The sequence below is a fragment of the Salmo salar genome, chromosome ssa29, assembly GCF_905237065.1.
Source record: "Salmo salar chromosome ssa29, Ssal_v3.1, whole genome shotgun sequence".
NCBI lineage: Eukaryota > Metazoa > Chordata > Actinopteri > Salmoniformes > Salmonidae > Salmo > Salmo salar.
Window position 1 is genome coordinate 8162658 of NC_059470.1, and position 66827 is coordinate 8229484.

General features: G+C 42.7%; 1 protein-coding gene and 1 long non-coding RNA gene across 3 annotated transcripts; one reads left to right on the forward strand and one right to left on the reverse strand.

Moving 5' to 3' along the window:
* Positions 1-31032: 31032 nt before the first annotated feature.
* On the forward strand, positions 31033-56863 carry LOC123731542 (uncharacterized). 2 transcript variants are annotated; one of them, XR_006762709.1, is made up of 3 exons: positions 31033-31196; positions 37448-37572; positions 54320-56863. It is a non-coding gene; the product is annotated as an uncharacterized lncRNA (long non-coding RNA). The 2 variants fall into 2 exon arrangements; XR_006762708.1 differs by lacking the exon at positions 37448-37572.
* On the reverse strand, positions 35665-51477 carry LOC106590083 (enoyl-CoA delta isomerase 2). Its single transcript, XM_014180630.2, has 10 exons — positions 51237-51477; positions 50009-50171; positions 45508-45606; positions 44577-44759; positions 44203-44272; positions 43804-43906; positions 43575-43695; positions 41336-41425; positions 40968-41111; positions 35665-36611 (listed from the first exon to the last, which is right to left on the reverse strand). Exons 1-10 carry the CDS (start codon positions 51278-51280, stop codon positions 36456-36458), a joined length of 1173 nt encoding a protein of 390 aa, XP_014036105.2. The 5' UTR covers positions 51281-51477; the 3' UTR covers positions 35665-36455.
* Positions 56864-66827: the final 9964 nt, after the last annotated feature.

Below are 66827 nucleotides of genomic sequence, written 5' to 3' on the forward strand. Positions count from 1 at the left end.
TTTATTTCAGATTTGATTCTTTCATCACATTCCCAGTGGGTCAGAAGTTTACATACACTTAATTAGTATTTGGTAGCATTGCCTTTAAATTGTTTAACTTCCACAAGCTTCCCACAATAAGTTGGGTGAATTTTGGCCCATTCCTCCTGACAGAGCTGGTGTAACTGAGTCAGGTTTGTAGGCCTCCTTGCTCGCACACGCTTTTTCAGTTCTGCCCACATAAATTCTAGGGGATTGAGGTCAGGGCGTTGTGATGGCCACTCCAATACCTTGACTTTGTTGTCCTTAAGCCATTTTGCCACAACTTTGGAAGTGTGCTTGGGGTCATTGTCCATTTGGAAGACCCATTTGCGACCAAGCTTTAACTTCCTGACTGATGTCTTGAGATGTTGCTTCAATATTTCCACGTAATTTTCCTCCCTCATGATGCAATCTATTTTGTGAAGTGCACCAGTCCCTCCTGCAGCAAAGCACACCCACAACATGATGCTGCCACCCCCGTGCTTCACGTTTGGGATGCTGTTCTTCGGCTTGCAAGCGTCCCCCATTTTTGTGATACAGTGAATAATAAGTGAAATAATCTGTCTGTAAACAATTTTTGGAAAAAATGACTTGTGTCATGCACAAAGTAGATGTCCTAATGAACTTGCCAAAACTATAGTTGGTTAACAAGAAATTTGTGGAGTGGTTGAAAAACGAGATTTAATGACTCCAACCTAAGTGTATGTAAATTTCCGACTTCAACTGTACCTTAAGTGAAAGTCCCCCAGTAAAATACTATTTGAGTAAATGTCTAAAAGTATTTGGTTTTAAATATACTTAAGTATCAAAAGTAAATGTAATGGCAAAAATATACACTGCTCAAAAAAATAAAGGGAACACTTAAACAACACAATGTAACTCCAAGTCAATCACACTTCTGTGAAATCAACTGTCCACTTAGGAAGCAACACTGATTGACAATACATTTCACATGCTGTTGTGCAAATGGAATAGACAACAGGTGGAAATTATAGGCAATTAGCAAGACACCCCCAATAAAGGAGTGGTTCTGCAGGTTGTAACCACAGACCACTTCTCAGTTCCTATGCTTCCTGGCTGATGTTTTGGTCACTTTTGAATGCTGGCGGTGCTTTCACTCTAGTGGTAGCATGAGACGGAGTCTACAACCCACACAAGTGGCTCAGGTAGTGCAGCTCATCCAGGATGGCACATCAATGCGAGCTGTGGCAAGAAGGTTTGCTGTGTCTGTCAGCGTAGTGTCCAGAGCATGGAGGCGCTACCAGGAGACAGGCCAGTACATCAGGAGACGTGGAGGAGGCCGTAGGAGGGCAACAACCCAGCAGCAGGACCGCTACCTCCGCCTTTGTGCAAGGAGGAGCAGGAGGAGCACTGCCAGAGCCCTGCAAAATGGCCTCCAGCAGGCCACAAATGTGCATGTGTCTGCTCAAACGGTCAGAAACAGACTCCATGAGGGTGGAATGAGGGCCCGACGTCCACAGGTGGGGGTTGTGCTTACAGCCCAACACCGTGCAGGACGTTTGGCATTTGCCAGAGAACACCAAGATTGGCAAATTCGCCACTGGCGCCCTGTGTTCTTCACAGATGAAAGCAGGTTCACACTGAGCACATGTGACAGACATGACAGTCTGGAGACGCCGTGGAGAATGTTCTGCTGCCTGCAACATCCTCCAGCATGACCGGTTTGGCGGTGGGTCAGTCATGGTGTGGGGTGGCATTTCTTTGGGGGGCCGCACAGCCCTCCATGTGCTCGCCAGAGGTAGCCTGACTGCCATTAGGTACCGAGATGAGATCCTCAGACCCCTTGTGAGACCATATGCTGGTGCGCTTGGCCCTGGGTTCCTCCTAATGCAAGACAATGCTAGACCTCATGTGGCTGGAGTGTGTCAGCAGTACCTGCAAGAGGAAGGCATTGATGCTATGGACTGGCCCGCCCGTTCCCCAGACCTGAATCCAATTGAGCACATCTGGAACATCATGTCTCGCTCCATCCACCAACGCCACATTGCACCACAGACTGTCCAGGAGCTGGCGGATGCTTTAGTCCAGGTCTGGGAGGAGATCCCTCAGGAGACCATCCGCCACCTCATCAGGAGCATGCCCAGGCGTTGTAGGGAGGTCATACAGGCACATGGAGGCCACACACACTACTGAGCCTCATTTTGACTTGTTTTAAGGACATTACATCAAAGTTAGATCAGCCTGTAGTGTGGTTTTCCACTTTAATTTTGAGTGTGACTCCAAATCCAGACCTCCATGGGTTGATAAATTATATTAAGAAAATCAGACAGCACAACTTTTTAAATTTATTTTATTTACAGATAGCCAACACTCAGACATAATTTACAAATGAAGCATTTGTGTTTAATGAGTCCGCCCGATCAGAGGCAGTAGGTATGCCAGGGAAAACGTATGGAGTAAATGTACATTATTTTCTTTAGGATTGTAGTGAATTAAAAGCAAAGTCAAAGATATAAATAGTAGATGGGGGGGGCATCCCCAGTGAAAGTTGCACTCCTACTATTTAGATAGGCCTGTACAATTTGTATGCTTGTGGATTCCAGCTTGGCCGTTATGTGGATGTAATTGGACTTGAACTTGAACTCAAGTTCTGGGCCTCCGGGGCAGGGCTCTAAATTAAAAATGTTTGTTGGTAGCACTGGTGCTCCCAACTTAAAGTTAGGAGCACCACATAACATTTAGGAGCATGACAAAATACGTTTTTTTGTTGGTTGAGATACAGCCTTTATTGAGCCTATACTGTATGAATTCTAGGTCCTTTTGAAGGACATGTTGTGCCCTAAAAAACAAATATGTAACCCTGTAAAAACTAGTTTTATTTTAAAAGCTAAAATGTTGATACAAATACCTGTTATTGAAATTACAAAGTAATTTGTTGAATATTAGGGTTTTACATTGTGTCAAAGCTTTGATCCTATTGAGATGCATTACATTGACAATTGTACACTGTCTCTTTAAGAATGTCAGCGACATTGTACGTGAGGCCATGGGAATCTCTCATAGATACACCCAGTGAGGCGAGGCGTGGCTTAACATGACCACGCCCCTGAGTAGAGTACAGCCATAGGATACTCCCATCTAATTAGCCTAACTTTTGGCAGAGTCCTAAGCAAACTACTACACTTTTTTGATGTTCAATAAACGTTTTCAGCAGCCTCACGTATCGTTATTAACATATTTGGCTGTCACAACAACAAATGATTTGCATGATACTTATTTTGCCTTTCTAATTTGTTACCCGACCTGCTTTTGAACAGTTTAGGCTAGAGCCAAGCAGTTTTCTCTGTAGTAATGGTGCAATCAGAATGTTCACAAATCTCCGCTCGGTTTTGTCTCTAGGGCACGCTGAAACAGTTGCCCAAAAGCACACTGGTGCTTCCAAATTCAAACTCCAAGTCAAACAGCAAAATATTTAGGAGCATATGTGACCAAAATTTTCGCACTTTAGAGCCCTGCTCCGGGGCCAACTCAATACTCTTTATGAGCCTCACTGTGTGGAAAAGTACATTGACTGAATTAAAACTTTAAGCCCAACTGGTGTAAGTGGCACCCTCTGTGTTGGTGGAATAAGAAAAAAACTATTCCTTTTGGCCAACTGTATTAGCTGTTCTTCTGAGGCGTCAGTATGTTTATATGTCCAGGGTATCCTGGCCCATTGGCCATTTGTGTATACTAGACTTGATTATATTTCGCAGTCCATGCGCATTAATACCGGTTAGGGTACACCTGACCTAAATTGACATTGTGTATTTTCAGACTCCCACTGTGTTGGAAAGTGAGAGGCATGCCTAATGTGTGTCTGGCTGGCTATTTTTCTCTGAACAGACACCACCCGAATGGGAAAACATCTTTAAGAATGTTTCTCAGCATGTTTATTTATAAGCAGTGTTCGGTACATAACTTGGACAGGGGCGTGGTGTATTGGCTTGTGAAACAGGCTTTTTACCCGAAAGTCTTTAGTCTGAAATTGCTTCTTTGGTAAATATGCAGCTGTCTTAAAAAATGTAAGCCACGTGAGTCACCCTGGACAGATAGGTAAATCTTCTTGACAAACAAAAACAAACACTTTCTGTCCTGAGATTTGCTATTAATACCTAATAAGGAAATTGGTTGATGGGGTATATGGTTTTTCTGGGATAAGTGTGGGCTGAAGTAATGCAAATGCATACAGAGAGGTGAATGAGAGAGGCAAAGAGGGCATTATGAGCCATCTATCCAACCAGCTAAATGCTTTTCCCTTTTGGTGATGGTGACCTCACCTAGATGGCTTCACTTTACAGTAGACACAGTGGAAGGATAGGCCAGGACTGATGGAAAGGCCAGTGCTGCCCCAACACTAGCGTAGGCTCACTGTCTCAGATTGGAGGATTAGGGAGAGGGAGAGAGGAGAGCTAAGGAGAGGCAGCGGGTGGAGAGCGAGGGGGGGGGGCAACGTTCTGCTGCACAGCTGTGTGTGACGGCGTAGGGAATCCAGACAGCTTGAAAAACTGTTTCCGAAAGCCGGTGGCTCCATGACAAGCTTCTTCCACACACACACACACATACATACAAAATCAGGGGATATCTACGCCCCATATGCTGTCTCATGGTAATAAACTGTTCTTTGTTTTGATATGCCTGTGTTTGTGCACGTGTGAGGGTGGATCGGGAGTGTGTGTTTGTGTATGTGTTCTTACATCAGTATCCCTTAAGGTTAAGGCCACCCTTTTACTCAAAATACATATTGGAAAAGAGTAAACTTCATAACTGTATTTTCCATGTGTAACTCAACCCATGGAAGCCATGTGCACTGTTTCCATCCACCCCCCTTCCCCCCAACCCTCACACACACACAAACTCCCACATCCCTAGCGTGTGTAGCTCTTGCCCCGCTCAGCCAGACCAGACGCATCACAAGCCCCAAACTCACGTCACCTCAAAGGGCCCAACTGATTCAAGGGGCCTATGGCTACAAGGGGGGGGCAGTTCATGTGTGAATCAGGGACCCACCCATCACTCTCACTGCCTCTGTAGTCGCTGAGTCAGGATCCAGTCAGAACTGGGAAGAATACGGTAGCACCCCCTTCTCTGAGTAAGGATGGTAGACAGACGGTCAGTCCAAACACTGACCATGCTGCGTGTTCAAGGCCATTAAAGTAGCCTGTACATTATTAGTAACTTAGTTTTTCACTTCGGGCAGCCTGTGACTTTGACTGTTGTTATGTTAAGTGCTTTGACGTGCAAGATAAAAATATTTGGCTAGTCATTTAGGCGGAGACTGTTTTGTCTTTTCTTTTTTCTCCATCGTTTAATGTGGAGCGAGATCCCATTCTCTTTTTATGAATTGCTTAGATAGGCGGAAGGAGTCTAATAGTTTATTGATAACAGGCTTTTTCTCGCTTTTCATTCAGATTTTTGCAAGGTTCAGTCACATCAAACCATGTTGATCCAAAAGTATTATTAAAATGTATAAAAGTATTATTTCACGAAGGTACCATTCAGATTAGATTTTTATTTTGCATATAGTTTGTGTTTTTGCTCGTTCTTTATGGGCAATTGGTTAACAGCAGTTTTAAAAGAGGCATAACAACATGGCAAAAAACTTGGAATAATAACAAACAGCATATTTAACAGAACGATAACACCAACGTCTCTATATAAAAGGACTGAGGTAAACAGTCAGGGAAAGTACTATAAATAGCAGCATCTGAGGTAAAGTTAATCAATATAAACAATATCAACCAGCAATAACAGTTTGCTTTCTTTAAGAGAGTAATAACTGAAGAGATTAATTACTTCCTGCTTCTGTTAATCTTGCCTTAGGGTGTGCTGATGTTCTGCTCTGTATCATACAAGAGACTAACAAGAGCTGTATCGTCAGAAAAGTTGTCTCATTGTTGAATAGTTTGTATGCTTACTGGCTAGTTGCTTCTATGATATTTATGGTAAATTTGAGCTGCGGAGCAAGAATGTTGTGTTACCATCCACATAGAAAGGTAAGCCAAGGATATAGTCTAAATTGAAAAATATAAATATATTTTGCTACTGCTCCTCAGACTCCCCTTCAACTTTCGTCATTGTAAATAATCTCTGTAACTCTGGATAAGAGCGTCTGCTAATTGACTAAAATGTAAATGTAAATAAATCCTAGCATGACACTTTGTCCCTTCAAGGTGTTTATACAGTGCATTCGGAAAGTATTTAGACCCCTTGATGTTTTCCACATTTTGTTACATTACAGACTTATTTAAAATTGCTTAACTTGTTTTTTCCCCCTCGTCAATCTACACATGATACCCCATAACGACAAAGCAAAAACAGGTTTTTCGAAATTTTTGCACATTTACTAAAACCAAAAAACTGAAATATCACATTTCATAAGTATTCAGACCATTTACTCAGTACTTTGTTGAAGCATCTTTGGCAGCGATTGCATCTTTGGCAGCGATTACAGCCTTGGCACACCTGTATTTGGGGAGTTTCACCCATTCCTCTCTGCAGATCCTCTCAAGCTCTGTCAGGTTGGATGGGGAGCGTCGCTGCACAGCTATTTTCAGGTCTCTCCAGAGATGTTTGATCCGGTTCAAGTCCGAGCTCTGGCTGGGCCACTCAAGGGAATTCAGAGACTTGTCCTGAAGCCACTGCTGTGTTGTCTTGGCCTTGTGCTTAGGCTTGTTGTCCTGTCTGATGGTGAACCTCCGCCCCAGTCTGAGGTCCTGAGCGCTTTGGAGCAGGTTTTAATCAAGGATCTCTCTGTACTTTGCTCAGTTCATCTTTGCCTCGATACTGACTAGTCTCCCAGTCCCTGCCGCTGAAAAAAATCCCCACAGCATGATGCTGCCACCCCCATACTTCACCGTAGGGATGGTGCCAGGTTTTCTCCAGACGTGACACTTGGCAATCAGGCCAAAGAGTTCAATCTTGGTTTCATCAGACCAGAGAATCTCATGGTCTGAGAGTCTTTAGGTGCCTTTTGGCAAACTCCAAGCAGCCTTTCATGTGTATTTTACTGATGAGTGGGTTCTGTCTGGCCACTCCACCATAAAGGCCTGATTAGTTGTCTTTCTTGAAGGTTTTGCCATCTCCACAGAGGAACTCTAGAGCTCTGTCAGAGTGACCATTGGGTGCTTGGTCACCTCTCTGACCAAGGCCCTTCTCCCCTGATTGCTCAGTTTGGCAGGGCGGCCAGCTCTAGGAAGAGTCTTGGTGGTTCCAAACTTCTTCCATTTAAGAATGATGGAGGTCGCTGTATTCTTGGGAACCTTCAATTCTGTAGAAATGTTTTGGTACCCTTCCCCAGATCTGTGCCTCGACACAATCCTGTCTCGGAGCTCTACGGACAATTCCTTCAACCTCATGACTTGATTTTTGCTCTGACATGCACTGTCAACTGTGGGACCTTATATAGACAGGTGTGTGTACTCCGATCAAGTTGTAGAAACATCTCAAGGTTGATCAATCAAAACAGGATGCACCTGAGCATAATTTACAGTTGCATAGCAAAGGGTCTGAATACTGATGTAAATAAGGTATTTCTGGGTTTTTTTATCAAATATTTAATACATTTTAGAATAGGGCTGCAACATTGACAAATTTGGAAAAAGTCAAGGGGTCTGAATACTTTCCGAAGGCACTGTATATCAAGTTCAAAGGGGTGAGGATGGCATCATCTACACCCATGCATGCTCTATATGCAAATCGCATGGGGTCTATGAATGTTATCAACCATCTCCACTAGTCTATGATTACTTTGTCACCGAATCAGAGTTGCGATAAGTACGAGCCACTCTTATTTTCACGTAATGTCAATTGGAAACTTGTGAGTTAATCGAATAGATCTCAAGTCAGAACAATTGCACCATTTCTGAAGTAGGTCTGGCTTGGTGCCCTTTGGAAAATGTGATAACATAATGAGTCATATAGTGTGTACCGGATGTAGCATAGGACATGTGTTTGTTGTAAAGACAACTCTTTTTATGACAAACTCTCAATGCTTGCAGCTCTTTTTCTTCTCTCCTCAAAGCCCCTTCATGTGATTGCTACATCAAATGGAGATATAATGGAATAACTTATTGTGTGTATCGAGCACTGTACTATTTGGATTGAGCACTTTACTGTACACATAGGTTATTAGTTACGTATTTCAGAGCTACTGTAGTTACCATTCCAGCAAATCAAAATTGGTTCTGTGAACGTTTTCAGAACATTCATTAGGTTGCCCCAAAAGTTCTAATAACACAAAAACGGTCCAGTTGTGCAGATGATTGCACAATGTTTGTATAAAGCATTCGCCTGATGTTGCTAGAACACATTTTGCTATTACGTTACCTGGAACCTAATAAGAACATTAGGGGAAGGTTCTGTGATAGTTGTTACAAATGTGGAGCAAAACATTTTAATGAACGTTAGGAGAACATTCCAAGGATATTTCATTTAAAACAAAAACAAACAAAAAAAACATTTTGTGATCAAAAACATTATTTGAATGTTTTTGGGATGTTATCATCCGAGTGTTAGATAAAACCCTAACTAGAACTTAATGAGAATTTTAGCTAATGTCATGGGAATGTTCCCAGTTTTCTGGGATAACACTAAAATGTAAATACAGTTGAAGTCCGGTGAATGTGCACATCAATTTACAAAAATACTCATCATAAACGTTGACAAAATATATAACAATTATTTAAAGAATTATAGATAGACTACTCCTGGATGCAACCGCTGTGTCAGATTTTAAAATAGCTTTACGGAGAAAGCACATTTTTCAATATTCTGAGTACATAGCTCAGCCATCACAGCGAGATATACAGACACCCGCCAAGTTCGGGGCAACCTAAACTCAGAATTATTATTAGAAATATTGTCTTACCTTTTCTGATCTTCGTCCGAATGCACTCCCAGGACTGCTACTTCCCCAAGAAATGTTGTTTTTGTTCGAAATAATCCATATTTATGTACAAATACCTCCGTTTTGTTCGTGCGTACAGATCACTTATCCAAAGGCATAACGCGCAAGCGCGGAACCAGAGACGAAAAGTCAAAATGTTCCATTACTGTACTTAGAAGCATGTCAAACGCTGTTTAAAATCAATCTTTATGGTATTTTTAACGTATAATTGCGATAATATTCCAACCGGACAATAGCATATTCATTCAAGAAGAAAAAGAAGGAACGGCGCGCTTGCGTGACTGCGCATAGGCAATCCCTTTGTTGCCAGGCTTTCCACTCAGTAACTGAGCTCCAATTATCTGCCCAGTGACAGGAGAATGCTCAAACCACTATCTGAAGGCTGTTGACAGCCAATGGAAGCCTTAGGAAGTGCAACGTCACCCCACAGACACTGTAGTTTCGATAGAGAATCAAAAGAACTACAATTCTCAGACTTTCCACTTCCTGCTTGGATTTTTCTCAGGTTTTTGCCTGCCATATGAGTTCTGTTATACTCACAGACACCATTCAAACAGTTTTAGAGTGTTTTCTATCCAAATCTACTAATAATATGCATATTCTAGTTTCTGGGCCAGAGTAGTAACCTGTTTAACCTCTTGACGGTCGCCTAGGATAGGGGGCGCCACAGCGCATTTTGAAAACAATTCGTGCCCATTTTAAACGGCCTACTACTCAAACTCAGAAGCTAGGATATGCATATAATTAATACTTGTGGATAGAAAACACCCTAAAGTTTCTAAAACTGTTTGAATGGTGTCTGTGAGTATAACAGAACTCATATGGCAGTCAAAACCCCGAGACAGATCGAAACAGGAAGTGGAATTCTGAATTGCGAACTCAACTTCATCACGTTGCCTATTAATCACACCGTATGGTTCATTGAGCACTTCCTATTGCTTCCACTAGATGTCCCCAGTCTTTACAAAGTGGTTTGAGTCTCCTACTGTTAAAACTGAATGAATGAGACGCTGTGGAACGTGGTCACACGGAGAGGGCCATCACCATTATGACACCGGCGCCCCTGGTTACCCTCCCCTTTCGAAACGTTTTGAAACACAATGCAATCGTCCCCCTCGAATCGTATTGGCTCTCTTGTTGAAAAACGCCCTTAAGAGTTATGTTATACAACGTTTGACATGTTTGAACGAACCTAAATAAGAAAAAAATGCATTTTGATGAAAGATTAGCCACGGGCACGTCGGAACTTTTGGTGAAGCCTTCAGAACGCGCTAACAAGAACAAGCTATTGGGACGTAAAGGATTAACTTTTTCGAACGAAAATACATTTGTTGTGGACCTGGGATTCCTGGAAGTGCCTAAGGATGAAGATAATCAAAGGTAAGGGATTATTGACAATAGTATACAAGACTAGATGTGATATGCGATTGTTCCAAGATGGCTAGCCTATTGCTATTGCTAGCCTATTGTTCTGAGTATCGCGTCCCCTTTTATCGCAAAGTGTGATTACCCAGTACAGTTATTTTTAAATCTGGCATTACAGGTGCTTTCAAGAGATATTCATCTATAAATCTTAGAATGACAATATTACATTTTAAAAATGTTTTCGAATAGTAATTTAGTAAATTGTAGCACTGTTTCACCGGATGCATTTGAGGGAAAATAGTTAGTCAACGTTACGCACCGATGTAAAATGCTGTTTTTATATATAAATATGAACTTTATCGAACAAAAGAATGCATGTATTGTGTAACATGATGTCCTAGGAGTGTCATCTGATGAAGTTTGTAAAAGGTTAGTGCTGCATTTAGCTGTTTTTTGGTTATTTGTGATGCATGTGGTTGGTCGGAAAATGGCTATGTGGCTACTTTTACGATATACTCCTCTAACATAATCTAACGTTTTGCTTTTGCTGTAAAGCCTTTTTGAAATCGGACGACGTGGTTCGATTCAGGAGAGGTGTATCTATAAAACGATATAATTTGAGAAAAAAAAATTGGAAAAAAAATGTTTTGTACATTTTGTTATGCTAATGGCGATATGATTTTTCGCTGGATGTCCGTCCCGTATGCCGCACAGGGGTTAAATTGGGTACGTTTTTCATCCAGCCGTGAAAATACTGCCCCCTACACCCCAACAGGTGAATGTCAAATGTCAGAATAATAGTAGAGAGAATGATTTATTTCAGCTTTTATTTATTTGATCACATTCCCAGTGGGACAGAAGTTTACATACACTCAATTATTATTTGGTAGCATTGCCTTTAAATTGCTTAACTTGGGTCAAACGTTTTGGGTAGCCTTCCACAAACTTCCCACAATAAGTTGGGTGAATTTTGGCCCATTCCTCCTGACAGAGCTGGTGTAACTGAGTCAGGTTTGTAGGCCTCCTTGCTCGCACACGCTTTTTCAGTTCTGCCCACATAAATTCTAGGGGATTGAGGTCAGGGCGTTGTGATGGCCACTCCAATACCTTGACTTTGTTGTCCATAAGCCATTTTTCCACAACTTTGGAAGTATGCTTGGGGTCATCGTCCATTTGGAAGACCCATTTGCGACCAAACTTTAACTTCCTGACTGATGTCTTGAGATGTTGCTTCAATATATCCAGATAATTTTCCTTCCTCATGGTGCCATGTATTTTGTGAAGTGCACCAGTCACTCCTGCAGCAAAGCACCCCCACAACATGATGCTGCCACCCCCGTGCTTCAAGGTTGGGATGGTGTTCTTCGGCTTGCAAGCCTCCCCCTTTTTCCTCCAAACATAACGATGGTCATTATGGCCAAACAGTTCTATTTTTGTTTCATCAGACCAGAGGACATTTCTCCAAAAAGTATTATCTTTGTCCCCATGTGCAGTTGCAAACCGTAGTCTGGCTTTTTTATGGCGGATTTGAAGCAGTGGCTTCTTCCTTGCTGAGCGGCCTTTCAGGTTCTGTTGATATAGGACACGTTTCACTGTGGATGTAGATACTTTTGTACCTGTTTCCTCCAGCATCTTCACAAGGTCCTTTGCTGTTGTTCTGGGATTGATTTGCACTTTTCGCACCAAAGTACATTCATCTCTAGCAGACAACGCGTCTCCTTCCTGAGCGGTATGATGGCTGCGTGGTCCCATGGTGTTTATACTTGCGTACTATTGTTTGTACAGATGAGCGTGGTACCTTCAGGCGTTTGGAAATTGCTCCCAAGGATGATCCAGACTTGTGGAGGTCTACAATTTTTTTCCTGTGGTCTTGGCTGATTTCTTTTAATTTTCCCATGATGTCAAGCAAAGAGGTACTGAGTTTGAAGGTAGGCCTTTCAATACATCCACAGATACACCTCCAATTGACTCAAATGATGTCAATTAGCCTACCAGAAGCTTCTAAAGCCATGACACCATTTTCTGGAATTTTACAAGCTGTTTGAAGGCACAGTCAACTCTGTGTATGTAAACTTCTGACCCACTGGAATTGTGGTAGTGAATTATAAGTGAAATAATCTGTCTGTAAACAATTGTTGGAAAAATTACTTGTGTCATGCACAAAGAAGATGTCCTAACCGACTTGCCAAAACTATGGTTTGTTAACAAGAAATTTGTGGAGTGGTTGAAAAAAGAAGTTTTAATGACTCCAACCTAAGTACATTTACATTTTACATTTTAGTCATTTAGCAGACGCTCTTATCCAGAGCGACTTACAGTAGTGAATGCATACATTTCATACATTTTTTTTTTCTTTCTGTACTGGTCCCCCAGTGGGAATCGAACCCACAACCCTGGCGTTGCAAACACCATGCTCTACCAACTCTATACATTAAAAACACCTTGGGGCACTATTTGGGTCATTCCTCCAATTCGGGGCTTTTTGAGAAGTGTAAGTTAGTAAAAACATGTGTTGTTGATTATACCTAATTTTACCATTCTGTCAAAAAGTACAGACAGGTTCAACTTCAGAAAACACGTTTTCCCATCTCAAGAGGTTAAATTAAATAATCACTGTAGTAAGTGCCTATTAAGTGCCAAATATCGTAACAGGGTTGACGATTTAATTTTAAATTAGACATAAATCCCCAGTGGGAATGGAAGCTTGTTGTGTGCAATAAGGAGTAGCAATTGAATGCGAGCTTCAGTTCACTTAACAGGGTTAAGTTTCAAATTAGGGACAGATTTAAATGAATCACTAATGACATGAAATAAAGAATCGTCTTTAGAAATGGCGTTGTCAAAGCAACAAATAACTAGGGTGAATGATGGTGAAAACGTGGAGGCATTTTGGGGTTAAGTGGGTTAAATCTTACTAGAAGTCACAGAGGGTGCACGAAAGAACATTAGCAATTATTTATTCATATTAATAATCGGATTAATTGAATTCTACATGTGGTCTATATTCACTTCATTTAATATAACATGCTTGTAAATGCAATATTGGTGCACAATTTCTACTTAAAATATCAAAGGGATGCAAAAGCCACTCTTTTTGAGGAATGACCCACTTGTGTTTAAAGACAACACATAATGAATTGCAAAAAAAGTCAGAAGAAAACCTGCATGAAACATTTGTATCATCAGCTGCATCGTCGTGACTCAGTAGATGAAATTATTTCCTCTGTAGTAATCAGTTTAGTTCTGGGGAAAACTCATTCAGCCCATTTCTGGCACTCTGAATAGCCTGTCCGAAATGCTAGTCAAAGTGTTTGATACTAGTCGAGTGAGTATTCCTCAGAAGTTATTCACCAGCGGTGTGAAAACCTTTGACAGGAAGCTTGCCACACTGTTTATAACACACAGCGGGGATTCAAACATACACAGAGTTAATCGACCGGTGCACTGTGACACACTTTTCAAGACAATTTCTCATACATGTCAATCGCAGTGCCTAGTTCATTTATCTGTTCAATCCCAGCTACGTAGTCAATCCCAGAAAAAGGTAGGAAGAGGAAAAGTAAAGGGGAATGAAAGTGAAAGGGTTTTATTTGACATTAGGAGAAGCCTCTCCATGAATGATATTGTCATTCTCTACCTTCCCCCAGTAGTTCAAAGATTTTGACATGCCTCACCTGTCATCACTTTGTCCAGTCTGATTCCTCTTTGAATGATGCCATGTCCTGGCGGGTAGGGAAAGCAGTGGGCAGGGTGAGGGGAAGTGAGGAATAGTCTTGGCGTTCAAAGCCGTCTCTGTCAGTGAATCAGATAGCCCTGATCTTCGTGGAGAGAGAGTGTGACGCACAAGCAGAATCCCTCGCTATCTTTCTTGCCCAAGGGGTATTGGTGGCCGCCCACCCCTCTCCCCCTTCACCCCTGATGACTCACCGCGGTACAGGTATGGTACCATGGTACCAACCTCACACCTGCGCCTCTAATCCTCAGCATCGATTGAACAAGGCTTCACCTGTCAACATGACACCAACAATCCAGATCCCTTCTGAACTTTTTTCTTTACTTCCTTTCATCCTCCTTCTCTCTAATTCACACAATCCAAGAAGAGACACAAAGAAAAAAGACCATATAGAAGAAAAAAGTTACCGCGTAGGTTCCATCTGTAGAAGTAATTGACGCCAGTTCTAGCTGAATCCTGTGGATTCAGTTCACACACTTGGTAAATCAGTGTTTCCCTGTGAACAGGTTCACTTTTTGTCTTTTTGTTTTTGTGCGTGTGCTTCATTTAGAATATGTAAAAAATGTCTAATTATTTTGGAGAGCTTGAGTGGTGATGCACTGCCGTAGTGACACAGTGTACTATCTGATATTGTCACACTCCTCCTAAACTGTTTACTACACTCCCCTATGTATTTATTTGGACAGTGAAGCTAAAATTTTTCATTTGGCTCTATACTCCAGCTTTTTGGATTTGAGATCAAATGTTTCATATGAGGCGACAGTACAGAATGTCACCTTTTATTTGAGGGTATTTTCATACATATCTGTTTACTGTTTAGAAATGAAAGCACTCACTTCAATAAAGAACTGCACACCTTTGATTGTAAGTACACACCAAGCCAGACTTAGTCCGTTCTAAAATAATTAAGAACTGCTCTTTTCTCAACAGAGGAAGCCGCCTTGCTGGGAGCCCAAATCTCTCAATGAATACAAAAGGTCATTGGATAGCACTTTTATGGAAAAAAGGTATGGATAGAACCAAATGTTCTCTATGTCGCCCCCTATCTTTGATTAAAACAGCTATTAAACTGTTTTCCAAAATGTTGTTGCCCTTCTCTCGGATTACTTACCTAAATTGGCCCACACGGACCAAAGCGGGTTTGTTAAGAAAATATTACATATCTTAAATACTTCCTCAATAACAACAGCTCCTTGGGCTGTTTTATCTGTCGATGCAGAAAAAGCTTTTGAAAGACTACAATGGTCATATCTCTGGTCTGTCTTGGAACAAATGGGAATTGGCTCCAATTTCAATAATATGATTAAAGCACTACATGCCTGGGCCTCCTGAGTGGCGCAGCGGTCTAAGGCACTGCATCGCAGTGCTTGAGGCGTCACTACAGACCCGGGTTCGTTCCCAGGCTGTGTCACAACCGGCCGTGACCGGGAGTCCCAAAGGGTGGCGCACAATTAGCCCGGCTTCGTCTGGGTTAGAGGAGGGTTTGGCCGAGGGGCTTTACTTGGCTCATCACACTCTAGCGACTCCTTGTGGTGGGCCGGGCGCCTGCAGGCTGACCCCGGTCATCAGTTGAATGGTGTTTCCTTTGACACATTGGTGCAGCTGACTTCCGGGCTAAGCGTGCGAGTGTTAAGAAGTGAAGTTTGGCGGGTCATGTTTTGGAGGATGCATGACTCGACCTTCTCCTCTCCTGAGCCCGTTGGGGAGTTGCAGCGATGAGACAAGATCGCAATTGGATATCACGAAATTGGGGATAAAAAGGGGGTACAAAACAAAAAAAGAGATGATTTCTGCTGGCAGGCAGCACTGATGCAAAAAAAGATGTTGGCTCTTAGATGGCAATTACCTCACTCTCTCCCAATTCACCAGTGGATACAGTTACTATTAGAAGTTATAAACGTATAATTATTGACAGCGAGAATGAATGGTGCTAGTCAAAGTACAATAGATGGAGACATGTTGGATGAGTGGGGTTGGGGGTATGGGGCTGAGAGGTTGGGGTTGGAGGCTCACTTCCTTTCCTTTACATACTAAATGTATCATTATTGTTTAACTCTGTAATATGATCATAATGATAAATAGTTTGTATTTAAATCAAATCAAATCACATTTTATTTGTCACATACACATGGTTAGCAGATGTTAATTTGAGTGTAGCGAAATGCTTGTGCTTCTAGTTCCGACAATGCAGTAATATCTAACAAGTAATTTAACAAATTCACAACAACTACGTTATACACACAAATGTAAGGGATGAATAAGAATATGTACATATAAATATATGGATGAGCGATGGCCGTGCGGCATAGGCAAGATGCAGTAGATGGTATGTAACAGTATAAACATGTGAGGTGAGTAATGTAGGATATGTAAACATTATTAAAGTGGCGTTATTTAAGGTGACTAGTGATACCTTTATTAAGTCCATTTATTAAAGTGGCCAGAGATATGAGTCTGTATGTTGACAGCAGCCTCTCTATGTTAATGATGGCTGTTTAACAGTCTGATGGCCTTGCGATAGAAGCTGTTTTTCAGTCTCTCGGTCCCAGCTTTGATGCACCTGTACTGACCTCGCCTTCTGGATGATTCGGTGTGAACAGGCAGTGGCTCGGGTGGTTGTTGTCCTTGATTATCTTTTTGGCCTTCCAGTGACATCGTGTGAAGTAGGTGTCCTGGAGGGCAGGTAGTTTGCCCCGGTGATGCGTTGTGCAGACCGCACTACCCTCTGGAGAGCCTTGCGGTTGAGGGCGGTGCAGTTTCCGTACCAGGCGGTGATACAGCCCAACAGGATGCTCTCGATTGTGCCTCTGTAAAAGTTTGTGAGTGTTTTAGGTGACAAGCCACATTTCTTCAGCCTCCTGAGGTTGAAGAGGCGCTATTGCGCCTTCTTCACCATGCTGTCTGTGTGGGTAGACTATTTCAGTTTGTCCGTGATGTGTACGCCTAAAAACTTAAAACTTTCCACCTTCTCCGCTACTGTCCCATCGATATGGATGGGGGATGCTCCCTCTGCTGTTTCCTGAAGTCCACAATCATCTCCTTTGTTTTGTTGACATTGAGTGAGAGGTTATTTTCCTGACACCACACTGAGGGCCCTCACCTCCTCCCTGTAGGCCGTCTTGTCATTGTTGGTAATCAAGCCTACCACTGTAGTGTTGTCTGCAAACTTGATGATTGAGTTGGAAGCGTACATGGCCACACAGTCATGGGTGAACAGGGGGTACAGGAGAGGGCTGAGAACGCACCCTTATGGGGCCCCAGTGTTGAGGATCAGCGGGGTGGAGATGTTGTTTCCTACCTTCACCACCTTGCACAGGGCAGGGTCGAGACCCAGGGTCTCGAGCTTAATGACAAGTATGGAGTGTACTATGTTACTCATTTATCCAGAGCGACTTAGAGGAGCATTTAGGGTTAAATGCCTTGCTCAGTGGAACGTTCACAGATGTTTTATTTAGTCAGCTCAGGGATTCCAATCAACCTTTCTGTTACTGGCCCAAAGCTCTTAACCGCTAGGCTACCTGCAGCCCACAGTCAAAGATGAGAATAATTATTCTGTCAAGGAAAAGTATCTTTTTTATATAGAGACAAACTAAGACAAAGAAACATTACACAGTGTGTAAATGATAACACATTACTGCAGGAAATGAAGAACATTATTAAAATGCTGAAAATGAATGCTGGAATTAAAGAATTAACTATGAAAATGAGCAGAAGTTGTCTGGTGAAGGAAATATATGTCTGGCTCAAATAGAAGCCTGTCTCTAATAAGTGCCCGTTGTGTTCAGTGATTTAAGCAGTTAATACAGTGCCTTGAAAAATTGTTCTTCCCCCTTGGCGTTTTTCCTATTTTGTTGCATTACAACCTGTAATTTAAATGAATTTTTATTTGGATTTAATGTGATGGACATACACAAAATAGTCCAAATTGGTGAAGTAAAGTGAATTAAATAACATGTTTCAAAAAATCCCAAAAAATATAAAACGGAAAAGTTGTGCGTGCATATGTATTCACCCCTTTGCTATGAAGCCCCTAAATAAGATCTGGTGCAACCAATTACCTTCAAAAGTCCCATAATTAGTTCAATAAAGTCCACCTGTATGCAATCTAAGTGTCCCATGATCTGTCACATGATCTCAGTATATGTACACCTGCTTTGAAAGGCCCCAGAGTCTGCAACACCACTAAGCAAGGGGCACCACCAAGCATGAAGACCAAGGAGCTCTCCAAACAGGTCAGGGACAAAGTTGTGGAGAAGTACAGATCAGGGTTGGGTTATAAAAACATCTGAAACGTTGAACATCCCACGGAGAACCATTAAATCCATTATTAAAAAATGGAAAGAATATGGCACCACAACAAACCTGCCAAGAGAGGGCCGCCCACCAAAACTCACAGACCAGGCAAGGAGAGCATTAATCAGAGAGGCAACAAAGAGACCAAAGATAACCCTGAAGGAGCTGCAAAGCTCCACAGCAGAGATTGGAGTATCTGTTCATAGGACCACTTTAAGCCGTACACTCCACAGTGCTGGGCTTTACGGAAGAGTGGCCAGAAAAAAGCCATTGCTTAAAGAAACAAATTACTTTTTCGCCAAAAGGCATGTGGGAGACTCCCCAACATATGGAAGAAGGTACTCTGGTCAGATGAGACTAAAATTTAGCTTTTTGGCCATCAAGGAAAACACTATGCCTGGCGCAAACCCAACACCATCCCTACAGTGAAGCATGGTGGTGGCAGCATCATGCTGTCAGGATGTTTTTCATCGGCAGGGACTGGGAAACTGGTCAGAGTTGAAGGAATGATGGATGGCGCTAAATACAGGGAATTTCTTTAGGGAAACCTCTTTCAGTCTTCCAGAGATTTGAGACTGGGATAGAGGTTTACCTTCCTTCAGGACAATGACCCGAAGCATACTGATAAAGCAACACTCGAGTGGTTTAAGGGGAAACATTTAAATGTCTTGGAATGGCCTAGTCAAAGCCCAGACCTCAATCCAATTGAGAATCTGTGGTATGACTTAAATATTGCTGTACACCAGTGGAACACATCCAACTTGAAGGAGCTGGAGCAGTTTTGCCTTGAAGAATGGGCATAAATCCCAGTGGCTAAATGTGCCAAGCTTATAGAGACATACCCCAAGAGACTTGCAGCTGTATTTGTTGCAAAAGGTGGCTCTACAAAGTATTGACTTTGGGGGGTGAATAGTTATGCACGCTCAAGTTTTATGTTTTTTTTCTTATTTCTTGTTTGTTTCACAATAAAAAATATGTTGCATCTTCAAAGTGGAAGACATTTTGTGTAAATGAAATTATACAAACCCCCAAAAAATCCATGTTAATTCCAGGTTGTAAGGCAACAAAATAGGAAAAATGCCAAGGTGGTGAATACACTGTAGCCTGGGCTATTAATCCTGAAGTTTTTTTTTTATCCTGAAGTCTTACAGTAAGTGAATTTGTACAAATACTTATGACACCTTCAATGGTGGGGGGGACTAGATAATGGGGGGACTAGATAAATAAAGTGTTAATTTTTAAAAGGTAAAACAGATATGTATGAAAATACCCTCAAATAAAAGGTGACATTCTGCACTGTCACCTCATATAAAACATTTGATCTCAAATCCAAAATGCTGGAGTATAGAGACAAAATAAAAGGTTTTGCTTCACTGTCCAAATAAATAATATGCTCTCTGGGCCAGACAACAGAGCTAAACATTGCTGTCTCTCACAAAGTACAACTCCATGTCACCCTGTCAACAGTGGAGGCTGTCAGTAAAGTAAAGTCTTCTCGTTGGTTCAAAGTCAAGGTTGCTCTACATCAGTACATGGCTCAATACGTGATGATGCACATGCCAAAACTGAAACAGGTTGACTGCAGCATTACTCCTAATCTTGGGGAATTACTAAAATACAGTTTTGAACATCCGGCCATGGATGAAGCTCAAACAAGACGTGTCTTCGTAGCTTCCCAAAACTTTTGACATTTTACACTTTTTAAGGCATTTTGACATGGTTACCTGTTCGTTAAAAGTTAATTGATAGTTAGTAGGTGTCTTTTATTGCAAAAACTAAAGATTCCCAATTCTGAAAAGACTCAGACGAGGCATGGGAAAGAGAGCCTATCTGACAGCCCTTCTTCAGCTTTGGCGCATGCTAGCTCTGAAGAAGCACCAGCATGTTTCCAAATGGAGATGGCTATTACAAGGGTATTACAAAAATTCTGGATACACTTTCCGAACGTCTCAACAAAATGTATGTGCTTGTCGATAAACCCCACGAAGACCAGAAGGTCACTAAGGGGCGAGTGACATAGCTAGGATTTTGCCTGTGCTTAGCTCCTTAGGTTTATTTTTTTATCCTGAAACACTCCCCAGTCCTTAACGATTAAAAGCATACCCATAACATTATGCAGCCACCACTATGATTAAAATTATGGATAGTGGTACTCGGTAATGTGTTGTATTGGATTTACCCCAAATATAACAGCTTGTATTCAGGACAAAAAGTCATTTGTTTTGATACATTTTTTGCAGTATTACTTTAGTGCGTTGTAGCAAATGTTTTGGAATATTGCTATTCTGTCAGCTTCCTTCTTTTCACTCAATTAGGTTAGTATTGTGGACAACTACAATGTTGTTCATCCATCCTCAATTTTCTCCTATAGCAGCCATTAAACTCTGTAACTGTTTAAAGTCACAATTTTCATGTTTCACCTGTCTTGCGCTTGTCTCCTATTTTCCTCCATTATCTGTGTCTGCATCTGGGTCATATCCTGAGCCGTGATAGTACGAACTGGCCATGACTGACCCAGCAGACTGAGACCAGCTCCACAATACTGTCTCCTTGCAAGGAGCCACCATTGGAAAACACGAGGAGCTACTTCAGAACCTTATTGAGGGACTCCATAACTTGGAGGAATGCCATGACCATATGTTTACATTTACATTTACATTTTAGTCATGTTCAACTCATTACTGGAGCAAGCCACAATGGAAACCTCCAGGGCGCTCAGTAACCTCGCTACTAGCGATGCTTCTCCCCAGCCTACTCCGGCTTCCCGAGAACTCCGCTTACCTCTATCGGAGCGCTATGCTGGAGATCCTGGAACCTGCCGGGCGTTTCTCTCCCAGTGCTCCCTCATCTTTGAGCCCTCTTCGTTTCCTTTGGATCGGTCGAAGATAGCGTATCTTATAACGCTGATGTCTGGAAGGAGAATCCGATGATTTAGTGGACACCGAAATCATCCAGACTAAGGACACCGATTGCCCGGGGTGCGGGGAGACTCCCGGGGTCCGGGGAGACGGGGAGACTCCTGACTCCCGCATGCGTCAAGACTCCCGCATTGTTGCAAACTATGCGGTAGACTTTCGCACGCTGGCCGATGAGAGTGCCTGGAATCCGGAGTCCCTGTTCATGGATTATCGGAGGAAATCAAAGACAAACTCGCAGCCTGGGAGTTACCAAGGGACCTCAACTCCCTCATAGCCTTGACTATAAGGATCCAACAGTTGCCTGTATTGTGGTACTATGGGACATTATGGGACATATCCACCTGTCCAGTAAAAGAACAGGCTCATCGGTAGGTGCGGGTATGCTGGTGGGCCATACGGGGAGTCTCCAAACTTCCATTACTCATACTCCTCTCCACACTATCCTGCTGTGGAGTGACCGGTCAAAATCTCTCCGACTGCTCATTGACTCTTTGGCTGATGAGAGCTTCAAGGACGCTACCCTGGTATCTGAGCTAGGTATCTCTACTCAACTCCTCTCCATTCCAATGGACGCCAGAGCTTTGGACGGATTCTCCATTGGCAGGGTCACTCACCATACGGTTCACATTAACCTGCAAGTGTTGGGTAATCACAGTCCATACAGTTTCTACTAATTGAATCTCCTCATACACCTGTGGTTTTGGGATTTTCATGGCCCCAGAGACACAACCCCCTGATCGACTGGGCTACTGGTTCTATCCTGAGTTGGAGCCCATTCTGCCATGCACATTACCTTAAGGCGGCGCAGCCTGCCCTGAGACGCCCTTCTGCGGGCTTGGGAAAAGTCACGGATCTCTCCGCCATTCCCGCAGAGTACCAGAACCTCCGGGAGGTTTTCAACAAGGCTCGCGCCACATCGACCCTACGAATGTGCTATTGACCTCCTTCCGGGTACCACACCACTGCCCCTCCAGGTGGTGTCGCAAAAACTTTCCCCCCATTTTATTGGTCCATTCCCCATCTCTAAAGTCCTTAGCCCCTCTACTGTTTGTCTTCTGTTGCCCCGTACCCTCCGTATACATTCCACTTTCCATGTGTCTAGGATTCCAGTACCTGGTTGACTGGGAGGGTTATGGCCCGGAGGAGAGGTGCTGGGTCCCCACTAGGAACATCCTGGACCCAGTCCTCATCGCTGAGTTCTGCCGCCAACACCCCGGTCAACCAGGTATGTTCCCGGGTAGGACGCCAGGTGGCGCCCCGTAGAGAGGGGGAGGGGGATACTGTCACACCATGATCTGTTTCACCTGTCTTGTGCTTGTCTTCACCCCCCACCAGGTGTCTCCTATTTTTCCCCATTATCCCCTGTGTATTTATACCTGCGTTTTCTGTTTGTCTGTTGCCAGTTCGTCCTGTCTCGTCAGGTCGTCCCAGCGTGTTTTCTTTGTGTTACCTTCTCTCTAGTTTTGTTTTCTAGTCTTCCCGGTTCCGACCTTTCTGCCTGCCCTGACCCTGAGCCTGCCTGCCGTTCTGTCCCTTGTTGACTCTGCCTTAGATTATGAACCTCTGCTTGCCCTCGACCTGCCCTTTTGCCTGACCCTTTGTGATAATAAATGTTCTGAGAACCGAACCATCCGCCTCCTGTGTCTGCATCTGGGTCATATCCTGAACCGTGATACCATTGGCCTCATGGTGAAATCTCTGAGTGGTTTTCTTCCTCACCGGCAACTGAGTTAGGAAGGATGCCTGATTCTTTGTAGTAACTGGGTGTATTGATACACCATCCAAGGTGTAATTAATAACTTCACCATGCTCAAAGGGATATTCATGCTTTTTAATTTTACCCATCTACCAATACGTGCCTTTCTTTGCGAGGCATTGGAAAACCTCCCTGGTTTTTGTGGTTGAATCTGTGTTTGAAATTCACTGTTAGACTGAGAGACCTTACAGATAATTGTATGTGTGGGGTACAGAGATGAGGTAGTAATTCAAATATAATTTTAAACACTATTATTGCACATAGAGTAAGCCCATTCAACGTATTATGTGACTTGTTAAGCAAATGTTTACTCTTGATCTTATTTAGGCTTGCCATAACAAAGGTGTTGAATAATTATTGACACAAGACATTTCAGATTTTTTATTAATTTGTTAAAATTTCCGCTTTGACATTATGGGGTTTTGTGTGTAGGCCAATGACAAAACATCCAAATGGAATGAATTTTGAATTTAGGCTATAACACAACAAAATGTGGAATACTTTCTGAAGGCACTGTAGATCCATATACAAACAAACACCTTTTCATAACATTCCATATTATCCAAAGCTCTGAGAGATGGTATCACATTTTTATGGTTCAACAAAGGAATCAAAACATTTGGTCAACTGTATAGGGATGGTGAACTATTATCCTTCCAACAGCTGGCATCTCATTTTCAGTTACCACAAACTAATTTCTTCAAGTACTTCCAGGTCAGGCATTATATAGCCACTCAACAGGAAGGTAGGATTCAGCCCATGTATACATCCACATCTGATAAACTGTGGTTGGAGAGGAGAGGGATAATAGGTTTAATTTCATACATGTACTCTGGTCTTCAATCTCTGATAGGGAATGATGAAATTCTTGAAGATGAGAAGTAGGGAAAGCTCTTTTTAGATGCTCAACGTCTTTAATTTAACACAAGGTACAAGTCGCGGCAGTTCACTCTTTTACATAGGGTCTACTTTACACCAAAGAGGCTATATACAATTCATTCTTAATAATATTCAACATTTTGTCCAAGGTGTAAAACAGGTGTGGGCACCCTTATGGAAATATTTTTAACCTGTCCTAAACTGGGTCCAGTTGCAACAGTTGGTCGTAAGCGGGTCGTGACTCTACGTCCGATGTAAAATGTGCTTTACGCCGGACCTAAAAATTATACCTGTTACACCACCTGGGTGTATGCCCTTCTTTGACCTACGCCTGGGTGTAGATTCTACAGCTAGTAGGGAGCAGGCGTAGGGTGTTAAATTAGGACTTAAAAAAAAGAAAAAGATCTTCTTTCGTGATATGCACAGAAAATAATAACAATCTTTATTTTCAATATTTTTGATATTTCACAACCTCCGCTGGCTTTTCTCACGCCTATGCGTGAGTCAATAGCTAAATAACACACTTGATTTATGCTACATTATAGCATGCTGAATGTGTTTGATCAGATATTAGCAAACTAATAGATGAGCTGCCACCTCTACTTATTTGACCAGCCAGAGATCAAAATTATGTTTGGGGGATGCTTGTAAAAAAAGTATTGAAAGTTTTGCCTTTCATTCCAAAATAGATTGTGTTTGAAGTGTCATTCTTCAGTTTACAACAGCAGTATATTAAAGAGGCTCTACTGAAGTTTAGTTGCTAATTGTTTACCTCCAAATGTGTTGCCTGCAGTTCATATAAACATATGATGCAACATTAATACATTTCTTAGCTCATGAAGCCTCCAAAATCTTAGTTTTAGGCAAACAGTAATATACTTTTGGGTGTGGGGAGGTGTGCCCCTATTTGTCCAATAAGGTAATTTCTGGGCAATATTTATATCCGTTTAGGTGACCTCTTTTGGCTCAGCACCCCCAGAGTTGAAAGTTCTTTATAGCGTCTTTAATGTACGCAGATAAACACTGTTTAATAGCCCCATGGAAAGAATAGTATATCAATAGTCTCATTTTAGTGTCTTTCATGAAGTGGGAGAGGGGGTGTTAACAAAGAAAACAACATATGTTGCAAATTAAAGAAGTCTATTTGTTGTCGTCGATGAATTATGAAATGTGTAGAGAACGCAGAATCAAATCCCATAATTATAATTTGGTTGACTCCCTTTTTGAACTTCATCGTCGTGGCAAGTGTTTAACCAAGTGCATCCGCTTCACTCCCAATGCATTCCAAATTGACCCAAAAAGGCATGTCTCATGTCTAGACAGCCACTTAAAAACTGTATTTCCTTTAATGCAAACTACTTCCAAAAATATGCTCTGCCTTTTTGTACAGCCATTAGATTTTTTTTAAGATCACTGGAAACTAACTGAATGAAATTATTCATCACCAGTCGTAATTTTCCAAAAATGTCCAGGTTATTTTCACTTTCCTACCAGCAGTTCCATCTTAGCTGCACATTGGGATTCCTGTTTATTTGACGACTTGTCACGGGTAGGGCTGTGGCTCTCTGCAGACCTGAATTTCAAATGAACAGAATGTTTTCCCAGCTCTTGAAAGCATCTAGAGCGCAATGCTTCTTCAAAAATGTAGCTTCATTGTAAGAGAGAATCCCTAATAGAGTGTTAGAAGTGGAATAAGTCAGAAGTCTTAAGAGAAGCCGAAGTGGAGTATCAGTCATGGTTTGAGTATTGCACTTGGAGTTTTGTCACATTGTTTGTCCCTGACAAGTTAGCTAAAACTCAGACTATGTTCCAGGAAATATGTCATCTCGATTTCTGTGTGGCCCTGGTCAGATTGAGACTACTAAAGGGATTGCTTTTTCCCAAGCCATACACATGTAAATTGTCACTGCCAAGATGTTAATTTATGTCTCCTCATCCAAACTCCTCTGAATAGTACCTGCAACAGGAGACTGGAAGCCAGGACGCAGAAACATCCTCCAAGTGCTTATGTGAGCTGCATAGCCCTCGAATCGGAATCCAAAGCACTTAAAAGATTGTTATGGATCTTCACACGTTGCATTTTTTCACCACTTTTTAAAACCGTGTCTCTCCCCCCTCTTTCTCAGCCTCCCAAGAGCAGGAACGCTGGTACTTTCGGCCTGTCTGGCGTGAACGGTGCATGGGGCACAGAGCTCTCTGGACAAATAACTTACAAACCTGCACTCCTGCTTTTTGGAAATGAACAAGTGAAGGGAAAGAGAGCCCAGGAGAGCAGAGGTGGCTCCCGCTTTTGCAATATAAACGGTGTCGGTAGAGGTGAATGAGGTGCGAAGACTGTGCAATAATCCAACATTTCCGTCTCAATGTTTCCACTGCAGCCTAGGGAAAGTGGGACAACTCTCTTAGCTTTGGCGGAGGTCCAGACTCCACCTCCTCTATAATGGTTATGGAGCTAGTGGTCTGTGGCCGGCCCAGACATGCTTCAATGACTACTAATACCCAGGCACAGGACAAAGAATAGAGGCTGCCCTTGAAGTTAAACCAATTCTGTTAAAGATACATTATGAAAGTTTTAGGGGACCCCTTTTGGCTCAACAGCAAATGTTCCAAACAGCCTCTTTAAAAGTCCAGCCTCAAATCTACCTCAAAATAAAATGAACTAGGGCCGCCCGAGTGGCGCAGCAGTCTAAGGCACTGCATTGCAGTGCTAGAGGCGTTACTACAGACCCTGGTTTGATCCCAAGCTGTGTTGCAGACAGCCGCGCCCGGGAGACCCATGAGGCGGCACACAATTGGCCCAGCGTCAACTGGGTTAGGGGAGGGTTTGGCCGGCTGGGATGGCCTTGTCCCATCGTGCTCTAGTGACTCCTTGTGGTGGGCCGGGTGCATGCATGCTGACTACTGCCACCAGCTGTACGGTGTTTCCTCTATAACATTGGTGCGGCTGGCTTCCGGGTTAAGCAAGCAGTGTGGCTTGGCGGGATTGTGTTTTGGAGGACAAATGGCTCTTGACCTTCGCCTCTCCCGAGCCCGTACGGGAATTGGCACAAGACTCACTACCAACTGGATATAACGAAAAAGGGGTAAAAAAAAAGTAACAGGGGGGTTTGAATAAGATGTATTATTACCTTTTTTAACACAAAAGTCATTGGAGGTTTAGCAGGTAAACATTTGTATCACAGCATGATACTGCTATTAGTAACTTTTTTCTGCTCCACATCCCCTTACTGTCAAAATTGTTCTGATGAATAATGATATCTAAGAGTTCTTTTCTATAAGAAACCCCATTGAACTCTAGTGTGCCCACAGCTTGAGTGGTTTAATGCAGCTATAGAAAACAGACTCACTTTTCTGGCCCTGAGGCCACAGACGCTCTGCCTCGTGTATGTTCTCACTGTTGTGTGTCAGCCTCAAACCACAACATTGCACATTTCAAAGCCCACACTTTGATGAGGTCTCCAGATCAAACAAGCAGAAGTGAGGAACAGCAGTGCAGCTTAAGGTTTTCACTTTGACTCTTTGAGCTATAAAAGCTGAAAGCTCACTTAGTCAGTAAACACAAAATAGAAGCAGACAGCCCTTGACATGAAAGAATGACATCACTGGGAGAGAAAGCGTCCTCCATTTTAAAAATGCGCATATAAGGATTTGTCAGAAAGGCAAAAGTGAAGGCACCTGAAAAACCATTGATTAGTCAGCACTGCCATTGAGCATTCAGCTACTACTACCCCAGCTGGGCTGATTTTATTGTCCCAGCTTGTAATGTGGTCGAGGTGTGTGTGTGTGTGTGTGTGTGTGTGTGTGTGTGTGTGTGTGTGTGTGCGTGCGTGCGTGCGTGCGTGCGTGCGTGTAATACAACTGGTTGCCACAGTAAACATATTAGAGGCACACACCAGGAGATGATTCATGAAGCTTACTTTTTTGGGTGGGCTAATTTTATGAGGCAGATACTGGCGCCTAGGCTGTTAACGAATACAAATGCTTTGGCTTTCAACATCTGGTAAATACTAAATTAAATGCACACACACACAGAAGTGGCTGACTTTACACTGCAATGGCCCAATGGTTCACATAACATGGATAGCCTCGTCGTCAAATTCAGTGTCTTGCATTTATTGCGCTACAAAAGCACCAAAGTCTCTTTTGGAAAAAGAGGATCATCATTTCCTGGAAATACCTCTCTATCAACTGTCACAATATAGGCCACAATGGGCCCTAATTCATTCTGGAGTACGTAGATTAAGTCAGAGCATGAAAACTATTTGGCTTCTTTTGTTTCTTTAGAGTAAAGTGATTCTAAGAGAGTCCCATGTAATAGGAACATATAGACACTACTACTGCAGTGGGAAGAAAGGATGAGCTGTGCAATGTTTTACAAATTATTGCACTAAAAGAATGTGCCTCAACCAGAATAATTATTTGATAAGCAGAGCAAAGGTCTTGATCTATATTTCTACTAAAACAATGGTTACTAAATTTTGCACATCATGGGTTACCTCAGAATCTTATTTTCCAGGTTGAAAGGTTAAGAAAATACTAGATTGGGCCTCTAACTAGTTGTAATCTTAATTTTTTTTCACACAAAATACCAACATACACATACAAACAACAATTTACAGTTGTACACAAACAACAACTACATTTCTTCAGCCCAGACCCACATGCTCACATACCTAGTGCCTGCATTATTGGCCTTAAATTTAACAAATTTGTTTTCTTGTTCGCCCATGCCATTTCAATATTTTAATAATAAATCATTAGATTTTTCCATTGTGTTAATGATGGCGGAATAACTGTATTTCCGAGTTTTTTAATATATGTTTTTTCAAGATGAATGATGAGAAAATAATCGTCCAGCCCATTAGGTATCTCACTACACCCCATATGCCATGTCTTGAAATATACAGACAGACGGATTAAACATATGTTTACATTGTAATACTTCTGACAGCGACCTACAAATTCTGGACTTTAAAGCATTCCCAGAAAGCATGGATTTTTATTTGTATTTGTATTTATTATGGATCCTCATTAGCTGCTGCCAAAGCAGCAGTTAATCTTCCTGGGGTCCAGCAAAATTAAGGCAGTTTATACAATTTTAAAAACATTACAATACATTCACAGATTTCACAACACACTGTGTGCCCTCAGGTCCCTACTCCACCACTACCACATATCTGCAGTACTAAATCCATGTGTATGTATAGTGCGTATGTTATCGTGTGTGTGTGTGTGTGTGTGTGTGTGTGTGTGTGTGTGTGTGTGTGTGTGTGTGTGTGTGTGTGTGTGTGTGTGTGTGTGTGTGTGTGTGTGTGTGTGTGTGTGTGTGTGTATGCATGTGCCTGTGCCAATGTTTGTGTTGCTTCACAGTCCCCGCTATTCCATAAGGTGTTTTTTAATCGTTTTCTTTAATCTAATTTTACTGCTTGCATCATTATTAGTTTTACACTTAAGACATGACTCCACCGTTGTGCTGTAGAATTTGTGAATTTTGTCTCTTGTAACTAGTTGTAATCTGATGTCACTTTATCCGGAAAAATGTATTTCAACCAGAAAATGCTGTCATTATCACTTCTCATGCCAAATTTCTGTCCACTGGGAAAGTATTTTTGGCCTGTCCTGAAGACTAAAGGGTGTATTAAGCAAATTATGTCTCTATTTGTATGTTATAGGTAGATATTTTGGAGTGTGTATTCAGGCTTTACTTGCTGAACTTGACTCATGTCTTAAGTAGATTTATTAAAAACCAAGGAATTCACTCGGTTTCTGAGAAGAGTTTGCAAAAATTTAAAGTTTGGAATCTCAGGAAATATTTATGGTCATATCAAAGGGGGCAGACTGCAGTGCTTACTTTAAAAATGATGCACCAATGAAGTTCATTCAAGTTTATGCCAGGGAGGAAAATGTATTGGAGATTAAACATTTTTTGAAGATATCATGATTTAAATGTATTCACGACACAAACCTCTTATTGAGTGTCCCTATCTTGCCCATTCTCAAAAATGCAATCTAGGTGGTTTAAGCTTATGTATAGCAGTGGAGTGGATTAAGGGGCTTTCAATGAGTCTGAATTCGAAGTCCTTGGATAACCCTTATGGATATTTGATATGTATACCAGCAAGTTGCTGGATTTGTATTGTCACAAGACCAGCATAGTTGCGCAGATGTAGTAATCAGTTCAGGATGTACAGTATTAGTGAAATTATAAACAAATTCATATACTGTAGCTACTCACTAATCTGTATTTCATATGTACAGTATGACTTGCAATCAATCATATGGATTAGGGAGACTTTACTGTAATATGACTCCCATCTCGAAAGATATTTTTAAGCAGGGCTTTGTCGAGAGTCAACTCGTGACCCCATGGCAAAAGGGATCCTAGTGGGAAAAATATATCATAAAGGTACACTCCAAAATCTAAGTTTTCCAGATGTTTTTACCCTGTAAACATAGTCTAGTGTCAAGATACATCATATTTTGGGGGTTATTTATTTGATGTTACTTTATTATTGTTATGTTCATATACTTACAATAAAATAACCGGAAAATAATACATTTTCCAGATTACTTTCTTGCTATTCCTTCAATTCCTCAAAGTAATGTGCCAAAAACAACAACTTAAAAAGAAAAAGAAAACATTACATATACTTCTTGGCCTGTATTTGTGACACGAGCCGAACATGCAACTTTTTGGGCAAAAGATCAGAATTGGTCTGCCTGTGAGACGGTTGTGGCTAGATGGTATACAGGTATGGTAATGATAAATGTAAATTTAACATTTAAATGACTTAAATGTAATGAAGTTGCATGTTCGACTCGCTTCAGGGAGAATTTTTTACATTTTAGCAACCCTAAACCTAACCCTTTTACTAAACCTGCTACAGTACGTTAATTCTCTACAAAAACTCACTTCTTATTTATAATAACATAGTCAAAACCTGACAAGACATGATAGTAAAACTCAAGTCTTAAAAGTACAGTGCAAATCTAACTGACCCAAACAGAGACAACAGTTTATATTCAAATGAAAGCATTTTATCCAAAGCTATCCAGAAACATCTAAAACACTAACTTTGCAAACCTGACTATGATGTCATAAAAGACATCACAATGGTGTCATTACAACCAGTTTTGCCCACTGGGGCACTTTAAACCTTTCCCTGTAACAGTCCAGTGAGGTCATTGCTCAGAGCCATTGAACATCCGGGTTCATTATGCAGATATTGTATACTGAAAACCCACAGATTATCCAGTGACCTGGTGAAACCTCCCAACCCCAACAGGTCCAACCCTCTCATCTTCTCAGCATCTCTTAATAAGGTACTTAACTTGGGATTGCTGTTTGAGTGTTGAGCCGCAACATCCATAAGACAAACCACTAAACTGTTTTTCATGCCTAAAATGTAATCCTGATCCCATTTCAGTTCGCTGAACTCTCCTTAGGTGAATAGTCCTTCAGTGATATCTATGTTATCATAGTCAACTCAATCAAATGCCTTTTATAATTAGAAATGAAAGGGAAGTCTAGGTAGCAGGCAGCATACACAAGGTGGAGCAAAACATCCACCCCCTTTTTCATCATTGGTTCCTTCCTTTGAGAAGTTGGGAGTGTGAATCTTTTCTTTTTTACTATACGACAGCAGCCCATGCCTGTGCGATTTCCCGAGCCCCCAAAGTGCACTCGTGAGATAATGAACATTTCACGCCAAGGGCTTCCTGTTAGACGGCTATGGTCCTCGTGTGAGAGGGGCCGGGGCACTCTCATATTATCCTCCGTTCTTCCCCTCTTCTTCCCTCTTATCCTAATTGAAGCCTCTGGAGGCCCATCATTTCTCCCACCACCACCACCACCTAAATGTTAACTCAGGACTCCCAGCTTAGGCTGGCCTTGCTTGGGGTCAGACAGGCAATATCCCCTGGGGAACATCACTCATCTCGTGGCAGGGGCGTCCCGGGACCCTTCAGTCTACCACTCCAGCTGACATGGGCCTTCCTCTCTCTTCCCTTTCTCTCACTCCTAAAATCCCACAGCCCCCTCGCTCCCCCTTCCACATAGTGAATGTCCACGGGCCTTATCTCCTCGCGCCCTATAAACAAAGTGTCACATGTGGGACGCTTCAGCGTATGTAGGGTACGTTGAATGCTTGTATCCGAGCACTCAAAGACACCTACTTAACACACTGACAATGAATGAGGTAAATGGAGCGAGATGAGTCTACCAGGAGACCTAAAGACCAGGTGGATCCCAGCTATAACCCTAGTGTACGTTTAAATCACAGAGTCACTAGGACACATTATTTATGACCTTTGGAGGTTCTCCTTGGATTAGCAAAAGGATACATTCTGAATCCTTTTTTACTGGACATGGAGGAACTGCATGCACAGTAATGGTGAAATATGTGACTCACCAAGTACACATTATGGATAATACCACACTAAATGTACATGGGATATGGGGACAATATTTAAGGAGGAAAGGAATAAAACATGTTGGTTCGATGTATCCCTACTCTGCAGTCGGCATGTAACACAGGAAGGACGTGATGAGTAGGAACTGAAGTACACCTTGACAGGTCTGGCTCTCTCCCATTATAGTGCCTGTGGAATCATTGTTCTTCGGGGAAAAAACAGACCAGACCTTTCATGAGGAAGACAACTTTATGTTACCATATTATGTAGTGTGTCTCCAAGGCACTCTGAATACTAATTTGAAGCGGACCAAGGCACAAAGCAGTATATTCCTAAAAAAAAAAGAAAAACGTTAGCATGTGTTGTTTGTGTTCATCTTTGCCTTGTAATAAGAATGAACTATACTCTCCCTGATTTAGGCTGAATAGCAAGTGTCTGAAATTGCCAGCCAATCAAGACACCAATTGGCTAATTACCTTGTCAGCGACAAAAGTGAATATGTTCCTTCCGAGTGTCATGCCATTTGCAAACGACCTGTTAGCAAATAATCTTGTGCACCTGTAAGAGCAGAGCAGCTCTCCCAGATGTCTGACAACTATTTCCACCCCCCTCACTCTCGCAGGGTCCATGGATGCACTAGCCTCTCTCTATTTGTATCTGTTTGACTTCCTCCCCATGGCTGTGCCTCTAGTATCACTGGTAATACTAGACAGAGGCTTGATTGCCAGTCCCTGTTGGGGAGGGCTCATTCATCAGCAGTGTGAAAGACCATGCTTAGCTGCCGTCTGTCAAACTCAGAGTGGAGTGGGAGAGGATGGAGAAGTCTGTCTGGGCTTGGGTTCAGCTTCTATGCAGTGGCCCCATATAGGCAGGCCTACAGTCGAAAATACACAACTTTTCCAACGCATTACTGACATCTTAAATTAATGGCCACATCTGGTTGTTCACATTCCAAATGTCACATGAATAATACCGCTAACGCATCATATGTCAGGCATTTTATTAAGATAGACAGGTAAATTGTAGTTCCGATAACACTGTAGATGAGAAAGATGCCAATTCATATCTGAGCTAATCAATAACTAGTTTTCAATGGAAGTATCAATTGTTGACATTTTAATAATTTAGCAGATGCTCTTATCCAGAGCGACTTACAGTAGTGAGTGCTATACATTGTCGTACTGGTCCCCCATGGGAATCGAACCCAGAACCCTGGCGTTGCAAGAGCCATGTTCTACCAACCAAGCCACACAGGAAAAGCAAGTCTGTAAATTCCATCATATACTCTAATTACAGATGACTAGGATGGCCTCTTTTATTGCGAGTGATCTGTTTTCAGTTTTAGAGGGAAAGGGGGTTAGAGATTTTGCTGTAGTTTTATGTAATATGGGAGAGTGTTACATTACGTATACAGTATGTTGTGCCTACAAGTCTTGAGTTTATGATGTTGATCTTGTGTCTATCACGCTGGAATGTTTAAATCAGGCCACCAAAGATAAATAATCTGCCTCATTCCATCATAGAGCTATTTTGTTATGCCATCATGTAAAAGAAAATAGAAACTGGTTTTAGAGGCCTCCACTCCACATTGTAGAATAACTGTCCTGAATAAGAAATGTGCTTTTTCTGATTTTAAATAATTATTGTGACTCAAAATTAACATGACACAGTCGGATGTCTTTACGATGCGACTTCGTCTCACAGCAGTTGTAGATCCGTAGGGGCCCGATGGTCGCCTTGCACATTCTACCACAAAACCACAACAGTCCATTATGCCGTACCCACTGAAACACAGATGATTCAACGACAAGGGAGCTGCCGTCTAGCTTTTAACTCTCCCTCACTTTTTTCCCAAAAAATCTCATACTGGTATAATCCTTCCCATCCCCCTGTCCTTGGGGACACTGGCCTGGGTTGCAGCACCAAGAGCACCATTCAAAATTTAGTGGGTGCGGGCCTCGCACTGTGGCGTCAGGGGAACATTATCAGCGTTATTGCCCAGCCACTTCTGGAAATGCCAACATTTGGTTGGATGGAGCGTCTGAGAGGGGGGTAGGTGAAGCGTAGCCTAACCGTGAAGGGGCGCTCAGTGCCCGGAGAGGAAAGTTGGGAGATAAAGAGTGGTTATTTCCCTGAACAAAGGAGACTGGTGTTTCAACAATTGCCTTTCAGTGACAACGCTCACGTACTGCTAATGACCTCCAAGAGCTGTGTGCCGCATCACGGCCGGTGACAGTGAAAACATATCACTGCAAATGTTCTTTCCCTGGCTATATCTAGGCTATTCTATATATCTACTCAACTTCATTGCTTCCTCAATGTCAGTTCTCTGTAGGATTTCTAATCTCCTTGCTAGGTTTGTTCAGTGCTGACGACGTTTGAATATAATCAAATGAGTCAACATCATTCTTTGTCTTTAACACCAATCAAAGCAACTGGCGAAAGGTGGTAGTGTGGTACAACCTTACAGCTATCCTTGTTTGAATTTACACTATTCTAAATACCCAAGAGTCTAGTATGTCGTAATTCAAACTGTAGGCCTATGTTATACTAGTGTTTCATGCAACCTATCACGTTCCATATCCATTCACAGCCATTTGAATGTTCAGCCCACAGATTGGAAAGGTAACCTTTGGGGACCACTTTATCGCTACAAGTGTTTTGCTTGGCAAAAACAAGTTATGTAGGCCTAGCTGCTATCGGTCAGGGAAAGGTTAAGCAAACCAGGTGTAACATGCAAAGCAGGGCCCCTAAGTGGGTTAGTGACAGCCCAGTGTGGGGGCCCATCAGTGGATGACGTGATAATATATTTCCCTCGTCCCAGTTGTGTTGGTCTGAAACATCATGCAAGAGGAAAATTAACTCATCATTCATGCCTTGAGATCTACTGCGTTGGCGTGTCAAACCTTATCCAATGGATAGAGGACCTATGTCACCTAGTGCAGATGGTGTGAATAGAAGTAGTACTGTAATGTGCCTCTGGGGAGCCCTTGGGCCAAAAGAGGCCACTCCAAATGAACAGATATACTGTCCTGAATTCAGCTCATTGGACACAGGGGCACACCTCCCCATACCCATGAGCAAAAGAATACAGGTTTCATGAGATAAGACACGTATTAATATTATATAATTTAAGTATACTTACATTCAAACCAAAATGTTATGTATACAATTAGCAACTAATCATCCTTTGTCCCTTTTCATTTGTAAGATGAACAATCTAAAAATTGCTGGGATGAAGGCTGCAGAGCTGTTGCAGCTGTTTTTTTTGGTGCAGTACTCCCTCTACAGGATACTAAGTGAAATGGCAGAACTATACTACAACCCTTCACCATCAATCATCCTTTTGTAAAATAAGTTTGACAAAGACACATTGACATTTGTTTTGCTCCAAAATGTATTTATTACTGTAATCAAACAGATATAGATGTGTGAAACAATGATGCCATCTCCAAGAATACTTTTGAGTGCATATAAATGACCATTGGACAGTGCAAAACACAATCCTCTTCGCTCAGCTCAGTTTTTTGGACTGTAAGGCACTACTCACCTTCAATTTACCATATGGTAACTGCCAAAATAATGGAAACACTTGCATAAATGAGGGATACAAAGTATATTGAAAGCAGGTGCTTCCACACAGGTGTGGTTCCTGAGTTAGTGACCCTACGCCCTATTAAGGCACTTTATGATGGCGTTTCCTTTATTTTGGCAGTTAACTTCACTGGTGTTTCAAAACATGGAATGCCCAGATATGTTAATTGCAAAACAATCAAGATCAACAGTTAAATCTACAGAACGGGATGTTGGGTGTTCATGCAGTACAATAATAATACTAATATTACAATTAATTTACAAAACCATCTGATAAAATTGAAGGGGAAAAAAGGCATCAGCTCAGCATGGTTACAGGCTTTATCCCATTGACATCTCTTCTTACAGGTTAGTGAATCTAGGCTGGAGCTGTACTAGGAGAGGGAAAGGGGGGGGAGGGTACAGGTTGGTGTGGGTCATGCTCATTAGGGCACATAACACAATACATTTTCAAATGTTTTACAATGGAAAACGTAAATGAGCGTGTTTCGGTCCATTTTTTCCCCCGCTTGATACCTAATGAGCATGACTCTGGGTAGGCGCTCTGTCTGTGGGTCTCTGGGGGGGTGGATCTCCTCACAGCTTAGCCTTAGCCTGGAAGAAGCTCATGATGGCTTGCATGCACTCGTCTGAGAGCCAGCGCTCCACCAAGCGCTCCACCTCCTGGTCGTTGACAGTGTGGAGACGTTCCTTCTCTGTCCCACGGATTAGTTGCTTGGACAGGGCTAGGGACTGGACAGCCAGGGAACAGCCATGGGAAGAAAGTAGAGGTCAAATAGATAGGATTAGAAAAACTTTACTGTCCATACAAAATGCAGAAATGTGCCTTTGGTTTCATGCGGATCCGTAGGTAACCGCCCCGTTCTGCCCCCCCCGGACACCCTAGAAAGATCTGTATAATATTCTACATGTGTTTCTTTACCTCCACTTTATGCACAAAGTGTTACGGTCACCCTCCCTTCACATTTCTCACTTTCAAATCGTGAATTGTAATTCAAGTTTTACTGGTGAAACGTCCATGCAGCATCTGCATGACAACCATTTGATCTCACTTTACATGTACATTAAATCATTTAGCAGAAGCTGTTATCCAGAGTGTCTTACAGTTAGTGCATTCATCTTAAGATGGCTAGGTGAGACAACCACATCAGTCTTGATAAGCACTTCGGCTGAGCTTTGACTGGGATGGTCAAGAGACCAGGGGTGGCAGCACGGAGTGCACGGGTTGGCGTGTAGTGTTTTGCGCATAGCCCGAAAGTATGGAGTGGCAGTTCCCCTTACTGCTCCGTAAGTAAGCACCATGGTCTTAGTGGACGCGAGCTTCGGCTGGAAGCCAGTGGAGTGCGCAGAGGAGCGGGGTGACATGGGAAAATTTGGGAAGGTTGAACACCAGGCGGGCTGCGTCGTTCTGGATAAGTTGCAGGGGTTAGACGGCACAAGCGGGGAGCCCAGCCAAAAGTGAATTACAGTAGTCTAAACTGGACAAGACATTAGGACGAGTGCCACTTCCTGTGTGAAAAAAGGTTGTAATTTACGGATGTTGTAGAGTCACTGCTTTATGTTTGCAGAGAACGACAGGGTCACGCCAATGTTCTTTGCAATCTGGGATGGGGACACTGCGGCGAGGTTGGAATGGAGAGCTCTTGGAGTGGGGGGGCCTTCCGCGGGAGGAAGAGTAGCTCTGTCTTTGAGGGTGAGTTTCATGGGAATGTGTTTAGATCTTAGTCATATACAGTTATGAATTATGTAGCCAATTTTACAGACGATGGTGGTAGTAACTGTAGCTTACCTGTGTTTTTATTTCAATCAAAGCACACAGTTGAAGTCGGAAGTTTACATACACCTTAGCCAAATACATTTAAACTCAGTTTCACAATTCCTGACATTTAACCCTAGTAAGAATGCCCTGTTATGTCAGTTAGGAGCTCCACTTCATTTTAAGAATGTGAAATGTCAGAATAATAGTAGAGAGAATGATTTATTTCAGCTTTTATTTCAACACATTTCCAGTGGGTAAGAAGTTTACATACACTCAGTGTTTGGTAGCATTGCCTTTAAATTGTTTAACTTGGGTCAAATGTTTCAGGTAGCCTTCCACAAGCTTCCCACAATAAGTTGGGTGAATTTTGGCCCATTCCTCCTGACAGATCTGGTGTAATGGAGTCAAGTTTGTAGGCCTCCTTTCTCGCACACGCTTTTTCAGTTCTGCCCACAAATTTTCTATAGGATTGAGGTCAGGGCTTTGATGGCCACTACAATACCTTGACTTTGTTGTCCTTAAGCCATTTTGCCACAAATTTGGAAGTATGCTTGGGGTCATTGTCCATTTGTAAGACTCATTTGCGACCAAGCTTTAACTTCCTGACTGATGTCTTGAGATGTTGCTTCAATATATCCACATAATTTTCCTGCCTCATGATGCCATGTATTTTGTGAAGTGCACCAGTCCCTCCTGCAGAAAAGCACCCCCACAATATGATGCAGCCAGCCCCGTGCTTCACAGTTGGGATGGTGTTCTTTGGCTTGCAAGCCTCCCCCTTTTTCCTCCAAACATAACGATGGTCATTATGGCCAAACAGTTCTATTTTTTGTTGCATCAGACCAGAGGACATTTCTCCAAAAAGTACGATCTTTGTCCCCATGTGCAGTTGCAAACTGTAGTCTGGCTTTTTTATGGCGGATTTGGAGCAGTGCCTTCTTCCTTGCTGAGCGGCCCTTCAGGTTATGTCGATATAGGACTCGTTTTACTGTGGATATAGACACTTTTGTACCGGTTTACTTCAGCATCTTCACAAGGTCCTTTGCTGCTGTTCTGGGATTGATTTGCACTTTTCGCACCAAAGTACGTTCATCTCTAGGAGACGGAACAGTCTCCTTCCTGAGCGGTATAACGTCTGCGTGGTCCCACGGTGTTTGTACAGATGAACGTGGTACCTTCAGGCATTTGGAAATTGCTCCCAAGGATGAACCAGACTTGTGGAGGTCTACAATTCCTTTCCTGAGGTCTTGGCTGATTTCTTTTTATGTCAAGCAAAGAGGCACTGAATTTTAAGGTAGGCCTTGAAATACATCCACAGGTACACCTCCAATTGACTCAAATGATGTCAATTAGCCTAACAGAAGCTTCTAAAGCCATGACATAATTTTCTGGAATTTTCCAAGCGGTTTAAAGGCACAGTCAACTTAATGCATGTAAACTTCGGACCCACTGGAATTGTGATGCAGTAAATTATAAGTGAAATAATCTGTCTTTAAACAACTGTTGGAGAAATTACTTGTGTCAGGCACAAAGTAAATGTCCTAACCGACTTGCCAAAACTACAGTTTGTTAACAAGAAATGTGTGGAGTGGTTGAAAAACGAGTTAATGACTTCAACCTAAGTGTAGGTAAACTTCCGACTTCAACTGTATTTTGCCTAGTGGCGCACGCTGTTGAGTTGTGGCTGCATGAAAGAAATGCGACCATTTGCTAAATCATCCTAAAATCTAAGAAATTAGATGTTACTGTAAGACAAACACCATCATACTATGCTATTATTTTCAGTTACCGTAAATTCCGGACTATAAGCCACAACTTTTTTCCCACGCTTTGAACTTCGCGGCTTAAACAATGACGCGGCTAATATATGGATTTTTCCCGCTTTCAAATTTGTGGGTCCTGAAAGCGTGGAGCATTGTCAAAAAATACACTATCATCAACGGGTTTTGAAAGGCTGGACTGCTGCGTGTTGAAGAGGGCTCAGCGGGGGATTTGTCTCCGGATGAAAGTGACGAGAGCGACAATGAAAACGATCCAATATCGGATGAAGCAATTCTGAGGCTATTCAACTCCGACACCGAAGGAGATGACTTCAGTGGTTTCAGTGCACAGGAGGAGGAAGATAGCGACCAATGACTCTTGGTAGGCTACTGTTTACTGCTGATTTTTTATTACAAGCCGTGTTTCATTAAAGCCTATTTATTTTTGTTACAAGCCGTGCTTCGTTAAAGCCCATTTATTTTTGTTACAAGCCGTGCTTCGTTAAAGCCTGTGTAAAGTTCATTTGTTTCAATGTACCGGTAGGCACCTGCGGCTTATAGACATGTGCGGCTTATTTATGTTAAAAAAAAAAAAAAATTAATTCAGTGGGTGCGGCTTATATTCAGGTGCGCTTAATAGTCCGGAAATTACAGTATGTGCAATACTATCATAATGTGATCTTGCAGACATTGACTCAGTTTTGATCGAACTTTATTAAACAAGCACCATTCACTCGAGTAGCCTGTTCTCTACGAGTAGAGCAGAGACGGTGCGTAAGTAGAGAAGCTACAGGACCTTCAGCCCCCGGGATAAGTGGTCCGAAGAAAAAAAAATCTGATCTTTTTTAATTTGTTTATTTTTGCATGCAATGAGGGTATCAAACCTGCGACTTTATGAATTATTTGTACACATTTACACTGTGTATTGGTTATGCCTCGCCCAATAGTAACAATAATAAGGGAATGATACACCCTAAACAACAGCAAAGTTTGTCACAAAGCAGAATCAAAGGCTTACTGTGAGATTAAATCTATTTTGGCATGCATGACAAACAATTTTAGGCTCAGCTCTTCTACTGATCTGAAGCAAAACAATCTTCAACCATTATACAATGGCCCAGTTGTCTGTAACTCCCTGCCAATTGTGCAAATATTGTAGCCTTGCCATCATTGCCATCCAGACTTAATGACGCCTTCCTGTAACATTGTCTCTGCTTATGTTAGCGATTATGTAATATCATGGTCTAGATATACTGCCATATCATATATTAGTGACAGATTTGAATATTCAACTGCACTGTCCATCAGATCAGCTGGGACTCTTGTTGAAAAATGTGAATGAACTTCAATTTGCACGATTTGGCGCCCTCCGGTCCACGGAAGCGCAACTACGGCCAATAATATAATACATAATTCAAAATTCCTGGAACATTCAAAAGGAAGTTCTGTAAAATACAACCAGCTTTCATCAATATTGATACGTTCCAGGAATATTGATGAATACATTCCACAAAATGCACAAACATTTTAAACGTCTGACATTCAATATTTACTGGGGCTTTGACTCACATTTCTGGGCAGCTTGGCGTAGGCCTTGAGTCTGGTGGCCACCTCGGTCTGGAAGCTGCTGTCAGGGAAGACCTCGGTCACCAGGCCCTGGGCACACGCTTGGACGGCCGTCAGCTTCTTGTTGAACAGCAGCATCTCACTGGCCTAGTCACAGAGCATGGCAATGTCTATTAGTGTAATTTCATTCAATTCCAATTGCAAATCAAATACAATACAGAATATATTTGATCCATATGTGAAACTTTGCCTTTTTTGCATCAATCATGCATTGATGTTGGAAACAGGGAAACTGAGAAGATAGCTGCCTGAGAATACCCCTCTATGAAGTGCAACAGTTGCAGCAAAAGAACAAGGTTGTGCATCCATACCTTCGCATTGCCCATTATTTTAGGGAAGGTGTAGGAAGAGCAGCCTTCTGGGCTCTGTCCCAGCTGGCTGAAGGGGGTGTGGAATGTAGCCTGTCAGGAGGGGGAAGAAGCATACGTTAGGCAGGAAAACCCCCACCCTCTTACTGCAGAGTATAGTGAAGCATGGAAGTGGAGAATGGCAATGTGGATATAGTGGTATGGGTAGTGCACTAGTGGTCACAACAATCGTGACCAAGCTTAGCAGGTATATTAGTGCTGGTGGGCAGGAACAAAAGCCTGGGGACCCAATATCTCTCCAGGAGTGTAGTTGGAAACCAGGTTTGGGGTCAATTCCAGGAAAATCAAGTACACTGAAATTCCAATTATCTTCAATGCTTTTCAATGAGGAACATTTGGGTTTACTTTCTGAATTGACTGGAATTGAAATTGACCCCAACCCTGATATAAATCAATGCTAATATTGTATTATCAACTAACAGACATGTATAGAGATTAGAGGTCGACCGATCGGCATGGCCGATTAATTAGGGCCGATTTCAAGTTCATAACAATCGGTTAAATCGGCCTTTTTGGGCGCCGATTATGGCCGATTACATTGCAATTCACGAGGAGACTGCGTGGCAGGCTGACCACCTGTTACGCGAGTGCAGCATCAAAAGGACCTTGTGGCTGCAAGGAGCCAAGGTAAGTTGCTAGCTAGCATTAAGCTAATAATCTTTTTTTATTTTTTATTATCTTAACATAATCACTAGTTAACTACACATGGTTGATGATATTACTAGGTTAACTATGCGTTGCATATAATCATCGAATCACAGCCTACTTCAACTTCGCAAACCGGTGATGATTTAACAAAAAAGCGCAATCGTTGCAATAATGTACCTAACAATGAACAATAATGCCTTTCTTAAAATCAATAAATTTTTTAAAACCTGCATATGTAGTTAAAAGAAATTCATGTTAGCAGGCAATAATAACTAGGGAAATTGTGTCACTTCTCTTGCGTTCAGTGCAAGCAGAGTCAGGGTATATGCAGCAGTTTGGGCCGCCTGGCTCGTTGCAAACTGTTGAAAGGCCATTTATTCCTAACAAAGACCGTAATTAATTTGCCAGAATTTTACATAATTATGACATAACATTGAAGGTTGTGCAATGTAATAGTAATATTTAAACTTAGGGTTGCCACCCGTTCGATAAAATACGGAACGGTTCCGTATTTCACGAAAGAATAAACGTTTTGTTTTCTAAATGATTGTTTCCGGATTTGACCATATTAATGACAAAAAGGCTCGTATTTCTGTGTGTTTATTACATTACAGTTAAGTATATGATTTGATATTTGATAGAGCAGTCTGACTGAGCGGTGGTAGGCAGCAGCAGGCTCGTAAGCATTCATTCAAACAGCAGCTCAATGGTGGAAGCACAGCGCTGTTTATGACTTCAAGCCTATCAACTCCCGAGATTAGGCTGGCAATACCAAAAGTGCCTTTAAGAACATCCAATAGTCAAAGGTATATGAAATACAAATGGTAGAGAAATAGTCCTATAATAACTACAACCTAAAACTTCTTAACTGGGAATATTGAAGACTCATGTTAAAAGGAACCACCAGCTTTCATATGTTCTCATGTTCTGAGCAAGGAACTTAAATGTTAGTTTTTTTTACATGGCATATATTGCACTTTTACTTCTCCAACACTATGCTTTTGCATTATATAAACCAAATTGAATTAATTTTTTTAACCTTTATTTAACTAAGCAAGTCAGTTAAGAACAAATTCTTATTTTCAATGACGGCCTGGGAACAGTTTGTTAACTGCCTTGTTCAGGGGCAGAACGACAGATTTTTACCTTGTCAGCTCGGGGATTTGATCTTGCAACCTTCCGGTCACTAGTTGATTTTATTTATGTATTAAGTTAAAATAAGCGTTCATTGTTCATTCAGTATTGTTGTAATTGTCATTTATTCCAAATATAAATATATTTCTTCCAAATATATATATAAATTGATTTTATTTATGTATTAAGTTAAAATAAGCGTTCATTGTTCATTCAGTATTGTTGTAATTGTCATTTATTCCAAATATAAATATATTTCTTCCAAATATATAAAAAAAAACAGCTTTTTTGGTCCTCAAAATAATCGTTATTTAAAAATCATAAACGGTCAACCTCTAATAGAGATACAATATAAATGTGTTCTTAGCCAGCAATGAGTGGACATGACAAAGCACCTTACCCTCTCCGTGGCATAGACAATCTCGAACAGGCCCAGTAGAGTGACAGACACGCCGACAGCCGGACCATTGATCACTGCAATCAGGGGCTTAGGGAAGTCGATGAACGCTTTGACAAACTCCCTGCACACACACACGCACACTGATTTGTCAGCAGATGATATCAACAGCTTTGGGAAAAAGGTTCTTTCAAGGTAAACTTTTGCCTGCTCCTCTTGGGTAAGTCGTTACCTTAGCAACTCGCCGGCATTCTTTGCCATCTGCTCGATTCCGCCCTCAGGGATTTTGGTGAAGTTTGTCAGGTCATTGCCACTGCAGTAGAAGTCTCCACTACCTTGAGGGGGTGAACAAGAACAGCTTTCGTCAATTAGGGAGAGCCACGTAGAGCAATTGAGAAGACTGGAGCAGTGCAAGTTACTGTATCACGGCAAATCTTGCTCCCACATGCTTTTTTCCTGCACCATAATAAACTCTGTAATATACTGTGTGCTGGCTTTTCTTTATTCCTAGTGTTTGATTTCTGGGCCAGCAAAATAGTGCATATTTTTATCACTGATACTGTCAACTGTATTAAGGTCTCCATAATGCATTCATAACTTCCATTGGAGAAATTGGTTGATTTGGCTCTACCTGTGATTACAGTAATGACAGAGTCATCTTTGCCAGCTTGCTCCAAAGCCTTGATGACCTCGTTGTACATCTGGATATCAAGAGGGAAACAATTGAAATAACAGAATATTTGGGATGTTAGTAATTGCTCTTCTCATAGAGAGTAAGTAAATCATTCACTATGACAAGGCATTTCATTGATTAAAACACAAAATCATACCACAACATCGGTAACACTTAGCCTTAGATACTCTATGGTTCCACATTGTTATGTAGTACTTACAACTGTGAAACCCATCTACAAAATATGTCTACTGTTTAGACTGCCGCTGATGTTGGGCGGCGGGAAATAGACTATGACACTAATGCTTAATAAATTAATGCATTTGAAATACCTCCACAGTGATGGCGTTTTTCTTCTGTGGCCTGTTGAGGCAGATAGTGGTGATGTTGTCTTCCGTGGAGACCAGCAGCGTCTCAAAGGTAGCAGCGCTCCGAGGGGGCTGTGCGGCTACCGCAGGCCCCTCAGCAGCCAGCAGAGAGTCGATCAGGTCCACATACTGCTGTCTGGCATCCTCCTGAGAGGAAGGAAAAAGGAGATGTACAGTGTATTAATTCATGTCTGTCAATTTCATTGTGTGAAGACAATGGCACATCTCCACATCGTAATGACAACTGAGGTTTTAGTGTTCTTTCATTGGCTTTGGGTGGCATTCAGTAAGAATGGCTGATTCTAATTTGTTTTGTTTTTTTAACTACTATCATTTTTGTCTGTGTTTGAAATTGCTCGCAAGTCGTGTGTTTTTTGTTTTTAATAAACTAGGGAAGAATAGTCTTAAAATGGACAAATGGGTATCTTAATAAAAGATGTATGACAGTGGTGTTATGTACACTGAGTTCCACAGGGATGCTGACCCATGTTGACTCCAATGCTTTCCACAGTTGTGTCAAGTTGGCTGGATGTCCTTTGGGTGGTGGACCATTCTTGATACACACAGGAAACTGTTGAGGGTGAAAAACCCAGCAGAGTTGCAGTTCTTGACATAAACCGATGCGCCTGGCACCAACAACCATACCCCGTTCAAAGACAAATCTTTTCTCTTGCCTAGTCACCCTCTGAAAAAGGCACACATTCATAATCCATCTCAATTGTCTCAAGGCTTAAAAATCCTTATTTAACCAGTCTCCTCCCTTTCATGCACACTGACTGAAGTGGAGTTCATAAGTGACATCAATAAGGGGTCATAGATTTCACCTGGTCAGTCTATGTAATAAAAATAATGTTTTGTATACTCAGTGTATATGCAATGTTGGAATGTAGATTACCTGAGATACAGAACCCAGAGACTTCCAGGCATCCCATTTGGCCTTGCCGACAAAGTCAAGCATCCCTGGCTTTGGGGTGTTACAGGGTCCCTGAGTAGCCTAGTAAGACACCAAAGAGAGAAGAGGAGATACTGAAATGAGATACAGCCGTTGTCTCCAGTACACTTTAAGGCCTTACTTTACTTGTCCTGTCTCCTTCATGAACTCTGACAGGTTAACAATCTAGGTCATTTTCATTAGATATCAGATGGAAGAAAACAGACTGAAACAGGGGTGATACCTTGGATAGCTTTCCAATCATTAAAACATACACAGCAAATTATCCAGTGTTAAATCAAAACTGAAAGAGTGGGACCATATACACACTATAACCAGTGTTAAATTAACACACTGCTTAATGTCAGACCTTATTCAATTATTTCCCAGTGCCCTGCCTTTCAAATGAATTCTAGTTACCACCCATGACTATTTGTTAGTGAGTGACAGAAGCATGGTTATTGCGTTCACAAATTTTTCGGTCCTATGGACTTCACCAAGTCAAATGTTATTTGTCACATGCGCCGAATACAACAGGTATTTCACCTTACTGTGAAATGCTTACTTACAAGCCCTTAACCAACAATGCAGTTAAGAAAAATAAGGGTTAAGAAAATATTTGCTAAATAAAAAGTAACAATAACGAGGCTATATACACTATACAGGAGGTACCGGTACCGAGTCAATGTGCGTGGGTCCAGGTTAGTCAAGCTAACTGAAGTATCAGTCAAACGTTTAGACACACCTACTCATTCCAGGGTTTCTTTATTTTTACTATTTTCTACATTGTAGAATAATACTGAAGACTATTAAATCAAAACTATCAAAACTATTAAATAACACATGGAATCATGTAGTAAGCAACAAAGTTCATCAAAATTTATTTTTATATTTGAGATTCTTCAAAATAGCCACCCTTTGCCTTAAAGACAGCTTTGCACACTCTTCGCATTCTCTCAACAAGCTCCATGAGGGAGTCACCTGGAATGCATTTGAATTAACAAGTGTGCCTTGTTAAGTTAATTTGTGGAATTTCTTTCCTTCTTAATGAGTTTGAGCCATTCAGTTGTGACAAGGTAGGGGCGGTAAAAAACCAATTCCATATTATGGCAAGAACAGCTCAAATACGCAAAGCGAAACAGCAGTCCATCATTACTTTAACCTCTACAGGATCAGTGCCCCCCCCCCCCGGGACTGTTGACCTAAAGTGAGCTAATGTGGTTAGCATGATGTTGTAAGTAACAAGAACATTTCCCAGGAGATAGACATGTCTTATATGGGCAGAAAACTTAAATTCTTGTTAATCTAACTGCACTGTCCAATTTACATTAGCTATTACAGTGAAAAAAATACAATGGCATTGTTTGAGGAGAGTGCACAACAAAACTTTACGTCAACTGGTTTGATACATTCACCTCTGAAGGTAAATACTGTACTTCCATTCAGTAATCTTGCTCTGATTTGTCATCCTGAGGGTGTCAGATAAAATGTAGCATAGTTTTGTTTGATAAAATCCATTTTTATATTCAAAATGTAGGAACTGGGTTATACAGTTTGAACCCCTGCGTGTCGCCACCTGGGTGTCAATAGGCTGAGTGAATGAGTAGCGAATGTCGTCAACCTTTTTTTTCACCAAAGTGATTGACAAAGTCGTCCGCAGAGAGGGAGGGGTTGGAGAAGGTGGAAAAGAGTTTAGGGTTAGATGCAGAAGCTTAAAATTTAGAGTGGTAGAAAGAGGCTTTAGCAGCGGATACAGAGGAAGAGAAGGTAGAGTGGAGAGTGTGAAAGGATGATAGGTCCTCCGGAAGTTTAGTTTTCTTCCATTTTCACTCAGCTGCCCACACCCCTGTTCTGTAAGCTCACAATGAGTCACTCAGCCATGGATGAGGAGGGGAGGGCCAAGCCAGCCCGGAGGAAAGGGGACAGTGAGTCATAGGATGCAAAAAGTGACAGTGGAATTGAAATGAGATGGACAGGTGAGAGAGGGAGAAAGGAGAAAATCTCCACTTAAGAGAAATGAGTAGACTTGTGCCAGATGCTCTCGGACTATGAGAGAAAACAGAGTCCGATGAAGAGCGAGCAGCTGGAGTAGCAGTATTCTCTAGGGTGATCCATGAACTCTTGACCACAGATCAGCAATTCCAAACGCTGCCAGAGACCCAGAATTCCACATGGGTTGTGCACGCAGGGTACACTAAATTAGAAGGATTGCAGCCAAGGGATGGGGAGGTGCAAACAGGTATAGAAAAAACTACAAAAGAGCAAAATTAGAACTGTAAATAACTAGGTAAGATACTCAAGTGAGAAAGTGGTGTGAAGAACCTCCTCTCTTTCCTTCATCGACTAACTCGGCAGAACTGTCCTTGTTTCGGCGACGGTCTTAGTTTTGCGACAAAACCCCCACTGACACAACCGCGGCTGAGATACCAGGGGAGACTGGAGAACTAACACTAATTGCTAATTGCCTAGCCGAGGTGGAGAGCACATATCCCTGAACTAATTGCTGATTGCTTAGGAGAGGTGAAACCCCTCCTCCTCCAATACAGCCATTGATTACCAGAACAAGTCACAAATTGCCCTGCCATTTATGTTGTTGACACGTCAACCAGGAATCTGCATATTATGATCAGTCAGCAGTTCACACACTAAGCAGGCAACTGGGAAGACAGGTAGCACTTAAAGTAGATGGCCCTAGCTAGCAAAAAGACAGTACTAAACCACAACAGATAAAGACAAAAAAATGATTCTTATCACTCCTGGAGATATCAGGAGTCCTATCTATAGAATGTAAAACTCTACAATTCACTCGAAAGGCAAGGCACTCTAGGAAATATTCAAATAAGATTTTACACTAAGCAGTGTGTTAATGTAACACTGGTTCCAGTATCTATATGGTCCCCCTCTTTCGGTGTTGATTTAACACTGGAGAATTTGTTGTGTACTGTACAATGAAAACTTGTATTTTTGCAGACACAGCATCAAACATGCAAGCACCCGACCACACACATACACACACACACACCCGACCACACACACCCTAAGAGCCGCACAGAGTCCGTTGAAGTAAGTTGAGTCACCCGAGATGATGCCAGCAACCCTAAGATTCGAAAATGGCCAACCCTTCAGTTACTGGCCCGCTGCTATAAGCCCAAAGCTTCCTTCAGTAACATGCTACTCAATACAACTGACACAGCAAAAGAAAAAGGAGCACCCCTTCTATCTATCATACTCTTGATCAATGTTCCCTCTAAGCTACGCAGAAGAAATATGAGCCAGTGCAGAGAACCAAAGATTGAACTTCAAGAGTTTTCCCCTTTAGTTAACATTATCAACATTTCGCTCTACTGTGGGAACTGTGCTTGAATCAATGCAAAATTAACCACTTTCAATGTAACATACAAAATGAACTATGCAAGACTTAATATGCAAAACTACCTGTGCAAGAGATTTGCTTGTAGGCATAGCACATCAGAGTAAGATTGTATTGCATTGACAGGCATGACTCACGCCCGTAGTCGACACAGACCGGTGCGCCATAAGCAATCAGAGCTGCAGTAGGCCTATATGCAAATAGACATTGCCATATATGGATCTGTGCCATTCACTTTGAACTGGACTGTGTTTACAGCATGAGTGATCACAAGTAGATGTGCTTGTTTTCAGATCAAAGCGAGAGCTACATGTAGCCACCTGTGCACATTTGTTCATATTCTTTGCTAGTTAGTGAGTAATTATCCCAGTTATAGCTAACTTCTAGTCAACAATGGGGGAGTGGTTGCTTCATATAAGAGCACAAAATGTGTGCATTTCTAGCCATCTGAAAAGCTAGTCAGCTAAAGAGCTTTTTTTAATTTCTTAAAAGGGCCAGTGTTGTATTTTAAGACCGTCTTGAATAAGCTAAGTAGCCAATAGGCAGAGGGTAGCATTATTTGTCTGATTCTCTGTAATAAAGGGTATTGGAATAATAATGCATTTTATTTTGTAAAGTGGTTTCTTGCATCAAATGACAACATTTTCAGTCACTCCCTGCATGTTGTTTTCTCATGGAATATAGGCCTACATTGAACACCACACATTTGCTGCTGCTGAATGATAGAACAGCTATTTCCATGTTAAAATATTATGGGATGCATTTTATCCACTGGTTTTGATGGTAGGCCTACGTTATCAAATAGCCACAGTAGCCTACTTTACCACTTAAAACTGTAACTTAAAGCGGGTACAGCCTCAGTGTTCACAGTAAAAGCGCACTAGAAGTTGCACAGAAGTTTCATAACTAAAAGTTTGCACTCAGCAGACCTGAAATTTGCTCATTACTGAAAAATATTTTATGGAACATTGCTCGATGTTCAGAGACATGACAGCCAAGTAGCTATTTTGTAAGTCGCTCTGGATAAGAGCGTCTGCTAAATGACTTAAATGTAAATGTAAATGTAGCTAAGACTAAAGCACAATGACCTCTAACCTGTTTGAAGAGAGCATAGATTTTCAGCTTGGCTTCATTGCCAGGGTCCTCCTTCAGCGTGCCCATCTGACTCTTGGCATGATTGAATTGCTCCACCGTCGCCCCCATCATAGAACCAGTCATGTGCAGCTTCAGAGTGGGAATGTGTGCGACTTGGACAGCCCTGAAGAGATGATTTCAGGTCAAATTAGTGACATAAGTGGTACAGTTTCAAAAACAATTACCGACTGCCACAAAGACCAAATAATATTATAAGCCACATTTTTTCTATAAAATAACCAAGCACAATTGAACTGAACTTGGCTGAGGTCATTAAACTAGATCCAAACACCTACAGTGGCCTTTGTACATAATTAGTTGTATTATATATGAGCAGGATCAGGACGAAAGATAATGTACTGGGAGTTACAGTACAGTTTGTGATACAATGTAGTGACTGCATTGGATGGGCCATCAATAATGAGTTGTGACCTTTCCTCTGGTTTTTATTCACGGTAGCTAGTTACACCAAAGAGTGGGTCTTTGGATAGACACGGATCCTAGCTACGTCTGGATGTGGGGCCAAATGCATAGCTAGCTGTTGAAAGGCTAACTAAGTAACTAGCCTTTCAACAGCCAGCTATGCCCTTTGCCCCACATCCTAGCAACAGGTCATCGTGCAAGTGTTTTTCGTGGTAGCTGATACGTTGGAATGTTAGGTCATGTACGTCCTGTTTTTATATTGTCATTTGCTGCTGTAAATGAAGTCGACTGTGGTATTTTGGACGTAAAAATTGCTTAATAACTGCAGTTATTCTGCACTCTTGACTGAAATATGTTTTCGTCAGGGATACGGAAGCACCCCAGAACAGCTGAGCGATAGCTACTTTAGCTAACATAGCAAGCTAAACTTAATTCCAAGCAAGACAGACAGCCCTAGCTCGTGCAGAACACAACACCTTTTAAATACAGGCAGAGTTTTGACAGACTCGTGCCAACCAGCCAAAACTGCATGGTGAAGATACAATATGAACTATTCGCAATGACGATTAGGCTACTGTTATAATGGTAGCTAAACTAGCTAGCTCCCGTCATACAGGACAGCTAAACTAAAAATCTACTGAAGTTAGCCAGGCTAACTTACTGTTACTCAGTCTATGGTTTGACCTCAACTCCGTGCAACATAGGCTACATTAAATGACTGTAAAACAACCTTGCAAGTGAGTGTATTCTTTATAGCTAATCTTACCTGACAAATCGCCACGGAGAAATTTTGCGTAAAGCCACAGCCATAACAGTTCGGTAATTTCAGTCCAAAATACAATAACTTGGATGTTCAAGACAATCCAGCGAAATGAATTAGCTGTTTACAATACAGAACCCTCCCCTTGACCTTCGTTGTCCTTCACCATTGGCTAAGGCATTTGGATTGCACCACCCTTTCCATGAAGGGTGCGTTCCAGGCTGTTGTCGTGTTGCTCAGGTGATGACCGTGGGGACAGGGGAGCCTTGCGCAAATCATTCCCCACGGAGTTATATACAGTGCCAGTCAAAAGTTTGGACACACTTATTCATTCAAAGGTTTTTCTTTATTTTTACTATTTTATACATTTTAGTATAATAGTGATGACATCAAAACTATGAAATACCACATATGGAATCATGTAGTACCCCAAAAAGTGTTAAACAAATTCTTCAAAGTAGCCACGCTTCGCCTTGATGACAGCTTTGCACACGCTTGGCATTCTCTCAACCAGCTTCACCTGGAATGCTTTTCCAATAGTCTTGAAGGAGTTCCCACATATACTGAGCACTTGTTGGCTGCTTTTCCTTCACTCTGCGGTCCAACTCATCCCAAACAATCTCAATTGGGTTGAGGTTGGGTGGTTGTGGAGGCCAGGTCACCTGATGCAGCACTCCATCACTCTCCTTCTTGGTCAAATAGCCCTTACACAGCCTGGAGGTGTGTGGGTCATTGTCCTGTTGAAAAACAAATGATAGTCCCACTAAACGCAAACCCTATGGGATGTCGTATCGTTGCAGAATGATGTGGTAGCCATGCTGGTTAAGAGTTCCTTGAATTCTAAATAAATCCCTGACAGTGTTAACAGCATCACACATCCTTCTCCATGCTTCATGTTGGGAACCACACATGCAGACTTATCAGACCAAAGGACAAATTTCCACCAGTCTAATGTCCATTGCTTGTATTTCTTGGCCCAACCAAGTCTCTTCTTATTATTGGTGTCCTTTAGCAGTAGTTTCTTTGCAGCAGTTCGACCATGAAGGCTGGATTCACGCAGTCTCCCCTGAACAGTTGATGTTGAGATGGTTCTGTTACTTGAACTCTGTGAAGCATTTATTTGGGCTGCAATTTCTATAAGGCTAATAGAGCCTATAGACTATGTCCCACCAAACTTCGCTTTGGCTCCCCCTCCGGTCCAGCGAGGGCGTTCGGCATCGACGGCCTTCAGGCTGCTGCCAAACCTATTGCTGGCAAACGCCCTTGACTTATCAACCCCGAACTTGTCTCGTCATCATTACACACACCTGGTTCCAATCCACACTCCATCACTGTATATATACTCCCTCTGCCATTTGTCTTTGTCGGTCATTGTAAATGTTACTTGTATTCCTGAGAGGAATCTCGCCTACTATTGACTGAGTACTTTATATTTGTCCCTTTGGGTTCACCCTGTGCCTTTTTGTTTATGAAGCTATAAACTCAGCAAAAAAAGAAACGTCCTCTCACTGTCAACTGCGTTAATTTTCAGAAAACTTAACTTATATGTAAATATTTGTATGAACATACAAGATTAAACAACTGAAACATAAACTGAACAAGTTCCACAGACATGTGACTAACAGAAATTGAATAATGTGTCCCTGAACAAAGGGGGTGGTCAAAATCCAAAGTAACAGTCAGTATCTGATGTGGCCACCAGCTGCATTAAGTACTGCAGTGCATCTCCTCCTCATGGACTGCACCAGATTTGCCTGTTCTTGCTGTGAGATGTTACCCCACTCTTCCACCAAGGCACCGGCAAGTTCCCGGACATTTCTGGGGGGAATGGCCCTAGCCCTCACCCTCCGATCCAACAGGTCCCAGACATGCTCAATGGGATTGCGATCCGGGCTCTTCGCTGGCCATGGTAGAACACTGACATTCCTGTCTTGCAGGAAATCACGCGCAGAATGAGCAGTATGGCTGGTGGCATTGTCATGCTTTAGGGTCATGTCAGAATGAGCCTGGAGGAAGAGCAACAAACAAGGGAGGAGGATGTCTTCCCTGTAACGCACAGCGTTGAGATTGCCTGCATTGACAACAACCTCAGTCCGATGATGCTTTGATACACCTCCCCAGGCCATGATGAACCCTCCACCTCCAAATCAATCCCGCTCCAAAGTACAGGCCTCGGTATAATGCTCATTCCTTCGATGATAAACGTGAATTCGACCATCACCCCTGGTGAGACAAAACCGCGACTCGTCAGTGAAGAGCACTTTTTGCCAATCCTGTCTGGTCCAGCGATGGTGGGTTTGTGCCCATAGGCGACGTTGTTGCTGGTGCTGTCTGGTAAGGACCTGCCTTACAACAGGCCTACGAGACCTCAGTCTAGACTCTCTCAGCCTATTGCGGACAGTCTGAGCACTGATGGAGGGATTGTGGGTTCTTGGTGTAACTCGGGCAGTTGTTGTTGCCATCCTGTACCTGTCCCGCAGGTGTGATGTTCGGATGTATCGATTCTGTGCAGGTGTTATTACACGTGGTCTGCACTGCAAGGACAATCAGCTGCCCGTTCTGTCTCTCTGTAGCGCTGTCTTAGGTTTCTCACAGTACGGACATTGCAATTTATTGCCCTGGCCACATCTGCAGTCCTCATGCCTCCTTGCAGCATGCCTAAGGCACATTCACACAGATGAGCAGGGACCCTGGGCATCTTTCTTTGGTGTCTTTCAGAGTCAGTAGAAAGGCCTCTTTAGTGTCCTAAGTTTTCATAACTGTGACCTTAATTGCCTACCGTCTGTAAGCTGTTAGTGTCTTAACGACCGTTCCACAGGTGCATGTTCATTAATAGTTTATGGTTCGTTGAACAAGCATGGGAAACAGTTTTTAAACCCTTTACAATGAAGATCTGTGAAGTTATTTGGATTTTTAGGAATTATATTTGAAAGACAAGGTCCTGAAAAAGGGCCGTTTCTTTTTTTGCTGAGTTTAATTTGAACACAACAGCATTTGGGTTTCATTTCACTTTGTTCTATGGTGCTTAATAAATAAGTTCAGTGGTTCTAAACATATGACTGCCTCCTGCCTACTCCTCTCTAAACCAGTGACAGAATGACCGACCCAAGAAAACAGGAAGCAGCAGGAAATCCCGCCATCTCCGCTGAGGGATCAAAGCTCCACCAGCACGACTCGTGCCTGGAGTGCCTCGTGACTGCCATGGATGAGGTGCTCTGGGCCGTACGCCAACTGCGAGCTACACCACCCACCACCTTCCCAGCTCCCCACAGATGTTCCAGCCACCCCACCACCATCTACATCACCCGGTCCGATCAGCAAAGTCCACCTGCCCCTCCCGGAGCGGTTTGACGAACCCTAGCTCATTTAGGGGTTTCTCCTGCGGTGTGACCTCCATCTGGCCTGTCATGCCGGGGTAGCCTCCGAGATGGACAAGGTGGCCTTGGTGATCTCGGTGCTGACAGGCCGGGCTCTGGCGCACGCCGTCTGGGAGAGGGATGGACCAGAAGTGCAGTCCTATGAGCGCTTCACCCAACTCTTCCGTGCCGTCTTAGACCACCCTACAGAGGGTCGATAGGGAGGTGAGCATCTCCACCGTCTACGCCAGGGGTCCAGGACAGCGTCGGAGTACGCTCTGTATTTCCGGAAGGTTGCTGCGTCCACTGGCTGGAATGACCAGGCCCTGTTGACGGTTTTCTGCAGCGGGCTACAGACGGACGTCCAGACCGAGCTGGCCTGTCGCATTGAGGACCTCACGCTGGACCAGCTATTTGCCATTGCCATCAGCCTGGGAAATCTCCTGCATGCCCGTCATTGCCCATCCCGGGGATTCGGGTCTCTCCCAGGAACCTCCAGCGAGACTGAGCCCATGGAGGTAGGCACGACACACCTTCCCCCTGAGGAACGTCAATGCCGCCGTCAACAGGGTCTCTGCTCCTACTGTGGTGAGTCGGACCACCCCTGGAACACCTGTCTCTGGAGTAAAACCAAGCGAGGAAGCGAAAGGCCGAGGAGCGCTCCTGCACCTTCCCAGGTAGGCATGGACGTGCCTTGCTCCTCTCTGTCCATCCAGCCTATCCTCCTCCCTATCACCTTCCCTGACTATCCTGGCCGCCCACTGAGTCCTGCCCTAGTGCACTCAGGTGCTGCAGGCAACTTCCTAGACCGGTCAGTGGCCTTATCATTACGCATTCCTCTAGTCCCTTGACAACCGTCCCCTATGAACAGGACTGGTGTGCCAGAGCACAATTCTCATTTCCCATGACCGCATCACTTTCCTCATCTTAGACTCTCCTGCACACCCCGCAGTTGTAGGTTTCCCCTGGCTACAGTTGCATAACCCCAGCATATCGTGGACAGAGAGGAGGTTGTTGGGTTGGTCGCAGGGGTGTGAAGGGAGGGGTCTCTCGGTGTCAATCTGTGCCTCCTCCATGGAAAGTCCGGACCAGGCCACCCACATCCCTATCCTGGAGGAGTACCGGGACATACAGGTAGCCTTTTCAAAGCCTCGTGCCATGTGCCTGCCCCCACATCACCCATGGGACTGCACTATCAACCTACTGTCTGGTTCTACCCTCCCGCGGGTGCTTATCTACCCTCTCTTGCATGCAGAGACCGAAGCCATGGAGGCCTACGTCCAGGAGGCGCTGGCCCAAGGATTCATCCGTCCGTCCATCTCTCTGGCCACCTCCAGCTTATTTTTTGTGAAGAAGGAGGGAGGTCTTAGCCCCTGTATCGATTACCAGACACGGAATAAGGCTACTGTTAAATTCAGTTATCCCCTGCCTCTCTGATCAAACAAATGCATGGTGCGAAGTACTTTACTAAATTGGATTTACGTAGTGCCTACAACCTGGTGTGCATCAGAGAGGGGGCTGAATGGAAAATCGCCTTCAGCACCGGGCACTACGAATACAGGGTAAAGCCCTATGGCCTGACAAATGCACCCTCGGTGTTTCAATCATTCATTAATGAGGTGTTTAGAGACATGTCGGGTCACTGTGTAGTGGTGTGCACAGACCACATCTTAGTGTACTCCACTACACACAAGCAACATGCAGACCGCGGAGGTTCTCTCTCACGTCTTCCGGCACTACGGGATCCCGGAGGACATTGCGTCTGACCGTGGTCCTCAGTTCACCTCCCGTGTCTGGAAGGCCTTTCATTGAACGACTGGGGGTCACGGTCAGCCTCACCTCTGGGTACCGTCCCCAATCAAATGGGCAGGTGGAAAGGGTAAATCAGGAACTGCGGAGGTACCTTGTACTGTCCCACCAGCCTTTGCTTTTGTTCCCCCTCCTGTCCAGCTCAGGCGTTCGGCATTGCCGGCCTTCTAGCTGCTGCCGAATGCCCTTCACTCATCTACCCTGGAATTGTCTCATTACACACACCTGGTTCCAATCCCCACTCTCACTGTATATATACTCCCTCTGCCATTTGTCTTTGTCGGTCATTGTAAATGATACTTGTTTTCCTGAGAGGAATCTCTTCTACTATTACCTGAGTACTTTATATTTTGCACTTTGGGTTCGCCCTGTGCCTTTTTGTTTATGAATATATATTTTGAGCACAACAGCGTTTGGGTTTCGTCCCTCGTTGTTCTGTAGTGCTTAAATAAATTCAGTAGTTCTAAACCTGCGACTGCCTACACCTCTACACCAGTGACACTATGTGAGTCAAGAGCAAAATTATACACTTAATTTAAGCTACATTATTGCATGATAAATATTTCTGATCAGTGATAGATGAGAAAATACATTAGCTATACCACCACTTATTTGCCCAGCCAGATCAATTAACCAAATGTACAGATGGATAATCAGTTCAACAAAATCACATTGACTTATCAGACAAGCCAGGGGCTTTTGGTTGGAAGCAGGACAAGGCGGTAAATTAGTTAATAGACCAATAAGAAAAAGTTCTAAACCTCTGCCAATAACAGCTAGTTTTCCATTTTGCCTTCCCCACGCAGACCCTGCCAGACAGTCCTAGCAATGTTCCTGCTTGAGAAATTGCTCTTTGCTAAGAAGCTTTTGACCATTTTAATTACACAATCACAGTAAGGTTAGTTATTACCTAGAAATGATTTAATATTGAGATACAAACAGTTGCATTGGACCTTTAAGCTACATAACATGCTAACAATATCAGACCTCAGGATAAGACCCAGATGCAGACAGTTCAAAGTAACATGTTTACTACAAAAACGGGGCAGGCAAACGACAGGTCAAGGGCAGGCAGAGGTCAGTAATCCAGAGCAGAGACCAAAAGGTACAGAACGACAGACAGGCTCAGGGCAGGCAGAGGTCAGTAATCCAGGGCAGTGTCAAAAGGTACAGAACAGCAGGCAGGCTCAGGGCAGTTAGAATGGTCAAAACCGGGAAAACTAGAGAGCAAAAACAGGTGTACGAGAAAACCGCTGGAATTCTTGACGAGACAAGACGAACTAGCATTAGACAAACAGAGAACACAGGTATAAATGCACAGGGGATCATGGGGAAAATGGGTTACACCTGGAGGAGGTGGAGACAAGCACATGACAGGTGAAACAGATCAGGGTGTGACAAGCAAAATGTTCTGACCACTAATATATGAGAAAACTTAAATAAAGATGATCATGAGCCCTCACCTCAGCTAACAGTTTACCAGCCTAATTGTAACCAAATATCCAAACAGAGATTCAGTGAAAAAAAAATCTGACATTGATTGATTTATCAAGCACTTGTCTCAAAGCACCAATCAAAACTGTGCTAAAATTATCGTCTAGTTCACCACACACAACTTACATTTGACATTTTAGTCATTTAGCGGACACTCTTATCTACTGTCTTAGATTTAGTATAATGGTTGGATATGACGTTTGGAGTTTTACTAGGCCTATAAGCAACAATTTGATACATGCCTTCAATTGCATTAGCCTACTTAATTCTAATATTTTCATCATTCAGTTGATCATAACTAAGGTGAGTTTTCCTTTCTCATCTCTTTCCAAAGACAAGGGCTGTTTTCTCTTCTCCTCACTCAGCTGTGTTTATTTTTGACATCATGTATGGTTACCAATGCCATGTAGGATATGGTTCTAACATTTCATTGCTCTCTGGGGTATGTGGGACGCTAGCGTCTCACCTGCGGGACACACTATTCAACAGCCAGTGAAATAGCAGGGCGGCAAATTCAAAACAACAAATCTCATAATTCAAATTTCTCAAACATACAACTATTATATCCCATTTTAAAGATACACTTCTCGTTAATCCCACCACATTGTCTGATTTCAAAAAGGCTTTACGGCGAAAGCATAACATTAGATTCTTAGGACAGCACCTAAACAAGAAAAACCACACAGCCATTTTCCAAGCAACGAGGGGCGTCACAAAAACCAGAAATGCAGCTAAAATTAATCGCTAACCTTTGATGATCTTCATCAGATGGCACTCAAAGGACTTCATGTTACACAATACATGTATGTTTTGCTCGATAAAGTTCATATTTATATCCAAAAACCCCATTTTACATTGGTGTGTAATGTTCAGAAATGTTTTGCCTCCCAAAACTTCTGCTGAAGGAGCACATCAATTTACAGAAATACTCATCATAAGCGTTGATAAAATATTCAACAGTTATTCAAAGAATTATAGATACACTTCTCCTTAATGCAACCGCTGTGTCAGATTTCAAAAAAGCTTTACGGCGAAAGCAAAGTTTGCAATAATCTGAGTACAGCGCTCAGATATCAAAACAAGCCATACAGATACCCACCATTTTGGAGTCAACAGAAATGACAAAAATTACATTATAAATATTCACTTACTTTTGATGATCTTCATTGGAATGCACTCCCAGGAATCCCAGTTCCAGAATAAATGTTTGTTTTGTTCGATAAAGTCTGTAATTTATGTCCAAATACCTCCTTTTAGTTTGTGCGTTTAGTCCACTACTCCAAAAGAAGGAAGTGCGCGCAAAATGTCACGACAAAAAGTCAAAAAAAGTTATATTTACGTTCGTAGAAACATGTCAAACGATGTATAGCATCAATCTTTAGGATGTTTTTATCATAAATCTTCAGTAATATTCCAACCGGACAATTCCAATGTCTTCAAAAAAGAAAAGGAACACAGCTAACTCTCATGTGAGCGCGCGCCACTGAGCTCATGTCATTTTCTCAGTCGTCTACTTCCAGGAGCTCTTATTCTCTCCCTATTCACAGTAGAAGCATGAAACAACATTCTAAAGACTGTTGACATCTAGTGGAAGCCTTAGGAAGTGCAAAATGAACCCTAAGTCACTGTATACTGTATAGGCAATCACTTGAAAAACTACAAACCTCAGATTTCCACACTTCCTGGTTGGATTTTTCTCAGATTTTTGCCTGCCATATGAGTTCTGTTATACTCACAGACATCATTCAAACAGTTTTAGAAACGTCAGAGTGTTTTCCATCCAAATCTATCCTACCTTCTGAGCCTGAGTAGCACGCAGCTTACTATGGGCACGCCTTTCATCCGGATGTCAAAATACTGCCCCCTACCCTAGAGAAGTTAAAACCCATTCTCCTAAAACTATTTAAAATAATAACAGTGGTCTAGAAATGTTCTAAGAACATGTTGTGGGTTGTCTATAAAAATAAATTTCCCAGAATGCATTAGATCACACACTGCATTATGAAAGAGAAAAATCTAATATCTCATGAGAATTTAAAAAAAAAACATATTTGAATCAGAGTAATATTTGTAATGGTATGTGTACACTATGCATTAAATAAGTGACAGATTATTTTGATAAAATATTTGTCAAATGAGTGAGACTCATATTTCATGTCTCTGAAGCTGAATTGCTTTGAATTAAGCTGCATTTCTTTGAATTAAATTCTACTTCCTTCAATTCAAATTCTGCTTCCTGTGGGGTGTGGCCAATTCAAATTCATGGGTTGAATTAAATTCAGAAATTCCAAATTGACCCCAACCATGCTCTTCATAACGCACATTGTTGAGGAAAAGTTTATAATTAAATGTCCTGACAGGTTAGATGGGTTTTATTGTAAGTTTTGCAATTTTCGTAATGCTTTTGCACAACTAAAATGTCGCCCTGAGTATTTAATTTATTTCATTTGTAGTTTCTATATGGTTTATTTGATACAAGTGCATTGATATATTGAATAGCCAATTATCATTTACCAATAACAATTTATGACCATCTGTAGCGTTGAAATCAAATCATGCCATACAGTATCTCTGCAAAGGGAAATTAAAGACCCTTTTCAGATGAAGTTGCCACCTCTATTTCAACGTAATTCTTGTCCTAGAGCGGAAATGCTCGATTAGGCTTCACCTCAGAAGAATGTAGTAGGCTCCTAATACATACTCATGAATTGGGGTTGAGAACATCATGGTGACTTCTACATTGAAAAAAAGTGCCACCATGTGGTCTTCTCCGAAAGAGCCACTGGTATAGATTATAGGTACAACTGTCCCAGCGCCCTGGTTAGAGGACATAAATGACCAGTAATTGACTGGGATACAACTCACACTTGGTTTGCATACACCAAACAGACACACGGCAAACAGGAAGAGGAGACTAGTAGTAGAGATTGATAATGAAAGTGGTTTATTGTCAGTGATGACCTAACATACATTTACATTTTACATTTTAGTCATTTAGCAGACACTCTTATCCAGAGCGACTTACAGTAGTGAATGCATACATTTGATTAAAAAAAATTCTCCGGGTGGAGGTTTGCCCGAAAATGAGTTGAGGTGGTGCAGAGTTCTTCTGACCTGTTGTCTCTCTGCCACCCTAAATTCAACAAAATTAACAGCCAGGAATGGTGTATGCTACTGCACCAGATAGGGCCTGTGATTGGCTGACCCCCGTCAGCTGGCTTGATAAGCAGAGTTGCCCCTAGCAACGGAATGTTCCAGGAGCAGATGTGTGAAAAGGTGGGGAGTAGAGTGGCTGGTAAATAATGGAGAGCCCATCACCCGGTTCCCTCAGGTCACTGCAGGCTAATAAAGTGTCTCAGAGTTGAGAGTTAGAGAGAGCTGAGAGAAAATCTCCAGGAGCACTGTAAGGGTTTTCTGCACACTTGGAGAAACAACAACAAATAGGGCACTGGCATTTGTCAATACAGCTAACCAGCATGCTAACCTTATCTAGCTAGCTAGCTATTTTGCTAACCTTATCTAGCTAGCTAATGTTATCTGTTGTCTTGTGCTGTCGTTTTGCTAGCTAGGGCCATCTACTTTAAGTGATACCTGTCTTCCCAGTTGCCTACTTGGTGTGTGAACTCCTGACTGCTCATAATTTGCAGATGATTGTTGACACATCAACCAGGAATAAGGGCCAAGACAATTTGTTACTGTTGTTTTTGGTATTTCTCCTCTCCTAGGCAATCAGCAATTAGTATCGGGAGGTGTACTTTTCACCTCTGTAAGACAAATATTAATAGTACTTCAGTCTCCCCTGTTTACTCAGCAGTAGCTGTGTCAGGTGCTGTCTCTGTGCAAAAGTAAGAAACAAAGACGGTTCTGCAGAGTTATTTGAGGAAGGAAAGAGAGGTAGGCTCCACAACACACTCTCACTTGAGTATCATACCTAGTTATTTTCAGATGATCTCAATTTGCTCCTTTGTAGCTTTGGCAATTATGTGTGTTTGTTCGCTCCTCTCCCTGTAGGCTTTACAGATGCTCCCCACCCCTTGGCTGCAACTGTTCTAATTTATTTTACCCTGCACACAACCCAGGTGGAATTCCTGGTCTCTGGCAGCGTTTGGAACTGCCGATCTGCGGTCATGAATGCAGAGTTCCTCTCAGCCTCAGCCTATGCTGCCCTTCAGTCCCTTGACTTTTTGGCCTTGACGGAGACATGGATCACCCCAGAGAACACTGCTACTCCAGCTGCTCTCGCTTCATCTGACTTCGTTTTCTCTCATAGTCTGAAAGCATCTGGCCGTCGTGGGGGTGGGTGGCACAGGGTGGAGATTGTCTCTTTTCTCCCTCTCTCACTTGCCCATCTCCTCATTTTAATTCCACGCTGTCACTGTCACTTGTCCACTCATGCTTAACATTGTTGACATCTATCGTCCACCAGGTGCCCTTAGAGAGTTCCTTAATGAGCTTGAAACCTTGATAAGCTAATTTCCTGATGAAGGCTCACCATTCTTCGTACTTGGCGACTTCAAACTCCCGACGTCTGCCTTTGATTAATTCCTTTCCAACTCTTTCTTTCCCCTCTTTGCTTCTTTTGACCTCACCCTTTCCCAGTCCCCTCCCACTCACAAGGCAGGCAATACGCTTCGCCTCATCTTTACTAGAGGCTATTTGTCTACTAATCTCAATGCAATCCTCCTCCAGGTCTCTGACCACTACTTTGCCTTTCTGCCTCCCTCTCCTCTAACCCTGGCCACTAAGCCCCTACCCAGATGGGCATGCACTGTCGCAATCTTCACTCTCTCTCTCTCCCATTACTCTCTCTTCTTCCATCATATCATCTCTCCCTTCAGCTAAATCCTTCTCCCTCCTGTCTCTTGATTCTGCCTTTTCGACCCTACTCTCCTCAGTTTCCGCATCCTATGACTCACTCTGTCTCGTTTCCTCCCAGCCAGCTCGGCCCTCCCCTCCCCTCCTGCTCCGTGGCTGAGTGAGTCATAGTGAGCTTACAAAACAGAGCTGCGGGCAGCTGAGAAGAATTGTGGAAAACTAAACGGATAGAAGACATGTCATCCTTTCACTCCCTCCTCTCTATTTTCTCTTCAATCAAATTTATTTCAATCAAATGTATTTATAAAGCCCTTTATACATCAGCCGATGTCACAAAGTGCTATACAGAAACCCAGCCTAAAACCCCAACAGCAAGCAATGCAGATGTAGAAGCACAGTGGCTAGGAAAAACTCCCTAGAAAAGCAGGAACCTGGGAAGAAACCTAGAGAGGAACCAGGCTCTGAGGGGTAGCCAGTCCTCTTCTGTCTGTGCCGGGTTGTGATTACAGTACATGGCCAAGATGTTCAAATGTTTATAGATGACCAGCAGGGTCAAATAAGAATAATCACAGCGGTTGTAGAGTATGCAACAGGTCAGCACCTCAGGAGTAAATGTCAGTTGGCTTTTCATAGCCAAGCATTCAGAGTTAGAGACAGCAGGTGCGGTAGAGAGACAGAAAGTCGAAAACAGAAGGTCCGGGACAAGGTAGCACGTCCGGTGAGCAGGTCAGGGTTCCATAGCCACAGGCTGAACAGTTGAAACTGGAGCAGCAGCACGACCAGGTGGACTGGGGACAGCAAGGAGTCATCAGGCCAGGTAGTCCTGAGACATGGTCCCAGGGCTCAGGTTCACAGAGAGCGAGAGAGAGAATACTTAAATTCACACAGGACACCAGATAAGACAAGAGGGAGGAGAAGATGGATTTTTTTTTCTCTTCCTCTGTATCTGCTGTTAAAGACACTTTCAATCACTCTAAATTTCTAACCTTAGGAAACTCTTTTCCACCACCTCCTCCCTCATTAATCCTCCCACCCTCCCTTTCTGCAGACAATTTTGTCAATCACTTTGAAGGTTGACGACATACGCTCCTCATTCAGTCAGCCTATTGAGTCCACTGGTCCCACTCACACAGAACTACCCTACGCCTTGACCTCTTCTCCCCTCTCTGCAGATGAAGTCCTGCGACTGGGGGGGTCCGGCTGCCTGACAACCTACCTGCTCGACCCCATCCCTTCCTCAGACCATCTCTGGAGATCTCCCATTCATCACTTCCCTCATCAACTCCCTTCTGACCACTAGCTGCGTCCCATCGTACTTCAAAATGTATTCGAAAAACACTTGTCCACTCAAAAAACTTTTATTCCCAAAACACTTGAGGGTGCTGTCTCTAAACAACTCTCTTACTATCTCTCCCTCTCTGAACGATCTTCTTAATCGCTTCAAGATGGTTCACTCAACCGAGACTGCTCTTCTATGCTCTTCCAAAGCTGAATCTCTCTCCTCTGTTTTCATCCTCCTAGATCTATCCATTGCCTTCGACACTGTGAACCGTAAGATCCTCCTCTCCACCCTCTCAGGGCTGGGTGTCTCAGGCTCTGCACACTTGGATTGCATCCTACCTGGCAGGCCGCTCCTACCATGTGACGTGGAGAGGATCTGTGTCTGCACCACGTACTCTCACTACGGATGTCCTCAGGGCTTGGTTTTAGGCCCTCTTCTCTTTGATATCCTCACATGGTCTCTCCTACCATTGCTATGCGGATGACACTCAACTACTAGTCTCCTTCCCCCTTCTGACACCCAGGTGGCAGCACGCATGCCTGGCAAATATCTCAGCTTGGATGTCGGCCACCACCTCAAGCTCAACCTCAAAAGAACGCCGCTGCCCTTCCTCCCGGGGAAGGCTTGCCCACTCCAAGACCTCTCCATCACAGTTGACAACTCCACGGTGTCCCCCTCCCAGAGTGCAAAGAACCTCAGTGTGACCTGCAAACATCAAAGCAGTGACTCACTCCTGCAGGTTCATGCTCTACAACATCCATAGAGTACGACTCTACCTCACACAGGAAGTGGCGCAGGTCCAAATCCAGGCACTTGTCACCTCCCGTCTGGAATACTGCAACTAGCTTTGGGCTGGGCTCCCCGCTTGTGCCATCAAACCCCTGCAATTTAACCAAAACACTGCAGCCCGCCTGGTGTTCAACCTTCCCAAGATCTCGTCACCCCGCTCTTCCACACACTCCACTGGCGTCCAGTCGAAGCTCGCATCCACTACAAGACCATGGTGCTTGCCAAACGGAGCTGCAAGAGGAATAGCCCCTCCCTACCTTCAGGCTATGCTCAAACGTTACACCCTAACCCGAGCACTCGTTATGCCACCTATTGTCTTTCCGTCCCCTAAGAGAGGGCAGCTCCTGCTCAGCCCTGTCCAATCTTTTCTCTGTCCTGGCACCCCAATTGTGGAACCATCTTCCCCTGAAGCTAGGACAGCAGAGTCCCTGCCCATCTCCCGAAAACATCTGAAACCCTACCCCCCACTTTTGTGAACTAACACTGGCACTAGATTCCCACCCCACCCCTTACTAGCTCTGACCTTGCTGATAGCTGCTTTATTGAGACAAATGTACTTACTAAGACTGATATGTGGTTGTCCCACCTAGGTAGCTTAAGATGAATGTACTAACTGTATGTCGCACTGGATGAGAGCGTCTGCTAAATGACTGAAATGTAAAATACTTGAATACTACATGTATTCAAAAGATTAGTCAGCTGGCTTGGCTATGGCTGGTTCTGGATTTGTCATAAGCATTTAGGGAAAACTTCACCAAAGATGGATATATACAGTATATTTCATATTTCTATAATCCAAGATTTCCTTGAAACAAGTATCAATCACAGATGGACTGGTTCATAATGAACTGTTCCACCATGACAGAGTTCCAGTGCATTGTTAAATTAAGCTGCAGGAATAAGGCGCTTTCAGAGCAGAGAATTAAAATAAGTAATTGTTCTGTTAAAATATTGTATTTAAGTTATCACATTTCTTTATTTAAAAAAAACAGCTGCTGCTGATAATACTGCCATCGTCGTCGAGGCAGAGGATATGTACACTGAACAAAAATATAAACGCAACACGTAAAGTGTTGGTCCCATGTTTCATGCGCTGAAATAAAAGATCCTAGAAATGTTCCATATGCACAAAAAGCTTATTTCTCTCAAATGTTGTGCACAAATTAGTTTACATTCCTGTTAGTGAGCATTACTCCTTTACCAAGATTATCCATCCTCCTGACAGGTGTGGCATATCAAGAAGCTGATTAAACAGCATGATCATTACACAGGTGCACCTTGTGCCAGGGACAATAAAAGGCTACTCTAAAATGTGCAGTTTTGTCACACAACACAATGCCACAGATGTCTCAAGTTTTGAGGGAGAGTGCAATTGGCATGCTGACTGCAGGAATGTCCACTAGAGCTGTTGCCAAAATAATTTAATGTTAATTTATCTACCATAAACTGCATCCAATGTTGTTTTAGAGAATTTGGCAGTACATCCAACCGGCCTCACAACCGAAAACCAGTCATGTAGGCGAGCAGTTTGCTGATGTCAAAGTTGTGAATAGAGTTCCCCATGGTGGCGATGGGATTTTGGTATGGGCAATCATATGCTACGGACAATGAACACCATCCATTTTATCAATGGCAATTTGAATGCTGCACAGAGATACAGTGACGAGACCCTGAGGCCCATTGTCATGCCATTCATCCACCGCCAACACATGTTTCAGCCTGATAATGCACAGCCCAAACATTACAGGTAGCCTTCCACAAGCTTCCCACCAGGGGCGGAAATCCCGGGGGGGCCGGGGGGGACACGACCCCCCCATCCTGGGAAAAATATGATTTGTCCCCCCCAATATATCACTGAAACATAACTATGTAATTTAAATAATATTAATAAAACGCAATGAAAGCAATTGTGCTGATTATAGACACTTAATAGCGCGTTTTTAAGTTTCAAAAGATTGCGACCCCCCCACCTTTGCCTCACAATGGTTTGATCCACTGCCAGTTCCTTAGTTGGCGAGGTAACAGAGGGGTCGTATCCACTGTCTGAAAGGC

What these genes read in the sequence shown, in the direction of transcription:
- LOC106590083 (XM_014180630.2), bottom strand. Translation starts at nt 51,280, where the DNA reads ATGGCTGTGGCTTTACGCAAAATTTCTCCGTGGCGATTTGTCAG. An exon ending in AATGCCGGCGAGTTGCTAAG is followed by an intron (nt 43,696 to 43,803) that starts GTAACGACTTAC and finishes GTGTGTGTGCAG; the next exon opens with GGAGTTTGTCAAAGCGTTCA. An exon ending in AAATAATGGGCAATGCGAAG is followed by an intron (nt 41,112 to 41,335) that starts GTATGGATGCAC and finishes CTCTGTGACTAG; the next exon opens with GCCAGTGAGATGCTGCTGTT.